This window comes from Ipomoea nil, unplaced genomic scaffold (genome assembly GCF_001879475.1).
Source record: "Ipomoea nil cultivar Tokyo-kokei standard unplaced genomic scaffold, Asagao_1.1 scaffold2480, whole genome shotgun sequence".
NCBI lineage: Eukaryota > Viridiplantae > Streptophyta > Magnoliopsida > Solanales > Convolvulaceae > Ipomoea > Ipomoea nil.
This window is the reverse complement of record NW_017618908.1, coordinates 1588728-1649675: the sequence shown is the minus strand read 5'-3', so window position 1 is coordinate 1649675 and position 60948 is coordinate 1588728. Positions and strand designations below refer to the sequence as shown.

General features: G+C 34.0%; 6 protein-coding genes and 1 non-coding gene across 14 annotated transcripts; 5 read left to right on the top strand and 2 right to left on the bottom strand.

The window, feature by feature from the left end:
* The first annotated feature begins 2242 nt into the window (after nt 1–2242).
* On the top strand, nt 2243–3327 carry LOC109152717. Its single transcript, XM_019300368.1, has 2 exons — nt 2243–2426; nt 2534–3327. Exons 1-2 carry the CDS (start codon nt 2243–2245, stop codon nt 3325–3327), a joined length of 978 nt encoding a protein of 325 aa, XP_019155913.1.
* A 6391-nt stretch (nt 3328–9718) lies between these two features.
* Nucleotides 9719–16057, bottom strand: LOC109152876 (glycerol-3-phosphate acyltransferase, chloroplastic). 5 transcript variants are annotated; one of them, XM_019300548.1, is made up of 13 exons: nt 15600–16056; nt 14850–14947; nt 14294–14380; nt 14071–14168; nt 13001–13058; nt 12638–12739; nt 12415–12476; nt 12213–12323; nt 11933–12011; nt 11306–11425; nt 11116–11230; nt 10102–10271; nt 9719–9999 (listed from the first exon to the last, which is right to left on the bottom strand). In XM_019300548.1, the coding sequence occupies exons 1-12, from the start codon at nt 15862–15864 to the stop codon at nt 10135–10137; spliced, it is 1332 nt and encodes a 443-aa protein (XP_019156093.1). In that variant the 5' UTR covers nt 15865–16056; the 3' UTR covers nt 9719–9999; nt 10102–10134. The 5 variants fall into 5 exon arrangements, with proteins under 5 accessions (XP_019156093.1, XP_019156092.1, XP_019156091.1 ...); XM_019300547.1 differs by having other exon boundaries at nt 9719–9968; nt 10102–10269; nt 11117–11230; nt 15594–16052; XM_019300546.1 differs by having other exon boundaries at nt 10102–10269; nt 11117–11230; nt 15594–16051.
* A 1236-nt stretch (nt 16058–17293) lies between these two features.
* TRNAI-AAU lies at nt 17294–17367 on the top strand. Its single transcript has one exon. It is a non-coding gene; the product is annotated as a tRNA-Ile (tRNA).
* A 120-nt stretch (nt 17368–17487) lies between these two features.
* LOC109152877 (uncharacterized protein At1g32220, chloroplastic) lies at nt 17488–21401 on the top strand. Its single transcript, XM_019300551.1, has 7 exons — nt 17488–17924; nt 19026–19128; nt 19212–19300; nt 19468–19523; nt 20018–20164; nt 20428–20553; nt 20944–21401. Exons 1-7 carry the CDS (start codon nt 17809–17811, stop codon nt 21222–21224), a joined length of 918 nt encoding a protein of 305 aa, XP_019156096.1. The 5' UTR covers nt 17488–17808; the 3' UTR covers nt 21225–21401.
* Nucleotides 21402–25477: 4076 nt separating this feature from the next.
* LOC109152875 (probable inactive poly [ADP-ribose] polymerase SRO1) lies at nt 25478–32043 on the top strand. The gene is made up of 7 exons (XM_019300545.1): nt 25478–25662; nt 26071–27321; nt 29024–29265; nt 29744–29814; nt 30518–30679; nt 30832–30927; nt 31753–32043. Exons 2-7 carry the CDS (start codon nt 26183–26185, stop codon nt 31798–31800), a joined length of 1758 nt encoding a protein of 585 aa, XP_019156090.1. The 5' UTR covers nt 25478–25662; nt 26071–26182; the 3' UTR covers nt 31801–32043.
* A 5414-nt stretch (nt 32044–37457) lies between these two features.
* LOC109152874 (inactive poly [ADP-ribose] polymerase RCD1) lies at nt 37458–42480 on the top strand. Of its 3 annotated transcripts, none has more exons than XM_019300544.1 (7): nt 37458–37599; nt 38356–39606; nt 39838–40079; nt 40275–40315; nt 41613–41777; nt 41878–41973; nt 42250–42480. In XM_019300544.1, the coding sequence occupies exons 2-7, from the start codon at nt 38480–38482 to the stop codon at nt 42307–42309; spliced, it is 1731 nt and encodes a 576-aa protein (XP_019156089.1). In that variant the 5' UTR covers nt 37458–37599; nt 38356–38479; the 3' UTR covers nt 42310–42480. The 3 variants fall into 3 exon arrangements, with proteins under 3 accessions (XP_019156089.1, XP_019156088.1, XP_019156087.1); XM_019300543.1 differs by having other exon boundaries at nt 40275–40357; XM_019300542.1 differs by having other exon boundaries at nt 40275–40387.
* A 147-nt stretch (nt 42481–42627) lies between these two features.
* On the bottom strand, nt 42628–49466 carry LOC109152873 (lysine-specific demethylase JMJ706-like). Of its 2 annotated transcripts, none has more exons than XM_019300540.1 (10): nt 49000–49466; nt 46731–47109; nt 46130–46286; nt 45836–46055; nt 45195–45248; nt 45025–45104; nt 44669–44946; nt 44135–44530; nt 43540–44036; nt 42628–43326 (listed from the first exon to the last, which is right to left on the bottom strand). In XM_019300540.1, the coding sequence occupies exons 1-10, from the start codon at nt 49000–49002 to the stop codon at nt 42982–42984; spliced, it is 2409 nt and encodes an 802-aa protein (XP_019156085.1). In that variant the 5' UTR covers nt 49003–49466; the 3' UTR covers nt 42628–42981. The 2 variants fall into 2 exon arrangements, with proteins under 2 accessions (XP_019156085.1, XP_019156086.1); XM_019300541.1 differs by lacking the exon at nt 49000–49466 and adding an exon at nt 48355–48629.
* Nucleotides 49467–60948: the final 11482 nt, after the last annotated feature.

Below are 60948 nucleotides of genomic sequence, written 5' to 3'. Positions count from 1 at the left end.
CTGTTATAAATCAATTAGTGATAAGTAAGTGGACATTTATCATTTAAGCATATGTCTCCATGGTAAGTTACAATGTCACGTCTCGAATTGAACAGGGGTTGAACTCGATCGACGGCCAACAATCATCTGTCCCTTTGTAAATTGTTGCAATTTTAGTCCTTTAATTTGTGTAATACACATATCAAACTCCATTAGAGTTTGTGTAAAAAAAATCACACATTATTATTTCCTGCTCGCTCATCATTGTTAGGACAAATTTTGCCTTTGTCGTTCTTTTTTTTTTTTTTTTAAATTATAAAATCTCACAATTACTAATTGATGGTGTGCACTATGTCAACTCTGATATCATATGTAATAACTCACAAATTACACATAAGATATAAGCTATATACTAGAAAGAGCATATGTGATATGCTCGATAGTAATTTTTCCATGTTGTGATAGCGAAAACAATTAAATCTAAATACTTAAGGGAGGGAGAAAATTTTTATTGCTTATTCAAGCTATAATTTTAGTTAAGACTTAAAATGATGGAATTAAGTACAAAAGTAACTTCTTACGTATAAATTAATTAATTTATTGGCATAATTGCTTTTTTGTCAAACTTAGGGCAGAGTATTGTGTATTGAATTCATGTTACTTGTTTTTATCACTGAATAATGTAACACTTCTTCTTCTTTTTTTTTTAATCTCATAGACTCATAGTATTTATATTTTTACGTGTTAGTATTTGATTGATTTTGTATTTGATTTATAGTACACCGTAGGGATGGCAATGGGTCGGGTGTGGGCTACATCCATCACCCGACCCATCTTATATTTTCTCCACCCACCCCCACCTCCAACCCGCATCGGGTGGACTTTTTCAGAACCCACCCCCACCCCCACCGAGTGCGGGTGCCCACTACGGGTACCCACCACTTATCATCTTATTATGTTTTTCAAAAAATAATATTTAAATTATTTACACATAATAAAAAATAAAATCCATTAGTGATACTAAAACATAAATAATGGAAATATTTAAATATAATAACTAAATTGTTAATTTTTAAAAATAAACTTAGTAGTTTTGATATAAAAAATAGTAAAAAGATACACGGAGTTATATAAACTATTATAAATAACTACATACTAGTATTTATTTTACTATTATATATATATACACACACACATGGTGGGTCGGGTGGGGTTCTATGCGGGTCTTGTACATAGAACCCGAATCCAACCCGACCCACCGCGGGTTTTCTTTTTTAAGACCCACCCCCGACCCACCACCCACCATCACCCAAAAAAACCCGATCCATGCGGGGTGGATTCGGGTGGATATCCATGGGTCGGATTGAAATTGCCATCCCTATACACACGTGAGTGCAATATTATATATCTTGGTGCATTATAATTATCTTTAATTACACTATCAAACACCTTCAAATGCATTGTCGTAATTACATAAATTTTGTCATGTTTCTTTCTTGATTTTTACCCCTTGATGGCTTGATTATCTTAAATCAACAAATGAAGTCACATTCTCATAGACTACTAGTTATCATATGATTTTGATTCTATATGTATAAAAGGTGGAAAATCATTTTTTATAGGACATTATTTGGGTTGTTCTTTTGTGAACCTACTCTATAAGTGGATTGTTTGTTTTTAACTCGTTGCGATGTTGGCCAATTTTCCAAGTAATCAATAAATACGGAAAAAAATAATTGGTATCACATTAATAAACAAATAGTGATTAGTGATTACATACTTTAATAAATGTGACACAAATAACAAGTTGATATATTTACACCACCTATAAAGTTAACACATCTATCAAAGGGTGGTATAAATAGTAATTAGAGTGATCTAAATATAATTTTTCCTCATAAAAATCTAATTGTAATTTCTAACAAAATTAGCATTTTTGTTGGACAATCAACCTAAAAAAAAAACATAAACAAAAACATTGGTTAGCCAAAAAAAATTGTGCATAAAATTAGAAAAATATTTAGTCTACTCTCATTTTATACTTCCAATTTATATTCCTCTCACATGTTGTATTGGGAGGTGAAGGATAGTAGGATAGTAGAGGGGCATTTTTGTCTTTTCCATACCTTGGTAGTTATAACCGTCACCATTATAAGAATGGCCGGTTCTTCTTGAACAGTTTGTATCTCTTCTTTTTCACTCAAAACAGAATAATGGCTCACTGCTTCTCTCTTCAACTATTCCGTTAATCTACTTAGTTGACATGGTATCAGAGCGGTTCCAACCTATCTCCTATGTCGCCGTCGTCACTGGTGGAGCAGATCAGGGAGAGCGCACCACTCCGCAGCCAACTCAGTCGCCGATCCATGCGACTTCGTCGACGATTCCGCAGGGAAATCCTATTCCACAAGCACAAAGGAGCTATGGTGTTGAAGATGTGAGAATCCGTATCTGTTCAGCACAAGTGATAGCACGAACCTCATCCTTGTTAGTCCGCCACTAGCTGGCAGCTCCAATTACGGCTCATGGTGTACTTCCATGAGAATTGCCTTAGAGGTGAAAAATAAATGGTGGATTATAGACAGTAGCATTGCAGCGCCTAACAGTGAGGATAATCGATATGGACTTTGGAGACGATGTAACCTAATGCTATGCTCATGGATCTTCCGATCTGTGCATCCTTCCATTGCACAGAGTGTTATGCACCTTGAAAACGCCAGGGATGTTTGGAACGATTTGAAGAGACGCTTTGCACAGTGTGATGCGCAGCGAATATCAGCACTGCAAAATGACATCTATAGCTTGAAGCAGGGATCTCAGTCCGTTAGCGATTACTATACGAAGTGTCGGATCATGTGGGAGGAGATGAATACTTTGAGGCCACTCCCGCTATGCAAGTGCGGTCTAGTTGACGAGATCAGGAAGGAGCGTGAGGTTGATCAGGTGATTCGCTTCCTTCAAGGTTTAAATGATGATTTCAATACTTTAAAATCTAATGTTCTTATGTTGGATCCGTTACCGGAAGTATACAAAATATATGTTATGGCTGAGAAATTGGAGAGGCGGATTAGCTTGATGAAATTAAACATAAATAATTTTGAGATCAGCCATGCTAATTCCATCCAAGCTACTGAGATGGTTCAGAACTCCAGTGATGATTTGGTTGCTGCAATTAACACTTTCAATGGTAAGAAATACACAAACAATGGAGGAAGCAAACCTAAATGCAGTTTTTGCGGTATGATTGGACACACCGTCGACAAGTGCTACAAGAAACACGGCTACCCCCGGGGTGGGTGCCGGGCTTCAAATCCAAAGTCAAGCAGCAAGGAGCAGCTTCTGTTATGAGCAATGTGACAGACTTGGGAGTTACAAGTGATCGGTTTCAAAAACTCATGGCAGCCATCCAGTGTCAGATGAAACAATCTTCCAGTTCTGGCACAGCAGCATCCACTTCCCTAATTCCCAAGTTCGATGAGAAAACCAGAGAAGGCAAGTCATCTATTCCCCATGTTAATTCTCTATCTCTGTGTAATTCAACATGGATTGTAGATTCTGGAGCAACTCATCATATTGCATGTTCCCTTGAGACATTTGATGAATATTATGTGATTGAAAGAGATGAAGTTAGTCTGTCAACTGGGGAACGAGTTGCCATCAAACACAAAGGAAACATAAGACTTGAAAACAATCTTTGGCTAAAAGATGTTATGCACATACCATCGTTCCATTTTAATATACTGTCTGTGAGTAAACTCCTGCAAGATACTTCATATAATCTGGTTTTTTTCATCTGGACAGTGCTTGATTCAGGAACCTCTTGGGATGACGATTGGTTTAGCTAAACAAGAAAAAGGGTTGTACCTCATGATGAAGCCACCTCTGAATTCTGTTCATGATCACAGCAAATTTGTTATGCAATGTAATAAAGTTGATGTTTGGCATCAACGTTTAGGACACTTTCCTATAAATAAATTGCATTTGCTCAAAGATATACCGAAGTTGCCTCTTACAAACAATGCTTGTGATGTTTGTCACTTAGCCAAACATAAACGCTCCCCTTTTCCCATAAGTAGTTCATCCACAACTGCTTGCTTTGATATGATACACGTAGACATATGGGGTCCTTTCTCAGTGAGTTCTATGGGAGGTGAGCGTTATTTTCTGACTTTAGTGGATGATTTTTCAAGGTTCACCTGGCTGCGTTTGATGAAAAGAAAGTCTGAAGCCAAAGAATTAATAAAACAGTTCCACAGTTTTGTTTTCACTCAATTTGGAGCCTTGATCAAAGTTTTGCGATATGTAGACACTTTTCTATGGACCCACACGATAAAAATAACCAGTTCTTGTTTATCACCTCAAAAATTATAAGTAAGGAAGTAGAATTTGAGAGTACGTATAATAGAACTCCATGAATTAAGGGGGGTGATGGTTTGAATGATAGATGATATGATGGGGCATCCCATGTTTGTTTGGTCAATACCAAATTGTAGAATGTCTCATCATTATTCATTACTCTACAATGTAATGTTCATACAGAGAAGAATTTCAAACCAAAAACTCCCAACTTCATTAAGATCATCCCCTTTGCGTGTGCTCCGTGATGAATGCTAGCTGTCCCACACTCCCACATTCTTTCCTATAAATGGACTCATCACACATGAAACATTTCATTTATTAATGACTTTTATTTGTTTTTCTACTTGATCAATCAAGACCTTGTAACAAGAATATTTAGTTGTATTTACTTCAATCGTTCATTTCATCATACATTACGGTTCATTGATTCTCGTTTTTTGTTGATAACAGGAGAAATTCACAAGCATTACTTGATAGTGTATATTAAGTAAACTTCACTCCTATATTGCAAACCACAATATAAATGTGGGTAAAATTGTCAAAAACATTGTTATCTTGTGACATAAGTATAAAATTCTTCGTTAGAGGTCTCGAGATAATTTTTTTTTTTTTTGTATATACAAAAATTGATATAAATAGGGTTGTGTAATGAGTAACTTTTGATCAATAATTAAAATAACTAAAAATTAAGATAGTTGTGCATGATCAATAACTTATCGAAAAAAATTAAAATAACACGTTTTTTTTAAAAAAAAAAATTATAGTGAATAATTGACTATTACCTTGCTCTTAAATTCAAGCGTTAATTGCTAACCATTAAAATGGTAGTAACCAATTTAAAAATTAAAAAAATCAAAACAATTTATACTTCATAATCAATAATAGAGTGACTAGTGATGATTGCAATCATTTTATTATGTCTTTTAGACATCCCTTTATTAGCTATGTTCGAAAATCAACAAATTGTGTCGCTCACTTTCTAATTTAAACATTAAGTTTGAAGATTTGGCTCTCTGTTTCTCCTTGTGCTAAGATTTTTTGTTGTTTATTAATACATTTTTTATCATTCTCAAAAAAAAAAACATTTTTTTTTATCCTTATTTCAAAAATAATCGAGTGACAATTATAAAAAATAAAAATCATTAGATATGATTATTGGTGGTCATGGTAACTACCCCAGATGGTGTATACGTATATATATGAGTATATATACTAACAGACAAGATTGAAGTCACATGTAACGTATCGGCCGTTGGGGGCCCTACAAAGCTAAACCTTAAATCACTCAATTAATTATTACATTTATCTCTAATCCACAATCCAAATGTCATCTCTAATCCCAGCCTGACTATGCGCCAAAACCGGCGGTGGAATGTCAGCAATCGCGACCGTTGAATGTGGCCGCCTTCTCACCGCGACACGTGTACACCTTTAACGGCTACACTTCATCTCCCCCCTGTTTCACTCCGTTCGTGCATGCACGTTTGTAAAGTTGGGTAGTGGGCCCGGTGGGGCCCAGCCTCTGTGGGTCCTCTCCCATCATTACCCTTCCTCCTTTTCACACCTATTCTTCTTCACATTTGGCGTTCATGCATTTATGGGTATGATAACACCAAATTACCAAACCCTATGTGCCATTTGGTATCTTTCCCATGTCCCATCTTACAAATAGGGATGACAATGGAACGGAAGCGAGAAGTATACTCTCTGTCTCCGTTTCTATTCTCGTATTTATCTTTGTCTTTGGCGGAGAATTAGAAATACTTTTTATTTTTGTCTTTGCGAGAAATTAAGCGGGTATAGAAATTTTTCATTCCCATCAACTCCTAATCAAAATATTAAATAATTGTAATTTTTAATAATAAAATAAATTTAATTTAACTCTTAATTTCAAATTTTAAAACTATATATATATATATATATATATATATATATATATATATATATATATATATATATATATATAATTATTCGGGAACGGGTACTCTCATTCCCGTCCCATTCCCGACGAGAAATCACATATATTCTCTGTCCCCGTCCCTCTTCTCCAAAAGTTTTCCTCATCCTTGTTTTTGTTGAGGCGAAAATCGGGGATCCCCTTCGGAGGTAGGGCACATTGACTTATAAAGGACAAATCAATTTTGATTAGAACAGAAATTTAGTTCCTAACAAAAATCTTATAGACAAAACATATCATTTCCTTAAAAACTTAAGGAGTAAAAGATTAAAATTACATTACAATAACAAATGGGACGTAATACAAATATCATTTTCCCTGATTAATTTGATCGAATTGAAAAATACTACATTAAATTTTGATCAAAATAATAATTGATATAACATTATAATACAAAATTTATCATAATATTATTATTTCCCTATCAATTTTAATATGTTATCTTCTTCTGGTGATATATTAGATATACGTACTATTTGATTCAAATATTCCATGACCATCCAAAATATTTTAGTACAAAAAACATCATCTTGTCCAAAAACGAATGCATTAAGCAATCACTCAAGATCGAGTCTCATTAACGATAGTGTGGAAGTAATTTTTCAGAGGGGGTTTCTTCTGCGCAGTAAGCAAATGTTTAACCTCCGTGTTTAATTGAGTTACCATAATTTATGTCATCTCATATGTTCTGCCGGGTGAGATGTAGAGACCCTTGGGATTGGAAATTCAACCTTTTGAGAACAACGAATGGACCAAAAGGGTGAAATATAATTCTCACACTAAAAGGTCACGAATTCCGTTCTTACTGACACTATCTTGAGCTCTTTGCACATAATCTTCTTAATTTATCTCTCTTATATACTTTACGTATTATTATATAAGAATAAATTTTCTCAATTTATACTCTTAATAAATATCAATAATTACAAGTTTTCTTGATCATTTAAAATTAAAAAACGTCATATTGAAGAATACATGAAAGTGATATTTGGAAGAAAGCCAAAGATAGATATTGATATACTTGAAGAAAACAAAAAAGTAATAAAATAAACCCTCCAATATCTTAATACCAACGCCATGCATTGTACGTCGTCGTACGTAGTATCATAGATGGTGAATTCTGGCTTGCAAGTTAGTTTTTCACTTTTATTAAGAAATAAAAATAAATCCACAATAGCAGTCAATCATATTTATTTATTTAAGAAAATACTAATGAGTCGGTAACCCCATATGACGAAAAGTGATTATGACAAGACTTCATGAAGATCGACACTTCCTCTTATCCAACATGCCAATTAGCTCTGCTTTGATAATTCAAGTGGATGGTCAATCAATTTTTAGTTTTGTTTCTATGATAGACTAAGGTTTAAATCAATCAGTGATAATAAAAAAAATTTGTGTACAAAAATGTATAAACAACGATGAAAACCTATAATCATTTGAGCAATTCGAAATTTGTATACTTCATTGACTTTGGAGTAGTTTTATGGAGTTTAGGATATAGTATGTCAAAGTCGGAAAACTTAGGTTATCAACAAAGAAGGAGAAGAAAAAGAAGAGACTCATCTATCTTTAACCAAAGGTCAATGGTTTGATCATTGGCTTTGGGTATGGATCGGAGCAACTTTAAACTTCAGGCCAACTATCCTATCCAAAAGAGGTGCTTACAATTCAACGAGGGTATTAGTCACTGTGTTTGACGGTAGAAACTCTGTGTATACCCTAAAAAAACAAAGAAGGAGAAGAAGAAGAAGAATGCCGAAGAAGAAGAGAGAGTTAGGTTATACTTTCTTGTGTGATTTACGAGTTATTACATGTGTGCAATTCGACGTTTACCCAATATTACAGTGGGGGCGATTGACTCTTTGTGTTTCAGTAGGGAAAAAGTAGTTATGGACAGATACTACATTGTACCAATAGTACTAAAAAAAACTGTCATTACTATACGTGTGTGTGTACGTGTGTGCGCGCGCGTAAATCGCTTAAACTAGAACTCTTTTGAATGAGACTGGACACATAAGTAACATATCGAGTTAAAATGATGAATGATCTTTATGTAAAGTAGAGGAAAATTATTACGATGAAAAAAGAGGGAGAATATGCCTATCACATGATTATGAGGATGCAAATGTTTTTGTGCTTTGCATGAGAGGGAAATCATGGTCTCCACTACCACAGCCCAACTTTATATTATTAATATTACTATTAAAATTGTTAATTACATAATTCATACAGTATTTCTTACCAACAAACCAAGAATCAATCAAGATTTCAGTAGTCATTAGTTCCAGATTTCGTGGTGGCGGATCTTCCTTCCCTGGATCAAATTCTGTCCACGACCGGCACACAATCTCAGTCTGGCAAGAAAACTAACAACCAAAGGAAATTCTTAAAGAAGAAAGAATATCATATTTTAATGCAATTACAATTAACTACACTTCACTTCTTATTTATTTTTATTTTTTAAAAATTGTAAACTTAGGTGATCTAGCTTCGCCAGACTAATCTTAAGCCCACATGACCAGAGCCAATGCGGAGGTAAATTGTAAGTCACGCAATCAGCCAACTAGTCAGATCCTAATTTACTTGTACGTCCAGCATCCTTGGACATTTTTTCCATACACGTTTCCAGTGGAATTCGACACACTGTCATCTCTAATCATGACATTTTGCAATCATACCTTGTGAATCCATTTCCATATTATATACTTGCAATTAACATATTATTTTCCTTCAGTTTATTTACATATAGTTCACGTATTATATTATGAACTTAGAATAATAATAGAAAATGTACATAACTTATTAATTGAAAGTATATAATAATATGTTAATAACATATATAATCTGAATCAAAATTCACAATGTGCATAGTGGACTATTCCACGATATAATTTGTATCCTTTTGGGTGTGGTTATAAATAACACCAATTTATCTCTGTCTAGAGGCCAAAAGCCCAAAGTTTCGTTTCTTGCAATTGCCGAATTGTTAGTAGAGGAGTAGAGGACTAACTCAAGAGAGATTATTGTTATTATATTAATAGTAGATAGTAGAAGGGAACTCAGACCTGGCATATTTGACTAACGTGTTGGTTGTTTCAAACTATACTGGCACGAAACTATGCAGCGTTTCTTGTGGGGAGGGCGTCGTGACAAACTTGAATCATTCATAGTTTCATACGCAAAGTAATAGTACGTCTGGGGTTCATCACGTTAATATATTAAAATATGATTTAGCTAAAAAAATATAAAAATATAAAAACAATTTTTTTTTTTTACCAAGATTGTTTTTCATCTTTAAAGCAAAACTCGAGATTTATCATGTACAATAACTTATTTTGATTGATTATCTAGATACCAGTGTCAAATAGAGATATAAGAGGTGGTCTCATTAAATCATAACAACAATGCCAAGACAAAAAAGAGTCAGGTACCAAATACGCTTTAACCACGCAGTAACCATTCTACAGAAACAAATTAAGATTATTTATTTACACATACAATTTATATTACGATTTCTCATCTAGCTTGTCTATCACAAATTCACAATTCACAAGAACTACAACTTAAATCTGGCTATCTATCTATTTGGTGTATCTTAAAGTTATACAAATACAAATGCTTCAAAAATATTCGCAATCAAAAATTACCAGCGTTCCCGAGTGTTGGGGATCTGTACAGCCGTGTCAAATAATTATTTTAGCCTGTTAGATGCGGTGCCAAAAGTTGGTATGTAAGGTAGGCATTTCCTAACAGTTAAGCTGGTATTTATGAAGATTAACAATGCTAATTAACACCGTGCATACCTGATTGTGAAGCAAAACGAGGGTAATATGAAGCTATTGCCATGGCTGTGACAATGATACAGTAGTAGTAGATGCTTTCAGCCCTTGTTTCCCATGAATGGCAGATGTTAGCACCTTGTATTGCTGGTTTACAGAATTGAAAAGGGCCTTTGAGTATGCATTCTTAGCCTGCCATCAAGCATTTAAGGATTTATAAGTCTCTCCTTAACATGCTGGTTAAAGACATTCAGTTCTACAAAAGAGCTTAATGAAATATATAGCATTTAGCTGCTTATCTTACAGAAATACTATCACTCCTAAATTCGTAATGCATAATGATCTTTATCCACATTTCAGACAGATAGCAAGCAATAATTCATCGTGTTTGACAACAAAAGGTTACATGAATGAGCAAGTTGCATCCTGATGCCAAGTTCTTATGTTTTCTCTAGGTCTCAAACCCAACCCGTATCAGAATATGATCTCAACTCAGTAACTCATCTTTTTCACTTTGGTCCTTTTCCTATATCTATCCCAGAGGATTTATGCTCTTGGATGTGCAATTCAATTCATTTATATTGCAGACTATCATCATCTACTCCGACTACTCACCAATATATCATCAACATGCTAATTTTGGGTAGCTGGTATACAGGGCCAGAAAACAAAGACTTACTATGCATCTTGCATTTTAGGTAGGAATGGAAACATATCCATAAATTTAACAAATCTAAGAAAATTTTGGCTCTAAAATTCATTATCTTCACACTACTACTACCCTGCCTCCACCTGCGCTTTGAATACCCTACATAAATTCTTTGCTTCATTTTCAATAAACCCGAGAGGAAACCTAACTAGAACCAAACCTACTATAGTCTCTTCCATAGATCCTCATTGGTAAGTCTAACAGAAATAGATTCTCAGAGATTCCAACACAAATCATTCTTTGGCATACTTATTTGTGAAACAAGGATGATTCCAATCTAAATGGATATCAGAGGCTTCAAAAATGAAATCTGTTAGCTTGACTACTAACCTCTTCATGATCTTTAATACTATCAGCAACTCCATGAAAATTGATGTTGGGGGCCACAGATAATCCAACTCCATGAAAGGACATAACTCTTTCCTCCCCAATTTCTTTCTCAACCTGTACACTAGTATATGAGAAATCAAAAAGTAAATTGCCACAAAAACGCAAAACATATATCTAAGGAACATATACCTGAGGAGGCGGAGGCATAATGTCATTGCATAGTACTGCTAGTGGATATATATGACCAGGAACAGCAGCGTGTTCGACAAGCCTTCTCATATTGTCCACCGAGGAAGGATCAAAGGGTGCCTGGATGGAAGCTCATAGGAAATTTGATGATAATAGTATAATACAATGCAAATTGCAAAAGACAACTAAATATGTTTATTTAATAAAATAATTTAGAATACGACGATGCTGAATACCCAATGAACCGCATATACTGAAACTAAAACTAATAAATTGTATCTGCAGAAGGATGCTCAATCCCAATGGAGTAATAGAGAATGACAATAGTGGTATACAGGGGAAGTGGTTATTCTAATATTCTGTGACAAATATCACCCGTGAGCACAAAATATTGGGCAACCATATGCCATGTGCTGGATTTCGGACTGTCTATTGAGAAGAAAATGTAACAAAACAAATCCCCCCTGCCCCTTACTCTTCTTCTGACCGCATACATAGACACCAACAGATTACAGATGAAATAATATGAAAATATCTTTATAGCCCTTACACAGAAAGACTTCCATTAGCCATGGAAGTTTCCCACTTTTCTTTCAGAGTAAACAAAAGACAAAACACAAATCTTACCGGAGACCATTCTTGAGTTACAGGGTCTGGACGGTCTCTCCCACCACTTGGTGCAATCCATATTATTTTCGATCCTCCCCTAACACCAATAAAATCCCATCCATAAGGACTTCAGAACATCTTGAATGACTAATGTATTTCAAAAGAAATGAGGAAAAAGAGAAGGAAGAGGTAAAAATATCCCCTCAGTGATAAACGGTGAAAAAAAGGAGTCCACTAAATAGTCATCAGATTGTCAGAATATTGCAAGCAAACTAAAGAAATACTTGTATATTTCTACCTTAAAAGCACAGCCATCTCTTTCAAACTTCTTGTGTTTGCTTTCTTTTTCATATCAACAAGTTCAGGAACATCACCCATATGCTTTTTTGAATACACGCATAGAAGATTCCTAAAGAATGTAGTTAGCATGAATTCCATAACTAGGAAAGGACATGCATCTCCATATAGAGATTTATCAAAGCAGAAGAAAAGGCGATCACCTCCCAATGCTGAAAGGTTTGCAAAGAGGATCAGTAATTACTCTATCTCCAGCCACATAGATCTGTATCACAATATATGGAATTATGGATGCTGGTAAAATAGGCAATTCTATTTTCTAAATGATGTTACAGTAACAAAGTAGAGAGGGAATCCCACTTTAAAAGAGTTCTCAGACTAGAAGACAGTTGATATGGTCAACTGAAGATTTGAAGTCATCATTACCATGTTCTCAGCAAGATATGGATGTGTTGATTCCAGTAACAATGCAATAACTGCAGGATCTGCTTCAGTTTGATGATTGGAGATCAAAATTACATTTTCACCCTGACAATAAGGAAAATAAAGAGTAAGTAGGTGATTGTTCCCAAAAATATTTAACTGTTTAGATCCCCAGAAAAAAAAAAAAAACAAAAAAAAAAAAAAAAACAAAAAAACAAAAAAAAAAAAAAACAGAGACTAAGATAGCAAGACCGACTGATCAGCATTACAGATAATATGAATAGCAACACTGACTGGATCCACGGATTATACTATGGAAAACAAAATAACACATTTGAATTACTGCAAGAAGCAGAAATAACACACCTTCTGAACTGTTTCTTCTATTTCAGTGAAAAGAGAAACATTTCCCACATAAGAGTTCCTGGAAAGTCAGATATAAATGTCATCAGAGAATTGGAGTCATTGACACCATAACCAGACTATTCAGATGAAAAGAAGCTGAAATTTATAGTCACATTTTGCAAAGGCAAAGGACATGTGCAGATGAAGCACCTAAACCAAAAAAATAGTATAGATTTACATGAACCTCCCAAACCCTTACACCCCTAGCAAGAGACATAAACCTCAAAAACTTTCTACTTGTCAAGTGACATCTATACAGACATCAATCAAGCTATTCCAAAAACCCTCATCTCTACATAAGCATCCAACTCCCAAGCATGAAGCATAGATATCAATCGCATAACAAACTACAGGAAACACCTTTGATGCCAAATCTTCAACCCTCTAACTCCTAACAAATTCTAACTTAAAAGGAAAACATAAGCTAATAGTTTTGTATACTGTTACAGTCAGATCGAAAAGTGTTGTTTTTACTTTTTATAATAGTGAAAAATATAATTAGTAATAAAACAAAAGAAAAAATGTTAAGGTATTAGACTTCTGGAGTCAATATTATGGATAAATTATGATATGATTACATGAAGCTCTACAAAGTTGTTGCCATTTAACTGACAAATGATGTACACGCAGTCACATTTGACCGTAACTTTTTCATTTCCTATGGGTTTATTACCTCTCCCATTGAACTTCAAGTCTTCAACCAACAAATCCAGATTTTTCCATGACATTCTCACACGTGAAGCCTAATGCAAAGTAACCTAGCCCTTGGTGATGGTTAGATTGGATAATGCACAAGACCAATTACAGGTATGTTCATACAAGACTTAACTCTGAAAATTCTACTAAGGTTTCTTATACTACCTAGTGTTGGACTTAACAGGTCCTCTCATTCTTGAAAAGAAAGAGAAAATGAAGCTCTTTCTTCTGTGGCCTAAATTGTGTCCAGTGAGGCCATCAGAAAATTGTATCTAATCAATGTTAGGAAAAAAGCAGCTATTGAAAACAATTACATTGAAGAGCATGTTTACAACCTGAAGTCAATCAAAGGACGAATGTAATTTTGGCCAAACACATAGTAGTCGAATGGTTCTCGAATTGCTTTGTGATGAGGTGAGAACTCAAAAGGATCCTGAAAGATTGTTATTTTTTGGATAGCATAAGCTCAAAGTTCATAATAGCAGGCAAGTTAAGTTTACTAGAAGCATGATATCTATAATGCTAAATTGACATGAAGTATTGTGGTAGAGTGACCACCTTCACATCAAGGAAAATACGATCAAATGCAACAGCCATGTTGGACAGGACAATCTCATCTGCTTTAGGATCTTTAGTTTTTAAGACCTGAAAAGGAAAAATAAAAATACAAACTCAGAGCACATGTTAGATCAAATAAATTTAATTTTTTCCCTATTAAATTATTAATCTTATATTACTAAAAATGTCAATACTGTTCGGCTGTTCCCCGCCAATGCCATAAATATACAAAAACCTAGATGAGAATTCATGATAGCATTAGCCATAAATGTTCTAATAAATGGCCCTTTCAAAGCAAAAGTTTCACCTATGTGCCAGATAGGCACTTATAAATTATAATGGAATTTTGATATATGAAATTCATTTATTAAAAAAAAAAAAAAAAAAAAAAGATAAAAGATAAAGGATCTAAATAATGTTAAGCTTTTTTCTCCTTTGTTGTGGCTAAGTAAACTGTCTGACATAATTTAAGTCTCACAAACCATATTAAATTAGCAATAGAACAACCACATCATTTGTTGTGGCTATATGATGAGTTGAAAGAAAATCAATTTACTGCATTTCGATAATTTTGATATAGTTCCAACATCCCTTGAGCAACATTTTGTGGCAGTTTTCCTTCTTCTGCTTCCCTTTGAACAACATAAAGTAGGTCTGTGAAAAAAGGAATGCAAGTGAGGGACAGGAGGGGAGGGGTGAGAAACGAAATGGCAACTTGGATTCAAGAGTTCTGAGCTCCAAATAAACACAGAACACACAATCACCAAGGCACTGATCAAATGAGTGCATTATCTATTGAGTTATTGCACTAAAAAGTACAATTAAATGAAATTAACCTGTAAATGTCCAGTTAGTCCCAATGTTATTTAAATACAAATACAACAACGGACAAGAGTGCAAGTGTTTTTCCCCATTATGAAGATTCTGACACATATACTGATATGCTAAATTGCTAACTATCCAAAAAAGACCACACTAATGAAAACAGAGAAGTGATTATTAAATGCAAGAAATCTATTTACTCGCATTCATTCTTTGTTTGCATCGTTACGAACAGAAAACAGAAATCAGTGCACTTATTATTATTTTTTTTTTGTTTCCTTCTAGATATTGATCTCGCATTCAATACATTAATAGGTAAAATGATATCACAGATTCACAGTGGATCAGATACAGACATGCTTAGTACGAGTTACATATACATACACAGTTACACACTCGAATAGAACAAACCACCATACTGACCATAGCATCTCAATGAGCAATAGCTATCTAATTAAAGAGTGTCAAGGAAACCGACCTTCACCTGAACGAGCATCGAGGAAAGTACGAAGCTCGTGGCTAGCGGAAGCCGACACCGCCGTGGCGGCGGCAGATTCCTTCTTCTTGTCCTCCACCATTTCCGCCTTCGCGTCACAGAAGACCGCGGAGGAGCGCAAGCTTCGAACACTGCCGCTCTGCTTCAAGGTCGAGCACGAGTGAGCTATTGACAACGAAGAGGATGAAATCCACGGCAGCGCAGCTGTTATATTGTAGAGGCTAGAGGAAGAGTGAACTGAAAGGATCACCATGGCCCCGTTGTTTACGGGAAGAAGGAAATGGACATGAGAGGCGGTGCGGTGGCGTGTGAGTGTGTGTGTATATGCACGTGCTTTTCAGCTGTGGGGCCGAGCACTTCAGCAGTCAAGCCGCTGTCTGCTGATGCTCCGATGTTGAAAACGGCAAGTTGATTCACTGACGATTGACGAAGCTTATCGTGAAACGTGTGAACGGATTCGTATTCCTACCGTTAGAATTTAACGGTCTGTACCATTGGACCTGTCGTGTGGGCCAAGAGCCCCAGAGGGCTAGAAATTGAACCAATTGTTATACACTTATATCATGTACCGGGTCCACATATCCGCAAATTATTCCGTGGATCCGGGTCCACCGTACAAGGTGGATCCGGGTCCAAACGTTTACAATTACATACTAATTGTTCACAATTTACATTTTAAAAATTTATAATTTGTTTACTATGAAGTTAACATATATATAATTGATTACCCATTTTGTATTCACAAGTTCCTTTCAAATACTGTAGTCACACAATATTAACAAATTATGATTTGATGACCATGTATTGTATTCACAAATTCTCTTATACAGTTGTTATATGTTTTGAGTTAGAAACACAATTTATATTCTAGAAATTTACAATTTCAATACTAAAAATACACAATCTATACGTCGTTTAGGACCAGGATCCGTCTTGTCCATGGTATAAGAACTCGCATTATGGACTCTTATTGAAATGACAAGGTACATAATTTATATTATGGTATAAAATTTCATGACACAAGATACAAAAATTCACAACACAAACATATACATATGTTATATATTTACTTATTTTTCAAATCTGATTTAGGTACATAACTTGTGTTCATATACACAGAATTTCACAACACAAAACATATAAAATACAATTATTAATTTGTTTTAGACTTTTAAGTACATAATAATTCGTACTATAAAAGTACAAAATTTCATAACACAAAACATAAAAACTCATAACATAACACACATACAACAATCAAGCATATTGTTGTCATTGCCACTTGTTGAATTGAAAACCACTAAATTTGCATTGCCATATCTACAAACTCTAGAACATCACGTAAGTTTCCTTGTTTATGTAAGGATGTCGCAATTATAAATCTGGTTGGTCCCTGTTTGATAATAGTATTACTTAAACTAGTATTTCAACGACTAGTAAAGCAATACTTGTATGTGCTTTGCCCAAGTAAAAGTCAATGAGCCATTATTGCAGTAGCAAGTTGATGATATTTGAGGACTTATAGGATTAAATTGTATTATTGTTATGATGAGATTGTTTTGACCGGAATTATACTTTGGGTTAATTGCATAAACAGACTAACTATGAGGTGAGGGCGGCGTTATTGGCGCCCAAAAGAGAATATTGGAACAAATATAATTAAAAATAAACTTGGAAACACTGGCCTATTAGCTCAGTTGGTTAGAGCGTCGTGCTAATAACGCGAAGGTCGCAGGTTCGAGACCTGCATGGGCCAAGTTTTAATACCTATACTTTTTTCGCAGTTTTGCTTCGCGAAGGTCGCAGGTTCGAAACCTGCATGGGCCAAGATCAATACCTATATTCGTAAGCAATTTTGATTGGGCCAAGTCCGTATGTCGATTCATTTTTCTCCTACCTGAATCAGCAAATTCGTGCTGCAAAATCGGGGCCTCAAAAATCGCGTTGGAATGAAATGAAAGCTTCAGAAGCGTGAGGAGTGACGACCACCATATAAACACTCCCAAATCTGGCGCCACAAAGCTTACCAAAATCTCTTTCACAATTGAATTTTTGCCACTCTTACAGCCTTCTCTCCTTCGTATTTTTGATTCTCTTTTTGTTCAGGGTGCTCGAAGAAGCCTGAAACCGTCGCCTCGTTCTCTCTCTATCTCTCTCTCTCTCTCTCTCGTGTTCTTCTCCGCAGCGGAAGCCGAAGATGACGACCTCTCTCTGCTACGTCGGCGCCGTTTCCAAGGCGCCGTCTCTTCACGGCCGGAGCAGAGCTCTGTTTCCTTCCTTCACCACTCAACATTCTTCACTCTCTCGCCCTCGGTTAGCCTCTCTTCTTTCTAGCTTTTGCATATCGTGTGCAGTTGTGCTGGTTCTTTGTTCCTAGGCGATGAAATTTTGTGCTGGAAGTGAGTTCAATTAGCGGTTCTCTGTGCATGTATTTTATTATAGCATTTTGGAGTTCCTTTTATTCGTTTGCTAATTTGCTTATGAATTTGAGGCTGTGAAGTACAGAAACCGGTGTGTTTTAGGGATTTGTTTTGCCTAAAGAGCGTAGGGTGTTTGTTTGATTGAGTCTGCTTTCTGTGATATGACATTTCAAGGAGAGCATTCAAGGACTAGAAAAGGGAAGTGTTGAACTTCAATGGTCTTGTTAAGTTTGTAGTATACTGAACGGGTAATTTATGGAGAACTATAGGAGAATGAGCAGAAAAGGGGTGGAATTCATTCAGTAGAAATAGGTAGAAGAAACTGTGGTTTCAAAGAAAGCTCAGCATTTTCTTATCTATAGATATTGCTAGATAGCGACTGCACTAAGACAGGTCACTTCAACAGCCTCTAATTCTTTGATTTATGGCTAAGCCTGCAGCACCTACCTGAAAGTGCCTAGTGACCTTAGGCGATAAATGACCACGAGATGTAACTGAACCTAGTTTTCCCATAGTTGATCGACTCAAATCAAGAAAGCCAATAGATGACTACTGGGGAGTTGAACTTGGCTCTAATTATGATCTGAAGCATCCTAGAAAAGAAGCCAAAGCTGCAACAGTCCATTGGTTGGTAACATTACCAACTAAATGGCAATATAGTAAATAAAGTCAAAAGCTTTAAACAAAGCCATTTTAACTGAGCAATAAAATGGCACCCACTTCCATTGTATTTGATACTAAGTTGCACCATCTAAGTACTGCATTTTGCAGCCTCAAACTGAACTTGGAGAACTTAGGGAAAATAATGCACAGCATAGCTTCATAACAGTGATCTTATTGGAACTATTGATTCACATTTTAATCATTCTTATCAATTCTGGAAGTTCTGCCTCTTTCTACGGTGATTTCACCACTGGTGAGTGTCCCATACTGTATGTAAACCTAAAATCAATCATTCAATTGTAGTTATGACCCTTTCTTTGGTACTATCCAGCTTTTGCAAGGTTGGTGTCAGATGCAATTATTCTGGAGCTGGTATACGGGAAAATTCAAACACAGGGACAATTGATGTTGTGGCTGATGTGAAGAGTGAGCGAGTATTACTCTGGGACTCACCCAAATTTTCTTCTTTTCAATTTAAATAACACTGAGATAATGTCATTCTATTTGTTCTTAGCAGATTGTGGTGTTGGGAGGCAGTGGTTTTGTTGGCTCTGCAATATGCAAAGCTGCAGTGTCCAAGGGTGTCGAGGTTATAAGTCTGAGCAGGTCTTTGAAATCTTTCTCTGGGAGTCAATGGTGATTTCAATGATTAGAATGTCCTTTATAATTCTGCTGCTAGCGGCTGTTGATTATGAAACTTTTATGTAGTTGCATTTATTCTTGTTCTATTTTTCTTAAGTAATTTGAATTACCAAACTTCATAACTTTTACAGATCAGGCCGTCCCTCATACTCCGAATCATGGCTAGATCAAGTCACTTGGATTTCAGGCAGGTTCATATCATCCTTGTACCTCCAATAGGCTACTTATAAATGAAACTGCAAATTATTACTTTGAAGAATACAATATAAAATTGGTTTCTTTTGTATTCATTTGTCACCCTAGAATCTTTGGCTATCATTGGAATACAACAGGTAGGATTATCCAATATATATTATGTATTTGTAGTTATATATACCTTTCTACTCAATCTCGCCCTGCTGAGTGCTGGATCTCATCATAAGCATTCCAAAATAGTAATAGCTTCTTGCTTGCACTTCTAGTATAAATGTTTAAGTAAAAATTTTTTTGTTTCCCCTTACACCCTCAAATCATTCACTCCTTTCTTTTGGTTTCTGGTTCACTAGGAAGATCCATCTTCAATCCAAAAAAAAGAAAAATAAGAAAATATAGTGAAATTTTCAGTTATAGCAATGTTTAGCATGTGTTTCTCACTGCAATTTACTGAATACAAATTGAAGTGGTGATACTTGTGTTCTGCAGGTGATGTTTTCTACGTAAACTGGGATGACGTGCTTTTAGGGGCTACAGCAGTTGTTTCAACACTTGGGGGTTTTGGAAGTGAGGAACAGATGAAAAGGATTAATGGTGAGGCAAATGTAGTGGCCGTGAATGCTGCTAAAGATTATGGTAAGGAGCTTCTTATTATCATGCTGCTATCATGCATTATTCTTATAAATTATGGGTCTCCAACATAATAAAAGAAATCTTCACATCAGTGTCCTTACAATACAACCTATCCTTTGCTGTCTTTCAGTAAGTATGGGATGCAAACATTCTGCTAGAGATCTTCACAACAGTATCCTTAAGTTGGATTTATCATTTTAGGTTTGAGAACTCTGGGATTTTCATGATTTGCCTAATGAATAGCCACCATTTAATTTCCTTTGCAGGGATTCCAAAGTTCATCTTGATCTCAGTCCACGATTACAATCTCCCATCCTTTCTATTATCATCAGGTTACTTCACAGGAAAGAGGAAAGCAGAATCAGAGGTCCTCTCCAAATATCCAAACTCAGGTACTCTTTTATCAGCTCCTTTACAAATATATTTACTAGTTCAAGGGACACTTCTGATAACTAAAAAATAAACGAAACCAAATCCTTTATGCAATTGCTGATTGAGCATCTCCACCAACTAAAAACAAATTCAGAAAAACAGTATGAATTTTGAATCTGTGAATTTATTAATTTAATACATTAAGCCCTACAAACAGCATCCACTTTAAATAGGTAATGTTGCATTCCTGTAATCTCACATTACCCTTTACTATACCAAGGGTAATCTCACAGTCTGTGAACTAAATGCGTTATATTTTCTCCCAGGTCTCCCCCCTCCCTTCAATCCAGAAAAAAAAAAAGCGTTATATTTGAGTTATGGTGTTTGATTGTGTTAAGTTCGATTGGCAGGTGTTGTCTTAAGACCAGGCTTTATATATGGGAAGAGGAAGGTTGATGGCTTTGAGATTCCTCTGGATTTGATAGGGCAGCCAATTGAGAGAATACTAAGTGCTGTAGAGAACTTTACTAAACCTCTTAGCTCACTTCCTGCCTCCGATTTGCTTCTCGCTCCCCCGGTTAGTGTTGATGATGTTGCCTATGCAGCGATAAACGCTGTCACTGACGACGACTGCTTTGGAGTTTTCACTATTGAGCAAATCAAGGAAGCTGCAGCAGCAGCTAGGGTGTGAAATCATCTTCTAATCTGCTATAGTTCTATGCATAACTTGCCATATATATGCTGAATGTGTTGTGGGTTTCACAGTGATATTCCTGTGTCCTCCAGTGTTCCTAGTACTGAATATTTTTATTTTTTACTTCACTTATCAAAGGTTGATGTCAATCAATATGAAAATTACTCGTATTAAGAGGGCGTTTGGTTCAGGTTATATAAGATAACCAAGATTGGTAATATAAGATTCTCATGTTTGGTTCAGGTTATGTAATTTTTTAAGAGAATGTCACATAATTTCCGCATTAAATTTTTAGTTATTGGAAGAGAATGTAATATACCCTCTAATTTCTTAGGTAATCTCACATTTTCTTTTCTTAATAATAATGTTGGGCTTTGAACGTTTTAATCAATTTATCTTATTATTGTTGTCTTATTTACATATCTTTAACATTCTATGAACTAAACGCTCCCTAACTTCGTGATATGTTTCTTAATGTCAAATCTGTATTGATGTCATAATCAGATGATAACGAATTATTATCTCTTGAATTCAAGAGGATAATCATGATGACAGCAATGTAAATGGAAAATTGCACTTTTAGTCCTAATTTATAGAATAAGTTTAAATTTAGCTTTTAATTGGTTTTTTTTTTTTTTTTTTTTTTTTTTTTTCTAAAACCAAATATTTATAAGACTGTAAAACATTCACGATACAAGTTGGAGGATTCAGAACTATTTTGAGATTATATATATATATATATATATATATATATATATATATATATATATATATATATATATATATATATTATATAATAATTTAAAGATATAGAAAATTAATATATTCGAAACTACTAAATAATGGAGACTTGAGATCTAAGATAAATAACTTGTGTCCAAGATTGAAGACTTAAGTATAAGATATATTACTCGGAGACCCGAGAAGATGACCTTGATCAAGATAGGCGACCAAAACGAAGATAGATAACTCGAATCTACAACTTAGGGCTAGCCCCCAAAGCCAACCCCGGGTGGTTAGCCATTGCCGCCCCTGAGCCTGTCTCTCGTCCAAAAAAAAAATGGCGGCCTTTGACCCGTTCTCGAGGTCCACTGCGATATTAGCTAAGTTTGTTGCGTTTTTCTTGTATAAATTACCTTTGTCCTAGGCCTAGACAATTATGTTATACGTTATTATAGCTTTCTTATAATAGTTTTACAACAATCCTGAAATATTATTACAATATTTTTCCTTACTATTTTAACCTTATTCTATGCAATCTTATTGATTCGTACATACCTAAATCAATTTGCTCAATCACTAATGAATGTTGTAAAAAAATAAACTAAAAAATATATGAATCTCGCATTCTATATATCTTCGTATTCCAATATAATATTATCATATTTACATTTTTAAAATTACATGAAATAATTTGAACTAAGTTTTCCCTTACTTCTTAATATATCACCGAAAGGTATAATTATTTTGAGTAATTTTACAAGTACTATTATTTTTTACTCCTTATGATGTGGCATGTTTTGATTGCTTAATATAATATGAGGGTCATGATTTTTATTTATTCTTTTTTTTTCTTTCATCTAATAAAATTTAAACACAATTGAGAATAAAAGTTGGGAGTATGTTTTTGGATTCCAAGTAGTATTTTTGATTTTTTTTTTGTAATTAATTAAGAATTAAATTTATAATTTATGATAATTAGAGATTAAAACTATATTTAACTTAAAGTATAAGGACTTGAAATATAATTGTTTTTTTTTTTAATTAATGAATCGTAGACTTCTTTAGGTTCTTATTGATGGGTGTGGGGACCCAAAAAAGAAGATAAGAACAATTTAGCCCACACACGAATGACACGATGGGACGAAAAAACAAAGATGAAAATGTGACAAACGGGACCCACTTTGAAGTTTCCTTTTTATTTATTCTTCTAGGGGTGGGTAGAAAATTACAAATTAGAAAAATACATTGACTCAAGACGCTCCGAGTCCAGCCCGACCCGCAAAATAATTCGCATGTTCTCTCTCTCATTCTCTGTATCGCCCCCACTGACCCGCAAAAGACTAACCGACTATTTACTTTTTTATTTTTTATTTTTTATTTTTTGTTTCCCGGAATTTCATAATGCCGTCTTTGCCCTCTACCAACTTAACAATTTGCTCAAACGCGTGTAGTTATCACGCCGAATTTGTATAATTTTTACTCAATTAGACATTTAAACATTTTTTTTTCAACACTTAAAAACTTTAACATTTTTTAATATGTTTTTGCTTGTAAACTTTCAATTTTGTTGATGTGACATCCACACTAATATTTTTCTTTTAAATTCAATATTTACTTGGCATGCACGGAAGCAATTTCCGTCTAATACTAGTATTCTTATTATCAAATTTTTCTAATCTTTTACTTTAATGAGCTTTGATCCAAAAATCAAAGGGTATTGATTATTCAATAATAGTAATATCATCTTTAGTAACAAATGATTTTGTGGGGATCAGGTCCATCATAAATTGGGTATAAAAATATATAATATGGTGCATGAAAATAGTAGTATTATTGTTCAGAGCGGTAGGCCTAAAATGAAATATACAGAGCCTGATATATTGGCTTAAAAAAACGGCCTAAATAATAAATAATACAATCTATAGTCAAATAGTTAACTATACATAATAATAGTTGTGGGAAATTGAGCCATAGTGTTGTTGTTGTAAGTTAGGATCAGTCGCCAATGGATAAGGGGTTTTAGTGAACCAAAGGATGTTTTTTAAAGGGAGGCGATGGTGCCTTATATAGCGTTGAACACCTTTCAAATGCTCGACAAGTGTACGACATCGGCTAATCTTCATTCTTGGCCAAATATGTGTCCCCTCCCCTCCTCTCCCCCCCCCCCCCCCCCCCGCCCCTCCACTAGTTTGCTTCCAACGCACTTCTCATGCATAAGTGGAGCACCGTGCCCTTTAATATACAAGAGTTGGTGTAGCTAATAAGTGTATTTAATGTGTGTTGTTAAGTGGGAGTTTGAGGGTTCAAACCCTTTTTGTTGCACCTTCCTAGCTTATTGTATTTCTTCATTTTGGTCACTATGATTCCTTCCCCCTTAACAATAAAAGTTGACCCCCTTGAGCCAAGACTTTCTCAATAAAATGCCCCCTCCCCCGGAATCTTATGGCACCATCGGTAACCATTAGCCACTGTTAACAACTTTGCTATGGTCATCAATAATGACCATTTACAACTTTAAATTGTATATCTATGCGTGAAAATTAAACTTGCTCTTTGTCCATATCTAGATTGTCATTACTCGAATGGGATCAAGATTAAGTCGTCTTTGTCCCAAATGAGTCGAAGATGAAGGTTTTGCTACTATGGCCATTATTCATAAATTATTAACACATTTTAATTAAAATATATCTAAACTCAAACAATGATAAAAGGTAAGAACGAATAATGACATAATAATCTTGTTGATCTCTTTTTTTTTTTTTTTTTTTTTTTGTATTGATAAAAAAGGGCAAGTAACTCAATTACAATGCTAAAATAATATGTATTGGTTTTCAAAAATAAACGTTCTCTCATCATTTACTATCTATGATTTTTATAATCAAAGAAATTAATATGATATCCTTTTACCCCCACACGCTAAGGAATACATTTCCTATTAGTGCATGCATAACTCCACCATCGTTGGTTCTGCCAATTATGCTCTAATCGATTTTTATGACCAAACCTACCATGCTCCACATAGTTATCCACGTTAAGAAAGCATGTCCCATGGCTACATGGTTTCATCGATCACTTGGCCTTAGCGTTAGGTTAGGTGCACAAGTTCATGCTTGCATGCATGTGCTCATATTCTAACATTACACTGGTGCACTTGCAATATAGTATTGCACGTAATGTCAATGTGTCTATGTGATCAAACTTGCATGCATGTGCTTATATTATAACATTTTACATATACACGCTTACACTCTAATATTATGTGTAATGTCAATATGTCTGAACACGCTTAACGCTCTCACTCCCCTACAAACACTCGACCATGAACCTTTATCACCTCATACTCACTTGACACCTATATTTAGTATACTTTTTTAACCAGCTCAATATCATATCACAAACTATTTCCATTTAATCACAAGACCGACAAAAAAGGCATGTGAATGGAATAGTCGTTGCGGCTCATCCGAGGGTGAAACAGTCAATTCAATATTTTGTCTTTCCGCACAAGGAATGAAGTAAATATGAGAAATCAGGGAAAATGAAAGTATCTGTCCCGCTAAGGTTTCTTTGGGCGGAGGCTTTTAGGGTTTGTCACCGACGTTGACGGAAAAAGCAGCCGGAGTAGGAGGAAAACTAATTCGTCGGCTCTTCAATCTCTGCAACTCAGGTAGATCCATGGTCCATAGCATCAAACTTAGCCACAATGATCAAGGTTTGTTTGAGTAAAGCGTGCATACTTTTTGCTGTTAGAATTTGTGGTTTATTTTTGATCGAAAGAGTTTGATTTGGAATTTCCTAATTATATATAAAATGATCGATACAGTTATAAGAGGCTACAACCTTCGTTTTATTTTTTTTAAATTTATTTTTTTTAATTTTTTTTATTTATAAATTTTGTGGTAGTAATTTTTATATTTATACACCTTCAAATATTTGTGTGATGTTCATAGCAATTACCGTTGTGATTATGTATATCAACTTGCTTCATCCATGATGTATGCCTTGGCAACTGCAGTGGGCTATTGTCTCTTTTTGTACCACATCAAATTCACAAACTGCTTATTTTGACTTAGTTATGTACATTAATTCTGATGATTTTGATGGATCTGTGATTTTCCAGGATTTAACAATGGAACGGTCACTCTGAGACAGAACCGTGACTGAACTGTATAAAGTTGTCTTCGAAATCTTGGATTTAAAGTTGTTGACAGGGATTCATCCTCTAGGAAGAAATGGAAACAAAATTCGGAAGGGTATTGGATAACAGTAAGCATATTGTTGTCAATTTGAAAAGAAAACTTGAGACTCAATCTGAGACATATAATAATGGAACTATCCACTCGTTACTACCAACATCTTGCCCTGATAATTCTACCACAGAAAAGTTTGGCAAGCGAAGAAAATTGGATGAAGTCAAAAGCAAGTCTAGCTGTGGTGGGTTTCACCTCAGAAAATCTCCAGTGCAACACTATCTGAATTTTAGAAGAAGTGGACCTCCAATCCGCTTGATGTATTATAAAAAGGGTAAATGGACTGACTTTCCTCAAAACATACTTGCAGTGGTTAAGCAAAATTTGCAGATGGAGAAGTCTGTAATAGAGGTATGCTTTAATGGTAACATTTGTGTGCTTGACTTTGTCTCCATGGTGCTGGTGGACTTGAAGAGGGGTTTCCAGCAATCGATTGCATGGATTGATGAAGCTGGGGATTGCTTTTTCCCAGAAATTTTTTATGATTGTGATGAAGTGGACGAATGCTATGACACTGATTATGTGAATGATTGTGTTGGTGTAGATTTGAACACCCAAGGCTCCAATCAGATTAACTTGCAAATTGATATTGAAATTAATGGATCAAATATCCCTGAGACAGAGGAATCAAGTGGGGAGTCCAATGCTATCGTCGAAGTAGTTAAAGTTGATATGAAACCAGAAGCAGGAGGCTCTGATATGGAAAATGGTGATTACTATAATGGCTTTTCAGCTGCAAAAGGCAATGAAAGTTCAGCTGAAAATGTACACAGGGAGGGGAAAACACTGATGCCTTGCTCAGCCTTGGGTTATCTGGACTCTGATTCAGTGAGGAAAATATTTGTTAAATGCATTAAGCCATCTGTTCATGCAAATATAATTGATGTATATCGTGGATCAAGCACTTTCATGGAAGCTAGATTCGAACTTTTTCAGAAGCAAGCTGAAATTATCAAAAAGCTGCGTGGATTTGCCAATGTCCAATTTGCGTGGCTTCCTTCTACTAAAAGTGCACTTTCTAGTATAATGGATTATGGCCTTTTTAGTTGTGATCCAACCAAAATGAATTTTCAGTATGGATTTGGAGTTCATCTATTCCCTATTAATCATACTGAAATAAGGTAAATGTCGTGGCATGACCATATTCTACTTTTGTTGACCATTGTGGCATAACCATGTTCTATTTTTGTTTTAAATGTATTGTCCACAAATATACACCTACTCGCACACACACATTCATATTAGATAAATTATTTGATGTACTTTCTTTGTGTAGATGTTATACTCCAACGAAGCACCATAACGCACCACCTCACAGAAATTAAGTCAAATTTGACCTGGTCCTTTTTTGCAAATTATAATAAATCCTATAAAGTATAACAAACATAATTTGATATAATTTGCAAAAAAGGACTTGGTCACATTTGACTATTAGTTTTTATGAGGTGGCGTGTTGTGGTGCTCCATTGGTGTGCAACACCTACAATGAATATGGACATATGGTGTATCGGATGTTTTCTCTAATATCAACACATGTGTATGAGTTTATATTTGTGGGCGCAATACATTTTTAAAAAAACAAGGGTAAACCTCTTTGTGGTGCTCCATTGGTTTCTATCACCTATACAATGATGGTGCATCAAATATTTTCTCTTCATATTATATTGCTCCAAATTAAATTTCTTTGAATTATCATTCACTTCACATAAAATAGGTTTTAAATGTTTTACTTATTGTGTTTACTTACTAAAATGAGTGTAAATCATTTTCCTAAAATCTCAATTTTACATGTATACGTGTGTGTGTCAACCTATGTAAAACATTTTAGTGTCTTATTTACTTATTCTAGAAATATCCCTATCATTATAAACTCTACTTGTTACGGTGTTTACTTGCTAAAATGTGCGTAAATCATTTCCCCAGAAATCCCAATTTGACACCTTTATGTGCGGATCAAAACTTAAGTAAAAAATTTTAGCATCTTATTCACTAATTCCAAAATATCCCTAGCATTATAAACTCACATCAACCCTAATTTCTTTCTTATTTTACTCCATAGTAGCAGCCTTGCTGGCCGAATTTCCAATCGCCATCAGGCCATCATACCTCTTGTTCATGGGATTCACCACCCCATATTTGCCTGAAATTTTGGGGTTGATCTGATGCTAATTTCTTGGAGAAGAATTGTGAAGAAAATTCAATTTGTTTTGTGTTTGTTCATCTTCTAATGTTGCTGCTGCTATGTTTGCTCTGAGTTTGGTTTGGTTGCATTCAACCCTGGAAACTACTCAAAAGTGAAATGGTTATCTGAAGTGCACAAAGTTCCTTATCAGAGAATGATGACATCTCCGGAAAAGAGGGACTGCATGGGGTAACAGTGGTTTTGCCTACTAACTGTTTGAAAACTTGCTTAGCAGAATTAAAAGTGAAGTATAACCTTTGGATCATGGTTATTCTAGGGTTTGAGAACTAAAATATAATATATTTGATTGCAAGTTGAATAAATGTTGTGGTGTTCATCTTTGATTGCAAGTGTATTATAGTCATTAAAAAGTTATTAAATTTCTTTTGCATCAATTTTTTCTCATAACTAAATGTCATAACCTTATGTCAATAATACCAACATACTTACAGTTAGTGGGCCCATATTTTCTTAAACCTTAAAAAAAAACGTGAAGTGTATGAGGTGTGATTGTTTTGGTAACATATGTGTGGAATATTACAATTTTATCATTTTCAGCCATTTTTGTAATTTGTTTCTGTTATGTTTTATGTATTAAGCTACTGCGTTTTTTTTTTTTTTTTTTTTTTTTTTTTCTCTAGTGCAAACTTTTGTGATGTTGACGAAAATGGTGTTCGACATATGATTTTGTGCCGAGTTATTATGGGAAACATGGAGCCAGTTTACCTTGGATCTAAGCAGTTCCATCCCAGTAATGAGGCCTTTGATAATGGTGTAGATGATCCTCAAAATCCGAAGCATTACATAATATGGAGTATGAATATGAATACTCATGTTTATCCGGAATATGTTGTTAGTTTCAAGCTTTCTTCTGAAGTTGAAGGTGATAATGTAACTCTCTTCATGATTTTTCCATATGTGATTCTGTCTCGCTTTCTCTTATCACATACAAAAGCATACTCATACTTTTGATCTTGACTTGTTAAATGTAGTATGCAAGCATCATTTTGTGTTTCTGTAGTATTTTTGAACCAAGTACATGCATTTTCCCAACCAACTTATCTCTACATTTCCAGGGTTCAGATGGTGGACAACTCAACTTTCTTAATGCTTCTATTAGTGGCAGAGCCCATATATGAGTTTTTATTTTACTGTATATAGTTGATATTTGGAGATAAAATGCCAGAACAAATCATTTTCAATATGAATCTATCATTTAGGGTGTTACGTTATTGTGGTTCTTAACAGATAAGGCATCTTAATTATCTTTTAGCGTTTTGTGGTTGGGGTTTGATTTAAATATATTTTATTCTGAACAAGGACACTTCCTATCATTTGGATTTACTTTATTTTCATCACAGGAGCAGTGGTTCAAAGTGAGAGCCTGAATGATGTTTCAGGGGTTACTACTGTTCAGGGGTCATCATATCAGGTAGGTTCATACTCTCTATCTGGCTTGGAGAGTGCCCCATCTATGTAGTGATTCTCTTTTTACTTAATATTCCTATTTTACTTTTATTGGGATTGATCTATACTCCCGATGGTACTGTCATAACAAGTATTATATGGCTGAACTAGGATACTAATATTTAGAAAGTATTATTTTGATATCTCCAATTTATGAAGCTATATTCAGGTAATTGTTTTCCTTCAAATCTGATTTACTGGATGAAATATGAATGTTGAGCATAGATTTGTGCTTGTGCATGTTGGTGAAGCACAATGAGGTTGACAGAAGTAGAAATTATTTAATTTTCACTGGTGGAGTGGTGGTTTTTTCATTTTGTATGTATTTTCTTTTGGTGCTGCATTTGCTGTAGGATTTTTACTTTTAAGTGGAACTTAACAAGTATTGAGGCTTTTATAACTGGGAAACATACCATTGTTAAAGTTCATTTTGGTTATTTTGCTTTATTCACTCTAGTTATTACTACAGTCACATAGTAACTTTACAACTTTGGTTAATTGTAGGCACTCTTGTTACGATTTTAACTTCCCTGATCTGTTTACTCGTTGGTTCTATACTTAACCATCCTGATGTATTAGCTTGATGTTTCATTGTTACATTTCAAAATTTCTATAATTGTCACCAAGTTTTGAAGTTCATCTTAGTAACAGTACCTGATATATTTTAGGCAAATGACAACCATCAAATTTTACTCCAAAAGCCTCAAGGGAATGTTCCTAGGATCCCAAAGTCCCCCTGGATGTCATTCCCCGTGTTGTTTGCTGCTATATCAGAGAAAGTTGCTCCAGAGAAGATGAAAATTGTTAATAGCAGTTATGAGTTATTCAAGGTTTGTGCACACAAATATATTGGACTTATAGTTGGTCCTTAACCTATCTCTCATGGAGTTCTACTGAAAGTATTGTTTTTTTTTTTTAATTTTTTTTTAATTTTTTTTATTTATAAAAATAAATTAAATTCTCGCTTTCATGATATTATCAGAGTAAAAAGATTAGCCGTGATGAATTGGTGAAAAAGCTGAGGTTGTCTGTTGGGGATACTTTATTGAGGTCCACTATAATGAGTCTTCAGTCCAAGGTGAGATTTGAATCTTATTGCTATCAAAAACTGATTTCTAAGTTCAATATGAATTTTTTCTTGTCTTTATGTATATATATATATATATATATATATATATATATAGACTCATGATCATATGAGTCCACCCCTTCCCATGAGTCCGTGTGGACAGATCTGGTCCATTAAAAGCTAGAGATCAATGGTCAAATCTGGTCCATTATCAACTGTGCAACTAACTGTGCTGCAGTTGCATAGTTGATAATGGACCAGATTTGACCATTGATCTCTAGCTTTTAATGGACCAGATCTGTCCACACGGACTCATGGGAAGGGGTGGACTCACCTGAACAGTGGCCTATATATATATATATATATATATATATATATATATATATATGTATATATAATTTTATTTTATTTTATTTAGTTGAGAATCATGTTTCAAAACTGGTTAACATGGTATTTGGAACAATTTAAATCAAGAATCAATGTGACAACTGATATTGCTAAAATGAAAGGATATTCTCTGCAACTAAATGACTATAATGGCATAAATTGAACTTCTTTTCCTAAATCAAGGAAGACTTGTAGTAGGTCATCCTGAGATTTTTGTACTTGAGATAATAAATTTCTCTGCATTAAACCCCCTCACAAATTACTCAGCTGGAAGTGCATCGTGCCTGTTTGCACACCACAGTATTCTAATGTTCATCTTCTTCCCAGTGATCATTTGAAACTTGGCTCTTATAGGTTTCTTTTTGGTTGATTCCCAAAACCACGGAATATTGAGTGTAGTGAGTATTTTTATCTTACTGGCTGCATCTTTCCTTTACTTTATGACAGATGCCACCAAAACCTGTTGAATTGGTCACACCAAAACTAGAGCCCTGAAGTTTTTGGCCTCTAAACTGAGGTGGCACCAAAAGTTCAGGTTGTCAAGAAAGGGTGGATTTGTTATGTGTATAACAGTATAAGTAGAGTATGACCTTGAAAATAGCCAATGATTTACCTTGGATTGCTGTTATATGTTGAAACTAACTGGAGCTTTGCTTTCTCTCTCCATTTGGCATGTTATGCTTATTTCTTTCTGTCAAGATTGTTGATTAATAATATTGAACCTGTTTCAGGCTTTTATCTTCCTATCTTGTTTGTCTTTTTGGTCAGGGAAGCCAATGGTGTATAATTAGTTCTTAAGTTATTGAAAATGTAATACCTGTTGATTTATTAAAAAAAAATATTTTTGCTAAAATAGTATTACATATTTGTGTGATTTATCTCTTGCATAACCATTTCCACCCGATCAATCGGCTTCAAGTTACTGCTTGGTCTTTGGTCTTAGCATTGCAAGTAGACAATAGTTCTCATGTTGATTTACGACTTGCGTAGAGAATATTATGGGGTCAGTTGTTTCACCCAATAAATTTAGTGAGGGGATTAGTCATTGTGTTCGACGGTGAAAATTCTGGGTTACCCGGGATTAGTCATTGTGTTCGACGGTGAAAATTCTGGGTTACCCCCCATAAAAAAAAATGCAACTAAAAGAAAGGAAGTATTACAAATGCAACTAAAAGAAAGGAAGTATTACTTTCGGATTAATTGCCATGCACTACAGTGGGAAATATTAGTGCTACTGTCCAATGCGTTTTTGGCTTATCAGAGTTGTGGAATTGCGTCTTGCATACGAGAATCGCCAGTAGAAGCTTGTCGAAACATTATGACGAAAGCCAAAGAAGCTTGGGATGTGTGTTGGTAATTTGCAACAACTTAATTTCAAGCATAAAGGTGAGGAATAACTGCATAAGCGTAACAATAGACACTAAAATTATACACAAAAATGTAATTGATTTATCCAATTAAAGAAAATGTAAATGAGTCACTAAGCAATCTAAAATCGTGCAAATTAATTGAAAGTGACATGTGCACTTGTCTCCCTACTGACGTGATGTGGCGGTTAAAGTTTATATATAGGGGTAGACTTAAATAAAAGTAAGGACTGATAATAGTCGTCCATCATGATTCATCAATGATTAAGGGTTTTAGTAAAAAAATATAAGGTTAATTTTATAATTATTAAAAAACATGGTTAAGGGTTTTAATAAAAAAATATGGGGTTAATTTTATAATTATTAAAAAACTTTTAAGAGCTGTGTTTATTTTATAATTATTGTAAACTTGAAAGGTGAGATCCTAGCCTTTGGTTTATCAAGACGAAAGGTGTTGATGTGTCCACACTTTGTATAAGGAGAGGTGCTCTGGCATGAACCCTCCTATAGTCCTATATACTCCGTATAAAATAAAAAGTGAGTAATGATATCAACCATCCATTTGGGTAGATTAATGGTTGTGGTTTGCTAAAAAAAATGAGGAGAAAAGAGGTATAACAATTTTATAGTTTTTTTTTTTTTTTTTTTTTTTTTTTTTTTTTTTTTGTTTAAAAGATAATTGTAGACAAACGACTCTTATATTATTCAATCAATTGAGTGATACTTACATACTAATCTTATAATCAAATAAATGTATACTTTCAAATGTTAGTATTGTTTATAACTTTCATCTTTAATTTTATTATCTAAATATATAATAAAAAATTTTATCCGCGCATCACACAGGTAATTGGACAATTATTTGCTCGAATTCATACAAGGATATAATCAAAAAACCTAATCGATCCAACTCATTTCATGAATTGCACTATATAATATCGATTCAAATATTCTTAAAATATTATAACAAATCATTTTCGTGCAACGTACGTGCGAAAATACTAGTATAGAATAATAGCATGATAGCTTTGTTATAAACTTAAAATATTATAACAAAGCATTTCTGTGCAACGTACGTGCGAAAATACTAGTATAGAAAAATATCATGATAGTTTTTTTTTTAAAAAAAAAATTGAAAGTTGGCCCGCATGAGGCGGCTAGGGTTGCATAATCCTAGACCGCGGGCTTTGCGGGCTGGCCCACGAATAAAAAACCCGTGATGGGACGAGCCGGCCTGCATTGACACCCCTAATATATCCTTCAAGTATGGGAAAAAGGCGACATCATGTCACTTCCTTCCAGATCTAGAAGTGGCAACACTTTCACCGCCTTCTCCCAAATCTGGAAAAAGATGGCGAACATCGCCTCCTTCCACCTCATCCAGATGTGTCACTTTCTTTCAGATTTAAAGGAGGTGATATGTTTTCTTCAATTCTAGAAGAAGGTAATGAAAATCACATCCTTAATCCTTCACTTTCTTTCAGATCGATCTAAAGGAGCGCGACATGTTCTTTGTTATCTTTCAGATCTGGAAGAAGGTGGCAAAAACCGCATCGTTCCACACCTTTGAGATGTGTTACTTTTTTTTTTTTGTTCCCCAAATCTGAAAAATAGGTGATACATTATCTGCTTTTTTCCAGATTTGGAATAAGGTGGTGAAAATCACTGTCTTTCCACATATTCTAAACGCGTCGCTTTCTTTTGGATCTAAGAGAGGCAACAGGCTCTCTACTTTCTTCAAGATCTGGAAGAAAGCAGTGGAAATTGCCTCTTTATAGCTTTTCTAGATGTATCGCTCTCTTTTAGAGCTAAATGATACAATAACTTATCCGTTTTCTTCTAGATCTGGAATGAGGCAACGGAAGTTCGATCTTTCCACATCTTCCATATGATTCACTGTCTTCTAACTTTAATGGATGAGACACACTCTCTTTTCTCCCCAAATCTAGAAAAAGTCAACAAGCGCTTATTCCTTCCACCCTTCTAGATGTTTGCCACCTCCTTTCGAATTAGTAAGAGGCAACAATTTTTTCGCCTTATTTAGCGAATAACGTGTCATGTCTTCTAAATTTGGAAGGAAGCGACACGAAATCTCCCTCTTTCAGATCTAGAATTAACACACCACCTTTTATTTCAGAATTAGAAGAAGCAACACATCATTACCTCTTCCATATAAAAGCAATTGAAGACATATAGAGAAGTGATGGTGAGGCAATAGTGACGAGGGTAACAGTTGTAATAACGGAGGTAGCATCAATGTTTATTATTATCCCAAATAAGCAAATCCAAGTATGGCATGACATTACATCCAATCGGAAATTGATCGGCAAAAAGGTAATTGCAAAGTTTTACTAATTTTGAGTAATTTATATATAAAAAAAATATATTAGAGTTTAAGGGTCTAATTATTTTTTCATCAATAGCTAAACAACCTATTTGATTTTTGTTCTAAAAAATTAAAGTAAACTTAAAATATTATAACAAAGCATTTCTGTGCAACGTACGTGCGAAAATACTAGTATAGAAAAATATCATGATAGTTTTTTTTTTTTAAAAAAATTGAAAGTTGGCCCGCATGAGGCGGCTAGGGTTGCATAATCCTAGACCGCGGGCTTTGTGGACTGGCGCACGAATAAAAAAACCTGTGATGAGGCAAGTCGGCCTGCATTGACACCCCTAATATATCCTTCAAATATGGGAAAAAGGCGACATCGTGTCACTTCCTTCCAGATCTAGAAGTGGCAACACTTTCACCGCCTTCTCCCAAATCTGGAAAAAGATGGCGAACATCGCCTCCTTCCACCTCATCCAGATGTGTCACTTTCTTTCAGATTTAAAGGAGGTGATATGTTTTCTTCAATTCTAGAAGAAGGTAATGAAAATCACATCCTTAATCCTTCACTTTCTTTCAGATCGATCTAAAGGAGCGCGACATGTTCTTTGTTATCTTTCAGATCTGGAAGAAGGTGGCAAAAACCGCATCGTTCCACACCTTTGAGATGTGTTACTTTTTTTTTTTTGTTCCCCAAATCTGAAAAATAGGTGATACATTATCTGCTTTTTTCCAGATTTGGAATAAGGTGGTGAAAATCACTGTCTTTCCACATATTCTAAACGCGTCGCTTTCTTTTGGATCTAAGAGAGGCAACAGGCTCTCTACTTTCTTCAAGATCTGGAAGAAAGCAGTGGAAATTGCCTCTTTATAGCTTTTCTAGATGTATCGCTCTCTTTTAGAGCTAAATGATACAATAACTTATCCGTTTTCTTCTAGATCTGGAATGAGGCAACGGAAGTTCGATCTTTCCACATCTTCCATATGATTCACTGTCTTCTAACTTTAATGGATGAGACACACTCTCTTTTCTCCCCAAATCTAGAAAAAGTCAACAAGCGCTTATTCCTTCCACATCTTCTGGATGTTTGCCACCTCATTTCGAATTAGTAAGAGGCAACAATTTTTTCGCCTTATTTAGCGAATAATGTGTCCTGTCTTCTAAATTTGGAAGGAAGCGACACGAAATCTCCCTCTTTCAGATCTAGAATTAACACACCACCTTTTATTTCAAAGTTAGAAGAAGCAACACATCTTTACCTCTTCCATATAAAAGCAATTGAAGACATACAGAGAGGTGATGGTGAGGCAATAGTGACGAGGGTAACAATTGTAATAACGGAGGTAGCATCAACGTTTATTATTATCCCAAATAAGCAAATCCAAGTATGGCATGACATTACATCCAATCGGAAATTGATCGGCAAAAAGGTAATTGCACAGTTTTACTAATTTTGAGTAATTTATATATATAAAAATATTTGAGATTAAGGGTCAAATTATTATTTCGTCAATAGTAAACAACCTATTTGATTTTTATTCTAAAAATTAAAGTAAACTAAAATGTTAGTCACTGATTCTTAGTCTGTGTATAGAATCCGTGATAAATTATATGGATCCGGCATACAATAAAGTCAGTATTGTTGTGAATAAATATGTGGAGTTGTGGACATTCTAAAAGTATTATACTATGGTAATACATTTTCATACTTTGTAGTCTTATAGTTAAACTGGATGAACGACGATTAATAAAAGATCGATTATTCTCTTTGTCTTTCTATCTCTACTCTCTTTACCTTATATAACGGGAACTAAAAAAATGTTTCTAATTATTTGTTGAAATGAAGGTTCATATTATTTTGATTTTAGTATTTTTTTAAAATTATTTTTCTTATTTTGCAGTGAAACATGGACTAGAATAAATTAAGAATTCATTATGGCTGTCAACAAGAGGAAGCATGGATCACGCCAATTAATAGGATTGTGTTGCAAGAACTATGCTTACGGTACTATCCAGTAAGAGTGCTTCACTCTAATATTGCTATTGCACCCGTTAATCCAACATTTATGTCACAGGTCATAATTATGCATTATTGAAATATTTACTTTTATGAAAATTTTGATTGTCTTGCATTGATATACGTCAGGATTTTGATACTTTTTTGATAAATTATGAAACACTAATTTGCAGAATAATTAATTGACTCCCGAGGCCTGAACTTAGTCTTATTCACCATTTAACCCCTCTCTCTCCCAGGAAATGCGGCGAAGCACTTTCAATAACCGCCTTTCTTCTTAATACTTTTTTCTTCCAAAAATGTGTAATCCCTAATTTATCCTTTACAAATTTAACAATTGTTCAAGATGCGTGCTACTAATCGAACAATGATTGCGTCTCTTTGGAGGGCGAAACCGTCCATTCCATTTTCCGCACAAAGTATAATAAAAGGTGAAAATAGGGGAAAATGATGTAGTTGTCCACTTGTCCCGCTGAGAATTCTTCGGGCGGATTTAGGGTTTGACACCGCTGTTGACGGGAAGTACAATTTGGATGAGGAAGACTAATTTGTCGGCTTTTCAATCTCTGTAACTCTGGTAGATCATTGATCTGCTCCCTTGTCTCCTCGATCTCGGCTTTTACTGCGTTTGTTTGATTTTGTTGTGTCTTTGTTAGAATTTTTGGTTTATGTTTTTGAGGAAGGTTCAGAGAATTTTTTATTTGAATTTTGTAGTTTCTTACGTAGTTGACTATCGTGATCTGTTTAGTTTTTATGATTTCTAACTCGATCATTTTGGAACAGGCTAAACTAAATTTTTTCTGTTTGTGTTACTCTGTTTTTGTTCCTAAATTATAAATGTATACGTGTGGTGGTGATTTCTGTGTTTTTCTGGAAATTGAAATCATGTAACTTCTGCAAAGTGTATTTTGCTTTGCTAGAATTTTTGGATTATGTTTTTGAGGAAATTCAAGAGAATTTTTTATTTGAAATTGTTTAGTTGTTATGATTTTTAACTCGATCATTTTGGAACAGGCTAAACTATTTACTATTTTTTTTTTTTAATTTTGTTTTGTTTTGCTGTGTTGTGTGGTGGTGATTAATGTGTGTTCTCCAGGAAAGGTGTTTAAAATTGTGTAGAATATGCAAATTGTATTTTGTTGACTAACTTGTGCTCTATTGTGCTTATTTTTGTGTGTTCAATTGATGTTTACTTTATGCGGTATATGCTTCATGTATCCGATGGAGTGATGTCCCTTTGGTACTGCATGGAATGAAATTTGTATACTGGTTTTTCACTTAGTTCATTACACATGTTCAATTATATTGATTTTATGCATCTTTGACTGTTCAGGGTATGCAGATTTTGTAAATGGAACGGTCTCTATGAGGCAAAACTAAGATTGAGTTGTTGTATAGAGTTATCTTTGAAATCTTCGATTTGAAGTTGTTGATAGGGTTTCACTCTCTAGGAAGAAATGGATGTAAACTTAGGAAGGGAATTGGATAGGCATTATGATGTTGATTTGAAAAGAAAATGGGAGGCTCAATCTGATGAGACATTTAGTAATGGAACTACCTGCTTATTGCTACCAAATAGCTCTCCTCCTAATTCTTGCACAGACAAGCTTGGCAAGCGAAGAAAGCTGAATGGAGTCGAAGGCAAATGTGGTTTTCACATCAGGAAACCTATGGTTCAACATTATCTGAATTTAAAGAGAAGTGGACCTCCAAAACGTTTGATGTATTATCAAAATGATGAATGGACTGACTTTCCTGAGGATATTCTTGCAATCGTTAGAAAAGATTTGCAGATGGAGAAATCAGTTATAGAGGTAGACTTTTTTGGTAGAATTTGTGTGCTTGACTTTGTCTCTGTAATGCTGGTGGACTTGAAGACAGGTTCACAGCAACCAATTGCATGGATTGATGAAGCTGGGAACCGTTTTTTCCCTGAAAATTTTACAGACTGTGATGAAGTGGATGAATACTATGAAACTAAAAATGGGAACAATTACATTGAGGTAAATTTAGATAATCTAGTCTCCAATGATATGAAGCTGAAAATTAAGATTGAAGTAAATGGATCAAATATCTCAAAGCCAGAGGAATCGTGTGGGGAATCCAATACTATTGTTAGACTAGTTAACGGTGATCTTGAACCTGAGGTAAAAGATTCTAATATGGAAAATATTGATCATTATGTTGGCTCTTCAGCTGCAAAATGTGATGAGGGTTCTGCTGAAAATGAACAGAGAGAGGAAAAAGCAACAATTTTGGGTACCCCTTTGGGCTATCTGGAGTCTGATTCAGTGAGGAAAATGTTTTTTTCAGGCGTTAAGCCATCTGCACATGCAGATATAATTGATATATACCGTGGCTTAAGCATTTTCATGAAAGGTAGATCGGAACTTTTTCTGAAGCAGGCTGAAATCGTGAAAAAACTGCATGGGGATGCCAATATCCGATTTGCGTGGCTTCCTTCTTCTAAAAGTGTGCTTTCTAGGATAATGAAATATGGCCTTGTTAGTTGTGATACTATCCAAATGAAATCTCCGTATTGCTATGGAGTTCATCTAGTTGCTATTGATCATACTGAGATCAGGTAAATGTTGTTTTGCTCTCTTCATTTGTTGTTGAACTTTTCAAGAAAAAATAAAAATCTTACCCTTATAATTAGAGCTTTAAATTTTATCGGATTGTTTTTGCACATTTTTGCGACACGACAATTTTATCATTCTGTCGGTTTTTTTTTTTCATTAAATAAAAAAAATTGGTTTCTATTTATGTTTCATAATAATTAGCTACTACTTTTGTTTTGCCTTTTCCTCTCTAGTGCAAACTACTGTGATGTTGACGAAAATGGTGTACGACACATGATATTGTGCCGAGTCATTATGGGAAATATGGAGCCAGTTCATCTTGTATCTAAGCAGTTCCATCCCAGCAATGAGGCTTTTGATAATGGTGTAGATGATTGTCAAAATCCAAAGCATTACATAGTTTGGAGTATGAACATGAACACTCATATCTATCCAGAATATGCTGTTAGTTTCAAGTTTTCTTCTGAAGCTGAAGGTGATAATTTAATCTGCTATTCTTAATGTTTCGACTTATGACTCTCTCTTGTTGCACCCAGAAATGTTGCATGCTTTTGATCTTATGTCGTTAAAAGTAGTTTGCAAGCATTACTTCAAAGTAAAAATACTCTTATTGACTTATTCTGAAAGTGAACACATCTAACACTTGGCATTTACTGTGTTTTCATGACAGGAGCTCTGGTTGAAAGTGAGAACCTGAATGATATTTCAGGGGTTTCAGGGGTTAGTACTTGTTGTCAGGTGTCTTCAGATCAGGTACGCTCGGACTCCTCTCCAGCGTGGCCGGTGAGTGTTCTAACTAAAATAGCTATACTTCATTTCCCTTTTCTCTTTTCTTGGGTTTGTTTTATATTCCCCTGATGCCATCATCATTACATGTATTATATGACTGAAGCAGGATGCTAACATTTGAATAGTATTCTGATATCTACATTTTAAGAAGCCATATTCAGGTATTTGTTTTCCTACAAATCCAATCTGCTGGATTAAGTGTGAATGGTGAGAATAGATTTTTCTTCTGCATGTGGATGAAGCACAAGAAGGTTGCTAAATGTTGAAATCTATTCATTTCCTCAGGCAGAATGGTGTTCCTTTTTTTCTTTTTCTTCTTTTTTGGCATGTTCTCTTTGCTGTAGGAAATTAACTTCTAAGTAGAAAACGGTTCAAGTAGGCATTGCCAGCATTGGTCTTTTATAATTGAACCTCAATGGCTGTTTCTACAATGGCAAGCTGTTTTGGTTTTCTCTGCTTTTATGCTAATAGAGAAGTCTTCAATCATTGAAGTCGTGCACCCAGTCTCAGGCTAGTATTTACAAGGATTGAGGTTTTAAAAGTGTTACAAAAGTTAGAAAGGAGAATCTGTTTTTGAGTGTTGGAGTCTTTAATTGGTTTCTTCATCTGTTTTTTTTGCACTACATGAAGTATACTTTGTTACTCATGATATTCCTACGTAACTTACATTCATTTTTGGGTGTCCCAAAGTTGCATAAATGGAAAACATGCCCTTCTTAAAATTCAATCTTAAGTTGGAAAGAGTATAGTTGACCTTGATCCACATTTTCAAATAGACATTTCCCTTGTTTTCAATTTTTTTTTTTTTTCTGTGCTGTAAGATGCCTTGTGAAATATTATTTCATAAAACTTGATTGCATTTCTCAGAAGTGCATACGGTGGCATATAGTGCAGAGTCCTACAAAATTAGTACTACCACAGTACCACGCATTTCCCAATTTTAAGTTCTATAAACATACTTGTCATTTGCTTTATTCATTCTAGCAAGTAGCAAGTACAACACATAATGTTCTATGTGGGTACCAGCTCTTTGACTTTAGTGTCTAGTGAGCGAGCACGGTTTTAATGATTTTGGTTCAATGCATCTCTGGCTAGTTCACTTATATTTGTTCAGTCAACCTTCCTAATGTATTAGGCTTGGTATTTCATTGTAACATTGTACAGGCGTCACTGAGTTTTGAAGTTGATATTTGATAGAATTACTTGTGTAAATTTTTAGGCAAACAACAACCGTCAAATTTTACTACAAAATCATCAAGGAAGGGTTCTTCCTAGGATCCCAAGGTCCCCTTGGATGCCATTCCCCACATTGTTTGATGCTATCTCCAAGGAAGTTGATCCAGAGAAAATGGGAAGAATTAATAGCAGTTATGAGTTATTCAAGGTGTGTGCATACAATTACATTGGAGTGTAATTTGGGCCTTCACCTATTTCTCTTGAAGTTTGTATATCTACCTGCGTCTTCATTTTTGTGACATTTCCAGAGTAAAAAGATTAGCCGGGATGATTTGATCAGAAAGCTGAGGTTGACTGTTGGAGATACCTTATTGAGGAACACAATAACAAGTCTTCAGGGCAAGGTGAGATTTGTACCGGTCTATTAAAAAAACCTGCTTTCTATATACAAAATGATTTTTTTTTCTACTTTCAATTGAGAATCAAAGATTAAAAGGCTGGTTCACATGGTCTAATAAAAGAGGACTTCCTGGTAGATCATCCAGAGATTATATAGGCTGGAAGCACTCTACTCTTTAGTCTCAACGTTGGAATATTAGGGTTGTGTTTGTCAATTCCCAGATTCATTGATTGTTTAAGTATATTATCTTATTACTGCATGTTTCCTTGCTTTATGACAGATGATGCTTCAGCCACCTGGTGAATTGGTCACTACAGTGAAACCAGAGCCCGGAAACTGAAGAGGTTCCTTGTGTTCAGGTTGTTGAGAAGGGTGGCTTTTGTTATCTGTATGAGTAGTATAATCATGAAAATATACCAAACTCTTTTCCTTGAATTGCAGTTACATTACATATGTCAAAATTAAATACTAGTTTGCCTTTCGTTAATGTGAAGGAACATGCTTCGACTCAGCCATTTTGTTTCTCATATTTTTTTCAGTATTGGTTCCTTAAAGAAATACGGAGAAAGAATTTCTTTTTTTTTTTAAATTTATTTTAGTAGTTAGAGGGATGAGTAATGAAAACACTTCCAAGAGAGAGGCAGCAGACACGAGTACATGATGTCAAATCAAGGGCTGGTGGGGAAGTAACCCTACCTTACCCCCCACAAGAATGAATCAGAATTGTCAAGGAAATGTACATCAAAAGTTGTTAACCCAAAATCTAAGTTCAGCTACTGGGAAGGACAAAGGGGTTCTCCTGTGAAATACGGAAAAAACACCTCAGCCCGACAACACTATAAGAATCACCAGCATGCAAATTGCCCCACTTTAGAGGCCTGCACAAAGAATATCTGTCTTTAACCTAAGTTTTGGTTAAAAGTTGTGCTGCTGCTGTCCAGATTATAATTTTAGCCTTTACCATTTTGTTAGATCCCCATTAGCAAATGCGTTAGGCAAAAGTCAGGTTCACTCAGCTCATTCTTCCTAAGATTGATGGACCTCGGACTTTCAGTCGCTTTGGCCCTGTCTCTGTGGGTAATGGTTCCCTAACAGTTCTCCCTGACCCATGCTGGATACTGTCATCTTTCTTATGCTTCACCATTGGTTCCTCGTTTGCCAACTTCTTGCACTTCATTGAAATGGGTATTACACTACCTTTGTGTGGTCTGTCTCTCAGAGCAGAGTACGGATCTTCCTTGGAGTGATTAGGAATGGCGCTTGAAGTGTAACTTCTGCCATCAGCAAGAGAACACTGTGTAGTATTAAATTTCCCAGAGCGTCCATCTGATAGATGCTTCTTTAGCCGTTTGAATCCCTGCAAGATAAAATACATTGGATTACTTCTCCTGATTGACTACTATTCCATTAAGAGAGCAAACAAAATATGGACTTGGAACAGATTGCAATTTCCAAATCGAAGGAAGAGTTATATAATCTGCCCAAGGAAGTCAACATCCATCTATGGTTTAACATACTGATAAGGGAAACAATTTTTAATGTAAAATAGCTAGAATCAGGTAATGTGTACCTGGTGCTCATTACTGAAAGAAACGGTATCATGAGGACTTCTATGCAACAATCTAGATCGTCTCTTTACCCTGAATATTTCTGTATCAGATTCATCATCGTCATCTTGATCTACTATATGTCTAGTCTCTGAGCTCTGTACTTCCGTATGGGCACTTAAAAAATGATCAGAAGAATTAGGAACTGGAGTTTCAGAAACAGAAGCTCCTGTGTCCATACTCAACAGAGTCTTGCAAACTGTCCTTTCTAACTCACTCTCTGTTTCCCCAGGCAATTCAAGATTCAAGTCACAGTAAGGGATATAATCATTGTCCTCTACCTTCGGAAACAAGTTTGAAAGGATATAAAAATCCTCACTCTTTTTGTGAAGTTTTTGAACCTCATACAACACCACTTCCTCATGCTCAAACTTCTTAGCTGCATCTTCCATGTCCAAAATATCTTCTCTTAAACAAAGGGTTCTATTGCTGCCACATGGTAGCTCAAGTGACCAAGGATCTGACACAGCGCAGAACTAAGCATTAGGTCCAAAAAATCTCTAGTCTAAGTATAAAAGACAGGGGGAGGGGGGCGAGGAAGGTTCAGTTTGCACATACCATGGCGAAGGCAGACTGCATGTGATGAACAGGAGCAATTAATGTATGCCATGTAACAGTCACGTTTGCATATGCTACAAAGAATGGTACCATGGGAAACTAAACATATCTCTGTACATGCTTTTACTCTCATGAGGCACCACCGGGCAAAGTGATGAAACCGTATCAAATTTACAAAAGATGCTTTTATGTTGAGGTGAGACTTCATTTCTTCCATTACATACTCATGATCTTCAAGTTCCAAACTCCTAGATAGAAGCATTGCTTCTTTGCAGAGAAGCTCCTCATAAGGAAGGAGGGGAACCCTATTAAGAAGGGCATAACGATGGCAAGCAATTGAACCCACAGGAAACCAATCACCAATTGCAAAGTTCACAGCCTCACCACAGTTAAAACCTAAAAAATTTGTAAAACATTAAAAAATTAAAAACTGCTGCACCATGTGTGAATAGTCATCTAGATTCTAGAGGAACAAAACATGGAACTTTATATTATGCTAGATATTATCAATTGTAAACACAATTTAAATCTTACCATGACTAAACCCTGCATGATATGCTCGAGGGAATGTCACAACAAATTCACCGGGATTTTGCACAGCTTTGTAGACGGGAACATCATGTTCTAACAAGATATTAGGAGGAAACAATGTTGTCTTCCCCAAAAGGACATCAAAAGCTCCATCCTCTCCGTCAACTGATAAAATGTCATTGGTGTATACGTGCTTCTGGACAACCATCTCAAAATCAAGTGCTGCCTGACCAGGAATTCCATACCAAGTTTTTGTAGCCCCACAGTGGTGATAATTTATACTATACATGGGAAAACAGAATGATCAGTCAGAATATAAATGTTACCAATGTGCTCACGTCAATAAGATGAACATTTACCTGTACAAGAAATGGTCTTCAACATGCCATGCAAACATACTAAATAGCATTCCAATGTAAAGCATTGGTTCAGTAACTCCCTAGAGAACAAATTATAACATTTAGAACACCAGAGAGAGTACCTTCAAATTGAGAAAACAATAAAGAGAATATGCGAATTATTTCCTTACCGGAATTGTTTTTCCAAGAAGTCTCAATATGGATTTAGGTAGCCAAGAGACTCTCTGCAGCAGAAATTACAATCTTATTAAAATTTGTAAGAAAAGAAGATGACATTGAAATAAGGAAAGGGGGTCACCATGAAGAGCACAATGAAATGGGGAGTGTTGACAGGACATACTATTCCTAACCACAACTCTTACAACCCCAATGTCCCCCACCCCACCCAAAAAACCAAGGAAAAATGCTGGTCAATAGGGAAGATAAAATTAAGAGAAAACAAATCTTTACTGTGCAAGAGGAGAGAGGGAGAAAATAATAATAACAACCAAAATAAGAGATCTAGTCTGAAAAAAAATTTCTATTCACACATAAAACCAGGAAACATATCAACCAATGATTAAATCATGATTGCAAAATCATAGTAAGAAAAAGAGAAACACTAACACCACTTTCAAAATCAGAAATTACATTGAAAAAGAAAAAGTAAGTTAGCAAGTAGCAAAGAAGTCGGTGAAATTGGGAATAGATAATAAATAAATACAATCAGAGTATTTATTAACCCTCATTTTAAATAGATTACTAAACATTTAGAAAATAAACCCACATAAATTTTGCAATGTAAATTGGAAGCTTGTTATGAGATCAGCACCTTAAGGTTCCATCTGCTTTTTCCAAGCTGATCATTTGGAGAAGATGAAAAGGCGCTACCATCAACATCGCAAGCATATTCAACACTCTCAGTGTTTCCACAAGCTATTTCATGCCAAAATTCTTTTTCCAAGTATGATGGAGGAAGGCATCCAGCACTACAATACTTTCGAGCATAAATCTTGTTTGCCATTTTCTCGAAATCTCGAAATGAATAGTTTCTGAAAAATCACACTTCTTTAACACCCAAACAATAACTCAACTGAGGTTGCGTAAATATGATAAAGAGGCTAACCTTCCACTCATAAAAAAAGTGACCTTGTCCTCCATATCCCATTCAGCTAACCGAAGTGGTTGCACTCTAGTTGTAAACTTGAAACCGGATTTCTCTTTCATTAAAACTACACCAGCAGGAACAGAAGCAGTAATGGGAGACACAATTTTGCATATACCTGAAATTTAAGTTAGATAGTACACATGTATTAGTTGACAAGAAAAAGGAAATGGAAAGGGAAAGGGGGGGGGGGGGGGGGGGGACTACTCCCTCTGTCCACAAAATTCCTCACTCCTACCCATTTATTTGGTCAGGTTGACTAAATTTTTAAGTTTAGTTGCAGTTAAAAAATCAATTTTTTAAAATAAAATTATATATTACAACACAATATTAAAAGAATAGAAATCTTAAAGAGAGAACCTTTAAAATGTTATCCAAAACTGAATGGGGGCGGTAGGAGTATTATTTATTAAATTGCTTTATACAAAGTATAGCATTTGAATGGCAGCACCTGTTATCTAAATGTGTGTGTGTGTACACAAGCTTTTGTTTTACAAGTAGAATAAATATAATATGAATATATAATTTATTGACTCTAACAGATTATTATCAGAGGCATTACCATATTTGGAAGCTTCTGGAGCAATCTTTTGCAGATAAACTAAAGGATCCTCAAACTCCTCCTTCTTTGGATAATATATTGGACATTCCGGAATCTTGTCAATCCAATCAAGATTTGATGTTTCAAACTTTGAAACCCTGTGTTTTGAGAAAGCATCTTTTCCATTTAACATTGCAGCAGACTGTGGATATGTGTCTAAGCTACCAGGAATTCTCACACCACAAGTTGCATGTGCTCTTAGAGCATCTCCTCCACTTCTGCTCATCATGTTGCCAGAACATGCAAAATCATTCATTGATTCTGACTTCATACGTTGAAGCCTTTTCCGCTTCAAGAATTCCAATTTAACTTCCCTTGACATGCAAACTTTTCCTTCCACCTGCCATAGAAGAAAAGATTCCAAATGAATCAAACATTTTAACCATGCAAAAACAATGTTGATAAATCATTACTCTGACACTAACTTGAAATTTTATATAGAATCAAAGGAAGTTGATACAAGACAAGAATTCTTTAAAAACCACTCCATAACAAAAGCAACCTGTTGAAATTGAGGGATTGAGAAGCCTGCCAAGTGGCGAATAGCCACCACATGCCAGTTAAACGGAAGCAAAATATGATAGAAACCAAAGAAAGAAGGAATAGAAAGGAAACATTATAATGAAAGATTATAATAGATTGTCTCTATTAAATTGTATAAAGATCCTATATTTATAGAAAGAATTAATGACCGTTTAGGTCCCTTGACTATGTCGTAATTACCAAATTGGTCATCGACTATCAATTTGACCAATTAAGTCCTCAACTATTGATTTCGTAACCGATTTGATCCTCCTTAATTACCAAATTGGTCATCAATCAGTTTGATAGAGGATCGAATCAGTTACAAAATCAATAGTTGAGGATTTAATTGGTCAAAATTGATAGCCAAGGACCAATTTGGTAATTACAACATTGTTGAGGGACCAAAACGGTCATTAGTTCTTATAGAAACATCAGGGCTAAACCAATCCTACTAGGAATAGGAAACTTAGCCTACTTCTACTATGAATATGACTAAGGTTTCCTATTATTCAAGTAATTCAACACAACCAAAGGGATATGCAACTATTCTGAAAATGTTATTATAGCAAAGTGCATTATAGTGCATCAATGCCTGTTTAGGACTAAACAATTTCAGATTCTCCATGCCAGAATTTTATGAATTGTGTATCAACGCCTGTTAAGGACTAAACCATGTTCAGATTCTCCATGCCAGAATTTTAGGAGTTGCTGTCAGCCTTGAAAAATCAACAACAGAAATTGCCAAACATCACATGCAACAGGCTTGTATCTATCACAACTTCAGAGTTATTACTAAACGTCTAAACAGTGAGCCTCAATATGCAATGAGATATACAGAGAGTTCAGATGCATGCAGCTTCACATAGATAATGTGCACCCAATGTGGCTTCCTAAAAGTTGTGAGCAGTAAAAGGTTGAGAAAGATATTAATTGAGGACATAGAGGATTTATTTTGTCCATAACATAAAATTGCGTTAACTGAGAGCGATACATCAGAGTAGGTAATCAACTTATGCATTGCAACCAGTAAGGATGAAGACCTCAAGAGCCTGAAAATCACCTTCTACTTATTGCTCAATTGAAACTCCAACTTTATCCAAGTAGATTCAATAACCAGAATCAAAGCAACAAACTGGATAGAGAACAAAATTGACCTGTTTAAACTAGAGGAAAAGTGGAAAACTGGCAAATATAAACGGGAATATAAAACATCAAAGCAGCAGACCAACTCCCAACACAGCCGCACACAAAAAGCCAGTAAAAGAAAGAAATTATAACCATTTGACCAGCATCCGACATAGAATATGGCAGTTTCTATAAACCTAATAAGGTATATACACAATATAGGCAACCATAAACATTAAATAAAAAATTAAAAAATCACAAAATACAACAGAAAAAATATGAGACTGGAAATCATAAATTAATTAGCCTATGGTATAATTACTCCCGAAAAATTTAGTTAACAAAATTAACTAAGATATAAAATGCATTAGATGCGAAGAAGTATGTGTATTACATGTTAGGGGTAAACGTTTCAACGAGAGGTCCGCTTTGCAAAATAAATCCATGAATTTCAGTAGGATTAAACATTTAAACGAACTCTGGAGATCCAAAATTCCGCGAATTCCATGAACTACTAAGAAAAATAAATGAAGAAAAACTAAAACACCTTATATATTCATACATTTAACTAGACACATACCATCTCATTCCGAAGCTGTTCTATACTCAACTCCGTCTTAGCTCACTCGTCGCCGAAAAACCAGCCCCAAAAGAAACAAGCAAAAAAAAGAAACAATACAGACAGAGCCCTAGATCACGATCTAGGGCGATAAAATCCACAAACAAGGCCTTAGGCTCGCCACATTCTCTCGAAACAGCGCAAACCGAGCCAAACTCGAAGATCAGAACGATTCTAGCGTCGAAGTCTGCTAACTCTCTCACCAACGAGAGAAACAAATCCGAAAGGCAAACAAGGTATTAAATGCGCGAAAAATTCTCCGGCAAAGCTGTTAGCTGACGACGATGGCGGTTTTCCGGCGAAAACGAGACGTTTTCCGATGAGCTAGAGAGAGAAAGTGAAGACAGAGGAAGGAACGTGAGAGGAACAGTAGATTAAATCCAGTAGGCAGGCTTTTAGAAAACCGAAAATGAGAAAAATGGCTTTAGGTAACTTATATACACACATACGTATACATTATTATGGTTGCTATTAAAAAATTCCCTTGTATTATAAGACAAGACACTATTACTTTTTAATTTAATATATCTAATTGAGTACTTCATTAAATTTCTGAAACAATACAATATATTTTATCAATCACATAATACTCACTCAATAATACGGAGTATCATTTTACCTTTCACGGGTCAAACTAATTTTTCCTTTTAATGTTTGCTTATAATTATCAATTTTTTATGTTTATTTAATAATATTTTTATTATAATTTTTAAATATATAAATTTTATATACTAATATCAAATTAAATCAAACTAAATATTATAAAATAAATTAAATTCTAAATAACTTGAGTCAAGTCAGATTAACTAAACTAGACACATAATATAATGGCATTCGAAAAAAAAACACATAATATAACGAAGAAAATATCATGTTAACTAACACTCCAAAAAATTAACCTAGTGAATTAAAAATTTCACTTAAAATTTACTTTTAAGTCACATTTGATATATATATATATATATATAAGAAATTGGGAAAATACAAAGGAATTTTGGGGGCGTTTGATTCAGGTTATATTACATAACCAAGGGAATGTGACATTCCCGAGCTTACATTCTTATGTTTGGTTCATATTCTCTGAGGGAATATAACATTCCAAGGAAATACAACATTCCCTCCACATAGGATTTTGAAGGGAATGTGATTCCCTTCATTTTGTTAGGTAATGAAAAATAACCTTGGATATTTATAATTTTTGTCATTTTAATTCTAATTATATATATATATATATATATATATATATATATATATATATATATATATATATATATATATGTATATAAAATTATTTTTGTAATTATATTATATATTTTTTATTACGTTATGTTAGCATATAAAATAATTTTGTTTCTCAAATTCAAGATTTTAGTTAATATTTTAAAATGATGTAATTATATATAATACCGTTATCTTATTTATTTAATTTAATTTTTAAATTTATTAAAATATATAAAAAATATGTTAATATATATATATATATATATATAAAAGATAATCCTAAATCAAACATGATTATATTACATAATTTAATGGAATAAGGTTCAAATTGGCCACTGAACGTAACCTGAAAATGCAATTAGGCCACTGAACTAAAAAAAAGTGCAATTAGGCCACTGAACACTCTAAATGTATGCAATTTCACCGGATAGCAGGTTACCATCAATTTTAGCAGGTTACATGCTTACGTGGCAGCTGAGTTGGCATTTTTAATAATTTTTAAATAAATTTTAATAATAAATTTATAAAAACAAATTAAATAAAAAATAAAAAATAAAAAAAATAAACCCCTTCGTTTTTTAAAATTTTCTTTTAATTTTTTTTAAAAAAGAAATTTATTATTAAAATTTATTAAAAAGTATTTAAAATGCCAACTCAACTGCCACGTCAGCAAGTAACATGCTAAAATTGATGGTAACCTGCTATCCGGTGAAATTGCATACATTTGGAGTGTCCAGTGGCCTAATTGCATATTTTTGGAGTGTTCAGTGGTCTAATTGCACTTTTTCTTCGTTCAGTGGCCTAATTGCATTTTCAGGTTACGTTCAGTGGCCAATTTGAACCTTATTCCTAATTTTAACTAAACACAGAAATCTCAGTAATTTAACATTTTCAAGAATCTAACATTCCCTAAGATAATTTAACATTCTGTGAACCAAACGGCCCTTAATGTTGTAGTGATACCCGTAACCCGTTTATTTACGGGGAAAAGGAAAGAAGTGTGAACTACGAAGGAAAGTGGGAGGAGGTTGTTACGTCGGTTCAACCAAATCCACTGCCGGGCATTAAATCCCACCGTTTAAAAATCACACCCATTATTCCAACTTTACCCTTGACTGGTACCCCAATTTACATTATATTTAATGTCATTTTATTTAATATTCAGGGATGAAGTTGAGACAGGAAGCCAGGATCCCGTGCGCAAACGAACACCGTACAACTGCCTCAACGGTTGCATAAGTCGTTAGATCATTGTTCTATTGTTCGGCGGTCGATGAAAGCTTGACACGTTGGGTCTGTACTTGCAGCAGAGCTTAACGTTTATTATTATTATTATTATTATTATTATTATTATTATTATTATTTTTTGTAACAATGAGAATAAACAACAGTTGATATGCATTGGCAAAATCAGTTTAATGTTGGTTACCACTGAAAGTTGAACTTAAAACGTGGTTATCAAAAAGGATATGAAGTCACTAGGAGACCCAAAGTTCAAAAAATTGATCGAATGTGTTATTTCTGGAACCGTCATGATCGAAATAGTTGGTCTTTAATCCATTAATTTGCTGCACCTTCACATTCTTTTGTGTCTATCCGGCCGTCTTAATATATCATATCGTTGTGTATGCATGATGCTATCAGTTTTTTTTTTTTTTTTTTTTTTTTTTTTTTTTTAAACTTAGGTGATCCTAATTTTGGCGAACTAATCCTAAGTCCACAGGACCACGTTCTAGCAACGCTATCATGTTTTTTAAAAAAAAAACTTAGATGATCCAAACTTTGCTGGATTAATCCTAAACCCACAAGACTCCGCTCTTAGAGCCACTACAGAGGTAAATCGCGAGTTGCACAATCAACCCATCGGTCAGATTCTAATCTTCATGTGCACACAAAAAATCCAATCTCCGCTCACTGCGCCTCCGATTATGACCTTTAATTTAGGCGATGAACCAACTACGCTAAACTCTGAGGGCGACGCTATCATGTTGTTGACCCAACATGTGCTAGGTTAATTAAATATTTATTTATTGCTTAAATATGAATTTAAAAATTCGAAATGATGTGTATGTGACGCGCACCTGTGCAAAACAGACATATTTTGTGTGGGACAATGAGTCCCACGAAAAAACTTTCATTTGCAGTAAATTTTTTCCCTTCTCTCTCCCCCACCTATGCAAAAAAAAAAAAAAAAAAAAAAAAAAAAAAGGAATGCTCTTATATTAAATACGTGCATGTGTTCGTTTGGTGTGCTTTAAGCTTTTATGCTATATGTACAATCAATTTAGATATAGTTAAAAGGCAACCACAATCGAGTTAGTTAGGCAGTTGAGTTAGTAATCATAAGGTTTCAAATTAATTCTATGAGAGCGGCATATTAGCCTTCTCTAATGATCATTTGCCGGTTAGAGTCATAAAACAAACTTCACATAGAACACACATTCAAATAACTCCTACGAATTTTCTAGTAAATCAAAAGATATTTGTAATTAGAATTTGTACAAAAATTTAAGATGAAACTAATAATTGTTATAATATGCCAAACCTAAATAGGCACATTTGTGCATAATTAGGTGTGACTTGACTCACATCTCTAATTGATTGACTAATTGAAATATTATAGTTTATTTTAAGAACTAAAAGTGTAATTAACTCTCTATCCAATTATAAATGTAATGTTTGAAATCATAAATGTCAATTTTAACCCAAGATTAATGGACTAGTCTAAAAAAAAATATATTTAATTCACGGTTTAGAGGCAATAATAATAATAATAATAATAATAATAATAATAATAATAATAATAATAATAATAATAATAATAATAATAAAACACAAGCGTATTAGCTCAAAACTTAACATATACACCGTCAAATGTGAGTATTTATTTTTTAAAAGACTATATATATATATATATATATATATATATATATATATATATATATATATATATATATATATATATATATATATATATATATATATATATATATATAGCGCTCATATGTGGTTATGTCATTAGGTGTGGTCGTGTGGTCGTATCTGTGTCGTTGAATCAGTTTAATCTAACGGCAGTAGTAATTTTGATAATTTTTGCGCGCTTTGGTAATTGTGGGTGTTATGGTAATTACAATGACCATTTATAGTGGGTGGGTTTCAAAATACACCAATAGTGTTGACAACATACACCAATAGTGTAATAAAACACACCAATAGTATGTTCCCGTGTTATGGTAATTACAGTGGCCATTTATAGTGGTCGGGTTTCAGAATACACCAACAGTGTTGACAACATGCACCAATAGTGTAATAAAATACACAACAATGTGATTTTTCCTATTCCGATGTTTTATGACGAGTTTACCCTTGCAATTCGCTGGGTAGGAGAATGTGCGCGAAAATACAGAAAAAATATTGATTAATATGATTCATTAGATCTATAAATCTATCTAATCTAACGGCCTATAATTAATCATATGATCACACCTAACAACATGGCCACATGTGATCACCCATATATATATATATATATATAAATTCCAATAATTAGTTAAAGATTAAAAATGTATTAATGCAGGTCAACCCACAGTTTCTTATTAATATTAGATAGGGATAGATTGGAGATAATGTATAGGGGAGGGAGTTTACTTTTGGGGTTGAAGCTAATGATTAATTTTCAACATACATTTAAAAAAAAAGGAAATATAAAAATAAAAATAAAAAATTAAAACTTTGAATGGATAAGAAAAGGTCTTTGGCAGCTCAACTGTGAACGACGAACAGTTAACAAATTTCACTTTCCACTTTTCCAGTTTTTGGCTTTACACCAATATTACGGTTTTAGCCTCCAAATTTACACCAAAATAGTAATTTTAATTATTTTTAAATCAAACAACGAGAAGGACCCTTGAAATTAGATTAAACTCGATTGTTAAAAATCGTAATCTTGCAAGAGATACCAAGTTTCTTGTCTCCGAGAATCTGCCAAAGAGAAATGAAAGGAGCATCGTACACCTACAGACTTTGATCATGTTGGAGGGAGAGATCGCAATATTTGTAGTTCTATTATGTTGAACCACCTCGATTTGCTATTGAGATTCTTAATTGTTAATACTTGCCGGACGTTTTGAACTAAAAAAAAAATAAAAAAATGGAACACTATAATTTTTTTTAAACCTTAATAATTCAGAAAAATGAGAAATAAACACAAAATAACAAGTAACAAAAGAACCATTTTTATCATAATTGATAAAGCAACTACTAACTACCCTCATTAAAAATGGACAACTCACATCACATGCATCATCCTCTAAAAATGAAAAATATTGCAATATTTTTTAAGAAAAGCTTATAGTGTCAACTGGTATTGATACAATTTGCCTTGTCTCCATGCCTATGATTCTATGAAGAAATACATTAAACTAATATAGTTTTAAGACTAAACACCAAACTGCATTACATATATTTTTAGATTTGTAATGGGTAATATCAACTATAATTCTCACAATATCAAGTACAATTACATATAATATGATTCGTTGTACTCGATACAAAAAGATATTGATACCCATTAACACCATAAATGCTTTGAAAAGTAAATCGGGAGATATGTTTAATAATCCACTTATTTTCTCAAACTTTTTTCAAAAGGTTGAATCTCAAACTCCAAGACCCTCCACAGGCCGACTCGACATAACATTTTGAAAGATGTAAATCACAGTGACTCAATAGCTTAACAGACATAGTCAAATGCCGATGCGCACAAGAATCTGTCCCACTTTGAGATATAATTCCCATATTGCAGCTGTCGAGGTTCGAACATTAATATTTTCTCATAAATACTGCATACTCGAAATGTTTGTACACATGTTTTCTTTTAAATTTTGTATCAACCGAACATTACAGCGATTAACAAATTTAACATATCAATTTATTTGAATTAACCAATTAATTAAGTTACATCCCAAACATCGTAAAACATTTTAAGTTTAAAAAGGTTATAACTATTGGAAAAAAGAAGTTACCTCAAAAAGTTACAACTTACAAACCGGAGAACAACATCATTCACTCCAAATGGTCCGAAGGGTACTTTCGGTAAGTTTTGCAATGGACTGAAATGCCTTGACTTGAACGCCGTTATTACGAAAATACTTGGCGCTTTTTATAACAGAAATAATGAAACTGCATATGCTTCACTTTCGTGTGGGCCCACACTGACCTAACTGGATGGAATCCTATGAAATAACACACTACTAGACACGAGTTGATCTCCACCCTTGGATCTTCCTACTTTTATGTTGTGTAACATTGACCCCGTTATTTTAGAATAATGCTCTGTTTGGCCGTTTCAGAGAATTCTGAAATTAAGGGGAGTTTGGTAAATACTTGTTAGTTGATTGGGATAGTGAGTTTGATTATTTGATACTATTAGTTGATTGTAGAATTTTTTTTGGTAAATTAGATATTAGCTGATAACTGATTACATACAAAATTACTTTATCAAAAAGTTGATGAAAAAACCGTTTTGAGCAACTTTTTGAATTTTAGTGTTTTGGAGCAATAAGCTATTACAAAAAGGTAATTAATCAAACACTCGTATTGGTTGTTTAACCAACTCAAACTGCTAATAATGATCAAACAACCTAAAATTAACTGATAGGTTAACTATTTTACCGAACAGGGCCTAAAACAATTTTGTGTTATAGTGAGATTCGAATTACTGGATCCCTTCAATTAAACCATTATCATCAAACTTTTACCATTATAGTTGATTTTTTTTTTGCGACTGAAGTGGTGAATTGCTCCAAATGTATCCTAAATGCGACAATGCGAGGGATACGAAGGGCGAAAATAATTGCAACTATCACACTTCTCTTATATATATACAATGACAAAGGAAAACCGCAATTACTATAGGTATTTTAAATATTAGGTAAACTGTATTAGGAAGACCTCATGCGATGGGTTCAACTAAAATGGTGTTGATAATAATTAAACTTGTGACATTTAAATACGAAAATCATGTTTCATCTACTTTTCCATCCCTTTTTGGAGCATTATTATTCAATTTTGATAATGCTTTGGCAATTAAGGAGAATAATAAATTATTCTAAATATGATATGATTTGATACAGATAATATTTTGTTTTGTAATAAATGAGCTGTCGCCATCTGCTAAATTGTACATAGCTATTGGCTCTTTCAGGTCAACAAGCCCCCTGTTTTAGCAATATTAATCACAGATGGAATTATTCGTTAATCTCGAGGCATGACTAAGTCAATGCCTTATAATAATAATAATAATAATAATAATAATAATAATAATAATAATAATAATAATAATAATATATTTAGTGTAACAATTCTTTTTCTTTTTAATATTTAATATTCAACTTTTGAAATTTTATCAAATTTGAGTAAATCTTCTATGCATAATTATTTCACCAAAAAATTCGATGAAATGACTAAGTTTTGTAGATCTTATAAGACCGAATGTGAAATGTTAAAAAAATGATAATTGAACATATAAATACAAATATCACTATATATTTACCAAAAACATTAGATCATGTGAAAGAGATTTGAGTCGTTAAACATGAGTCAACACATCTGGGTGAGTCACCTCGGAGTGTAGCTAGACCAAGGCTCCACTTTATTAGTCATATTATGTGGTATGTTTTTGTAACATGAAAAAATATTATCGTAGTAATAGTAAATAAATTAAAAGACGTAAAAAACTAAAATATAATTTAAATTAAGAGTTATTGTCATTTTCAGTCCATCGACTATTATTCATTGTTCACATTTTGTCACAATTATTACTTTTTCAAATTTGGTGCACAAGTATACTTTTATTGTCACATTTGATCTTGCAGGCCAACTATTAGACAACTACTCACTGAAAAATGTAAATTTTCTCTCATTCGGGGTTGTTACAAGGTAGAATTTGTCCATTCAAATCTAAATACACAATACTATTACTGAATTTTTCACCTGTAACAATCCCAGACGAGAAAATGATTACATTTTCCAATAAGTGATTGTAGGAGATTTGACTAGCAATGCTAAATGTGGCAACAAAAGCATTCACCAAATGTGTCAAAATTAATAATTGAAAAAAGTGAATAATAGTCAGAAGACCAAAAACAATAATCTCTATGAAACTAGTGAAAATTATTCTTAACTTATTCGTTAGAGCATCTACATCAATGATTTCTTCACAGTTTTTGAGGACAACATGACTTATAAGGAGGAGAGACAAAGTTTGGGGGTGCTCCTACAAGGTTGGTTTTTTTGTGGGGCCTGCCGGGAGAGAGAAAATAGAAAAGATAAGCTTTACAGGTGCGTGGCCTGCACAGACTGCACTCAGTCGGTGCACGCACCGGCATGTCAGGAGGTTTTTTTTTTTTTTTTTTTTTTTTTTTTTTTTTTTTTTTTTTTTTAAATGTTAGCTTTTTAATTTTTGTCTCTCTTTTTCCTTCTTCTCTTTCTCTCATCTCTCTCATAATTGGCACCTCAAAAAAAAAAACAAAAAAAAAACATTGCTATTATAGAACTTAAAATGCCATGATTGGTTACCAATATAGTACAGATTTGGGCATGTTACTGTGGGAGATTGAAGTGTGAGAAGATGGAAAATGACTTCAATTGTACTACAAGTATGGATACCTTTTGCAAGATGCAAAGTGACCACAAAAGGAAGAAAACAAAAAACACAATGAGAAGTTGAAGTTAAGAATGTATAAAGTTTCAGGGTTTGGTACATTTCTTGCCATAAAAGGAATGTGTTTGCATTTGTGTCTGATTCCCTTTGGTGTAAATAATAGTAAAGAAATATCCAAACTTTTTATTTTAGAAATAAATATCAAATAGTTCTTTAACTTAATTAAACATCTAATTAGAAAAATTACAATTAGGTTTCCGAACAATCCAAAATCATACAATTAAACCAATATTGACATTGCATGTCGTCATGGTTCTGCTAACGTGACGATAATTCGATTAATTTTTTTTTTTTTTTTAAAAAAATTAAACGAAATTTTAGCAATATATTAACACTTTTGTAAAAAATTTAAAAAGTATGTCTTAAAAAATTTTTAAAAAGTACAAATTATATAATTAAAAGTGAGTGAAGGTCCCTTTCAAAAAAAAAAAAAAAAAGTGAGTGAAGGTCACATTCTTACGCGTTGATTCCTCGTGCTAAGTAATCTTAGTGAGTCACCAATATCAACAACCCATATATATATATATATATATATATATATATATATATATATATATATATATATATATATATATATATATGAACCAGACTCCCACATAAAAAGAAATAATAATTTAACACATTTTTTTTACTAAAACTTTCAACATTGATAAATCATTACAAATGACTGTGATTTGTCCTTACTTTTTATAAGGGGACCCTGCCATCATTTGAATCTCCAAATAGGGGTAAGATGATAAAATGAGAACATGATCTTTTTGTAAAATGTGGGGATTAATTTCAACTGTCCATCATGATTCATTAATTAATGATTGAAGATTTTGGTATAAAAAATGGTCAATTTTATAATTATTGAAAAACTTTTAAGAGCATAGTTAATTTATAATTATTATAAACTTTGAAAGTTTAGTAATGTTAAGATCTTAGCCATTAATTTATCAAGATGGAGTGTATGGATGCAATGTCTCCACATTTTCTACAAGGAGAGTGTGTTCTCACATGAACCTCACCCCCCCCCCCCCACATATATATATATATAAACTGTTCAATAATGCATGCAACGTTGTCATATTTCAAAGCCATGACCTACCACATATTTTAATTTATCCACAGAAGATTTAAAAATTAATAAATAAATGTGGGATGATAAAGTAATGGTATATAAAAACTATATATTATAATAATACAATTAATTAATTGTTTAACCAATAATAAGCAATCACAATTATAACCACTAATATATACTTGGAATCTTGTTGGTAGTAGAGTTGGCCAGTGATACATATTCCACATATATAAAACTCAACACCCTTTTACATATATAGTTTAACCAATTCCGGAACAAAAGTTTCTATATAGAAAGTGAAGTAGGTAAGTTAACCAAAAGCCATCCCATATAAGGTTAGTCATGTCTTTATCATCAACAATAATTAACTAAGAAAAGATTTCGGTGTCTAAAACTTTCAAAATTAATATATCCAGAAAAAATATGAGGCAATTTTAAAAGAAATCATATATTTTACGTATGTTTTTAATCATTTGATATGACTAGAAGACCCCTCATTTTTTATTATTATTATTTTGATAAGTATTGAAGCATTATTAGAGGGAGTGACACTATTTTTTTTTTCACAAGTAAACTTGATAAAAGTTGAACTATACGTCTATACATACTTACATACAAAAGTTTAAAGCTTATATTAGTATATTAATTCTACAAAGTTGATTTGGTCCCTTTGCTAAATTTGTTAGAGGTTTGTAAGCGTGTGATTTGATGGAGTTTGGTGTGCAACCTCAATCAAATTAGTAGGATAGTTGGTTTGGTAATTGGTATACACAAGATTAGAGTTGTCTGATCTATTGATTTTTTTATATATATTAAGCTGGTTAACTATGGGTTACTAATTAAGCTGGTACTTTTGTAATTTTTGATATTGAAAATCAGATTTTTGAGATTGACAACGATCATTCTTTTTTTAATGAACCATTTCTAGTTATAGTGATTTTGTCCCGTAGCTAGAAGAAGATCGCTTCGGGGGAACTCTGGTGTGGCTGAATGTAGAACAGTCCGTATTATTGTGATCATTTACTTGCTAATTAGGATCATAATGCGGACTTTACCTAGAGTGAGACTATTATTATGTACGTTGAGATTAGACTACACTTAGGTGTTTCATGCTTTTCGAGAAATAGTTTAAGAAAAAGCATAGAAAGTGAAATGAAGATTTGATTGGGACGCATGCCAATTCACCATAGGCCTATTTCAAAAAATTAAATTAAATATTCATAGAATCATAGGTAGTGTTTGGTGTGTAAGCAAAAGATGCAGAAAATGGGCAGTGGCTATAAGGTTAGGGAATTGATGAAAGAATTCAGAAAAGGGTTTCATTCCCAAGATTCTGTACGAGATAATAGAGGATAGACAAACAAACATATATGAGTGTAATCATGGGTACTAATGATGCTTTCATGTGCATTTGTTTGTGTTATCCCATCATGATTAAGTTAATTAATTCATACTTATCAAACTATGATGTTGCACCACTAACACACTGCAAAACGTCCTTTTCTCTTTTGAAACCCTAATCAGACATTTTAATTAATTAATTTGCAATAAATTGGAGTCAAAAAGGATAATGGCCATGCTAGGCCCCTCTCACCTCTTCAAAAATTATAGAAATTTTTTGTGCGAGATAACTTCCGCAGTCTCTACTCGATGGTATGAACTAAATAAGTTTCGCGTATAGGATATTTTATTATAAGAATCATGTTACACTTATTCTGTAACACTTTTCGTACTACGTTTAAAGAGATAAATCAATCCTCAAACAAAATCTTCTCAAGATCAGAGGAGGTCAGACAAACACACGTAAACCCCTCTCAAACAAAAAGTGTCATCATCTTCACAAGAGAATATATAATCATATTTTGTTAGGTTCTCGGTAAATGTGCATCAATGTGAATGA

Coding starts and splice junctions, on each gene's coding strand:
- LOC109152875 (XM_019300545.1), top strand. CDS start 26,183: ATGGAAACAAAATTCGGAAGGGTATTGGATAACAGTAAGCATATTGTT. Junction 29,815..30,517: donor TTCAGGGGTCATCATATCAG/GTAGGTTCATAC, acceptor GATATATTTTAG/GCAAATGACAACCATCAAAT. Junction 30,680..30,831: donor GCAGTTATGAGTTATTCAAG/GTTTGTGCACAC, acceptor TGATATTATCAG/AGTAAAAAGATTAGCCGTGA.
- LOC109152876 (XM_019300547.1), bottom strand. CDS start 15,864: ATGGTGATCCTTTCAGTTCACTCTTCCTCTAGCCTCTACAATATAACA. Junction 14,381..14,849: donor ATCAAAATTATCGAAATGCA/GTAAATTGATTT, acceptor TTTCCTTTTCAG/GTCTTAAAAACTAAAGATCC. Junction 11,426..11,932: donor TAACTCAAGAATGGTCTCCG/GTAAGATTTGTG, acceptor GCTTCCATCCAG/GCACCCTTTGATCCTTCCTC.
- LOC109152717 (XM_019300368.1), top strand. CDS start 2,243: ATGGTATCAGAGCGGTTCCAACCTATCTCCTATGTCGCCGTCGTCACT. Junction 2,427..2,533: donor TGTTGAAGATGTGAGAATCC/GTATCTGTTCAG, acceptor GAATTGCCTTAG/AGGTGAAAAATAAATGGTGG.
- LOC109152877 (XM_019300551.1), top strand. CDS start 17,809: ATGACGACCTCTCTCTGCTACGTCGGCGCCGTTTCCAAGGCGCCGTCT. Junction 19,129..19,211: donor CTGATGTGAAGAGTGAGCGA/GTATTACTCTGG, acceptor TGTTCTTAGCAG/ATTGTGGTGTTGGGAGGCAG. Junction 20,165..20,427: donor GAATGCTGCTAAAGATTATG/GTAAGGAGCTTC, acceptor TTTCCTTTGCAG/GGATTCCAAAGTTCATCTTG.
- LOC109152873 (XM_019300540.1), bottom strand. Junction 45,105..45,194: donor TTCTTGGAAAAACAATTCCG/GTAAGGAAATAA, acceptor TTTGTTCTCTAG/GGAGTTACTGAACCAATGCT. Junction 44,947..45,024: donor GAAGACCATTTCTTGTACAG/GTAAATGTTCAT, acceptor TCCCATGTATAG/TATAAATTATCACCACTGTG.
- LOC109152874 (XM_019300542.1), top strand. CDS start 38,480: ATGGATGTAAACTTAGGAAGGGAATTGGATAGGCATTATGATGTTGAT. Junction 41,778..41,877: donor GCAGTTATGAGTTATTCAAG/GTGTGTGCATAC, acceptor TGACATTTCCAG/AGTAAAAAGATTAGCCGGGA. Junction 41,974..42,249: donor TAACAAGTCTTCAGGGCAAG/GTGAGATTTGTA, acceptor GCTTTATGACAG/ATGATGCTTCAGCCACCTGG.